At 38.3% G+C, this 72,089-nt stretch overlaps 2 protein-coding genes and 1 long non-coding RNA gene across 6 annotated transcripts in view; 2 read left to right on the top strand and 1 right to left on the bottom strand.

Annotated features, from left to right (window-relative positions):
- Nucleotides 1-3,787, top strand: part of LOC127855147 (WD repeat-containing protein 74-like) — a 7,493-nt gene extending 3,706 nt beyond the window's left edge. The window contains exon 2 of the mRNA XM_052390549.1: nt 2,950-3,787. Within this exon, the coding sequence (XP_052246509.1) occupies nt 2,950-3,521 (572 nt within the window). The 3' untranslated portion in view covers nt 3,522-3,787. The remainder of the gene's footprint in view (nt 1-2,949) is intronic.
- A 20,762-nt stretch (nt 3,788-24,549) lies between these two features.
- On the top strand, nt 24,550-68,204 carry LOC127855145 (uncharacterized). Of its 4 annotated transcripts, none has more exons than XM_052390548.1 (12): nt 24,550-24,591; nt 30,818-30,913; nt 31,345-31,490; nt 34,968-35,141; nt 36,721-36,771; nt 39,938-40,057; nt 48,951-48,975; nt 49,255-49,399; nt 50,037-50,165; nt 51,961-52,114; nt 55,454-55,602; nt 60,042-68,204. In XM_052390548.1, the coding sequence occupies exons 2-12, from the start codon at nt 30,886-30,888 to the stop codon at nt 65,173-65,175; spliced, it is 6,255 nt and encodes a 2,084-aa protein (XP_052246508.1). In that variant the 5' UTR covers nt 24,550-24,591; nt 30,818-30,885; the 3' UTR covers nt 65,176-68,204. The 4 variants fall into 4 exon arrangements, with proteins under 4 accessions (XP_052246508.1, XP_052246506.1, XP_052246505.1 ...); XM_052390546.1 differs by having other exon boundaries at nt 24,560-24,666; XM_052390545.1 differs by having other exon boundaries at nt 24,564-24,652.
- LOC127855148 (uncharacterized) lies at nt 41,699-46,272 on the bottom strand. Its single transcript, XR_008037373.1, has 3 exons — nt 46,195-46,272; nt 42,487-42,530; nt 41,699-42,164 (listed from the first exon to the last, which is right to left on the bottom strand). It is a non-coding gene; the product is annotated as an uncharacterized LOC127855148 (long non-coding RNA).
- Nucleotides 68,205-72,089: the final 3,885 nt, after the last annotated feature.

The following is a 72,089-nucleotide window of genomic DNA, read 5'->3' as shown; positions in this document are numbered from 1 at the left end:
ATAAATAATATACCATTGGTTTGTTTTGAATCTTTATCAAAATCAAACATATTTGCATCCACAAACTAAACCTCTATCCGGCACTTTGTCAAAATTAGTATGAGCCGCATTTTACACAATACACATTAGAAAAGGTTGCAAACTACTAAAAACTCGCGCAGCCATGATGTGTTAAAAGTACACTTAAGCAACACCTGGTTATTGTTTTTATTATTGTTTTACTTTTAAATTGAACGTTTAAATTAACGTCGAAGTCTGCAAGAGATGAAAAATGCAATTATTCAAATTAATTATCTAATGGAAATTCAGATTGAAATGTAATTTAATCATGAAATGATTATCAGATATGATTTACAGATAGTTTATACATTTACATAATTTGTATGCACATACAAATAAAAACACCTACCGTAACGTTGTATAATACTAGTCGCATCATATTAGATCTGCAAACATGACAAACCTTATAGCTTTGAAAGAACTTGGTTCTTGTCTATCCAGATGACTGTTTAGAAAAACATTAATATCTTGGTTGATTAGGAATATTTCTAGACATTAAGAACTTCAATAAAACATCAACATTGCCAATGAAAATTGAAAGAATTGAAATAACTTCTTTCTTCATTAAATAAATCTTCATTTTTGTTTACACTCATTTAGAGTAAAACATCTTTCTAATTGATAGCTTGCCCTTTTTTGAAGCAATGGAGATAAAAAGCATTATAAAGCATTATAAATGTTATCAAACGCAATCGCAACATACGTCAGTAAAACAAATAAAGGTGATGTAAGCTAGTCAGGGAGTCAGGGGCTCCTGGTTATAACATCTCATGTGAAAGTCAACTCATTGCCATAAGCAACAATGGTTTTCGTATCCACAGATGGACTTTTATGAAGACTGGCCCAAATATTGGGGCCAACATTGCCTTCCCAAATACTACGCCCCTGTTTTTTTCTTTATGTTCATGTTATTATCCCCTGCCATAGGCCCAGGGATATTGTTTTGGCGTTGAGCGTCCTTCCGTCCATCCGTCCGGCACCTTTGTGTCCGGAGCCATATCTTGGAAGTGCTTAAGCAGCAGGGGTGTAAATTTTCCGGATTATTCCGGAAATCCGGATTTGAGCCGTCCAGGGTTGATTTTGAGGTGAATGTAAATCCGATGAGTTTGTTTAAGGCGGGTGGGGGTAGGGACAAAATTCTTTTAGTGCGGGATCATTTCAGAACAAATATTGTTATAGCATCGTCGGCATTCCGGACATTTGCGCTTGGTACCGATTTTATTTATTGATTTCTGATTGGTAAGCGGCTGGCACTGACATGAGCAGGCACTGGCAAAGTAAAGCACTGCAATATCATATTTTAAAACAATATGTTAATCAAATTATATATTGACTGCGCATTTGCTAGGTTACTGGTTACTGGTTTTCATTTTCTGCAGTCAAACGATATGCATATTTAATTTCATTTGCAAGTGATGTATCGCGACATGTTTTCGGACAGTCGTTTTCGGATACGCTGGTTTGTTAATTACATTTCGAAGTTCTTAATATCATTTGTTTAGAATGACAAATACACCTGCGGTGTTACGGATGGTTTGGTTTATAATATTTCGCATTGTACTCACCAGAAATTGCACCTAGAAAGACTATAAAAAAAGAACAATAAGCTAGGGCTCGGGGGGTTGGGCCCTCTCTTCCCTTTATCATACGGCTTAATTTTCCGGATTTCATATTTGGGCCAATTGACACCCCTGATTATATCATTGAAACTTGGTATGAGTATATATATATGGATAAGAGGATGATGCACGCCAAATGGCATTGTACACCATATGATAATAACAGAGTTATGGCCCTTTGTATCTTGGAAAAATGCTTTTTTTGTGTGTCCGAAGCCATATATTGGAAGTGCTTTGACGGATTTCATTGAAAGTTGGTATGAGTATACATATGGATAAGAGGATGATGCACATTGGCCTTGTCCATCTGTCCAGAATACTTTTGTGTCCTGAAGTATAATGGCGGGGGATATCAGAGCTCCAGATAAGGGCCGTACAGCCGTAAATACGCCTTTTTCATGAAGATTAACGCATTTATTTTTATAAACTGGACGTACAATTACGACATTAATATCCATTTTAAGCATTTACGAAAAAAATCTGGCCGTACCGATACGTCTGCTTCAGCGCGACGTGATTTGTTGGTCTCTAACCTAACGGCGCTTTTCGTTACTTTAAATTACCGAAAAGTTGTAGACTGGGTTCATATATTATTGTCTTTTCTGTTGCGTGATTTCCTGTAACTTGTAAATTCGTCAAAAACCATATATCTGCGCGCAATTGAATGCTGGCTTAACCGAAAGCGGCTCAAAACAACACTTTGTTGTCATATAATGACTACATACGGTGTCTTCTAACCATCCTGACATTAAATCTGTAAACCCAGAAAAAGGCATTGTCGCCCCGATATTAAACAATTTGATTGCATCGGTGGCGTAAAACTTTAGAAAACACGATGGGAAATGGATGAGACAGTGAAATAAGTGTTCATTTTCCTTAGCTTACTAGTTGGCTTGTGTTTTCTTGTCAAGAAAAATGAAGAAATAGTATTAGTCATGAGTTTTAATGTGTAGTTGTATTAGCATCATAATTCAGAATGGAAAACCTAATACAGTAACTGTTTAAGAAGCTACATATATTTATTTTAATTGCTGCAAATGTTTCTGTAAAGTCAGTTATACACCCTTCAATATCCAAGAACACGGGTAGTACAGTACTACCTGTATTTTTGGATATGGTAGTACAGGTACTAATTGATTTTAAGCGTTACTCCTTTTCTTTCTGTCAGTGGCAGTACTGTTATTAATTTCACAAATCCATATCTGGAGCTCTGGGGATATCAATTCAACGAATTTGCTTGTTAGTCTTTAGTGTTCTCTTGTATTTTCAGGTTATCATCAAGTGAGAGTGTATGATCCTCAAAGCCAGAGGCGACCAGTCCTGGACATGAGCTGGGAGGAGTATCCAATAACTGCCATGTCTTTGTACAGAGACAACCAGGTCGTTGTTGGCAACACTCATGGCTCCATGGCACTGCTTGATATACGGACAGGAAAACTAGTGCACAATTTCAAGGGTTTTGCTGGATCAATCCGGTCTATACAATGTCATGGTTCCCAGCCTGTAGTTGCTTCTTGTGGACTTGATCGTTTCTTCCGAGTGCATGACATTAATTCAAGGGAGCTTATTCATAAGAAGTACTTAAAATCACGTCTGAATTGCATGTTAATGACCGGCATGAGGTGGCAAGATTTGGACTCTGAATCGGCAGTAGAGCAAATCTCTACTGAACAAAATATAGGTACTGTTGAGCAGACTCCTGAGGGAAAGGCCACAGAGGATAACGAAGATGAAATTTGGAACCAAATGGAAATTGTGAAAACAAAAACAATTAAAAGAAAGGATGTTATTGCAGATAAAGATTCTGTAAAAGGAAAAAAGCTGAAAATGAAAAAGAAATGATTTGTTTGTTAAAACTGCTACTAATAGCACATTGAATAGATTGAATGTTTCCTCAGAATGTATGGTATAGAAATAACAGAACCAACATAATGGTACATGTAAAATCTTGAGTGACTGTTGACATTTTGAAAATTTAACTTACTTCTGTTTCTGTTTGTTCAAAAACATTTATGGTACCAAATTTAATTCCCTTATTCAGTATCAAACTTGATGTATTTGCCTCTGTCTATGGAAATATAATCGAAATAAATAGTATAATATTTCAAGAGATAGAATAGTGTCTGCTAGCCGAAATGAATGTTTGATTTGTTTAAAATATCAATAATCAACTTTAAGTTAAATAACACTATAAGACTCAATCTTTATGAAACTTGATTAAAATGTTTCTCTTTAGAGAGCCAAGTGCATATCTAGGTCTTCTGGGTTCAAAAACTAGGTTATTAGATAAAATCTTATATTAAAAAGTGTGGCACTGTAGAAGCCGTCATTATGACTGTTGCTGAAACTTGACCAGAATGTTTCTCATGCAAATTTCGTACACGCTTCACCAATCTTTCACACACACACACACAATTAAGGAACTTGTATCGTTTTTATCCCCACGCTTTTTGTAAAGCGTGGGGATATTGTGGTTTTCTCCGCCGTCTGTCCGGTTGTTCGTCCTGGCCACTATCTCCTCCTACACTATTAGCACAAGAACCTTGAAACTTACAAACATGGTAGCTATGAGCATATGTGCGACCCTGCACTATTTGGAATTTTGATCTGACCCCTGGGTCAAAAGTTATGGGGGTTGGGGTGGGGCCGGGTCAGAGATTTTCACTCATTTTTTTAGGTCATTTTACATTATATTCTTCATTTCTACACCGATTTACTTGAAATTGATACTGAACCTTTCTTATGACAATACAGTCAATCTCAACAATGCATGGCCCCATTACCAACCCTGGGGCGCCCCGCCCACATAGACCACACCCACCCAAAATTGCCTTTTACTATAATTTCTTTCTTTCTACACCGATTCACTTCTAATTGATACTGAACTTCCATAATGACAATATGACAATACGGTCAATCTCAATTATGCATTGCCCCATTACCAACCCTTGGGCGGCCCTGAGTCAAACATGCAGTGTGGGGATACGCGTCGGCCTCTGCCGCGCCATTTCTAGTTCATCCTGTCTTAACATGAGAGGCAGACTGGCCCCTGTCTTAACTAAAGGGGCCACATTATTACAAAACCGACCCGAATTTAATGTAATTATAGAAATTTTGTAACAACAGTTCTGTCATACTTAATTTACAGTATGATTAAGTTTTGCAACAGTTATAATGTAGACTGTAGTAGACTAAAGAGTGAATTATATTGGCTAATATTTGAACCTCTAAAACTGCCTTTGTTTCATACTTCTGTTTTCAATGTTAACAGACTAGAATAAATATTGCTATCACTTAAGCATACCAGCTCAGTGGGTTAACAAATTCATAATTAAACATACATGTGTGAAAATTATGAATGTGTAAATATTAAGAATCATAAGAGCACATTACTTCAAACATTCGTTGAATTACGGCAACCTAGTACAAGAAAGATTGCCATAAAGTTACAGTTATATTAATTTAAACTAAGCTTTATTGAGTCATGTTCTGAGAAAACGGGGCTTAATGCATGTGCGTACAGTGTCATCCCAGATTAGCCTGGACACTTTCCGCTTTTATAGCATTTTGCTCCATATATATATATATATATATATATATATATATATATATATATATATATATATATATATATTATATCAGGGGTGTCAATTTTCCGGATTATTCCGGAAATCCGGATTTGAGCCGGCCAGGGTTGATTTTGAGGTGAATGTAAATCCGATGAGTTTGTTTAAGGCGGGTGGGGGTAGGGACAAAATTCTTTTAGTGCGGGATCATTTCAGAACGAATATTGTTATAGCATCGTCGGCATTCCGGACATTTGCGCTTGGTACCGATTTTATTTATTGATTTCTGATTGGCAAGCGGCTGGCACTGACATGGGCAGTAACTGGCTAAGTAAAGCACTGCAATATCATATTTTAAAACAATATGTTAATCAAATTATATATTGACTGCGTATTTGCTAGGTTACTGGCTACTGGTTTTCATTTTCTGCAGTCAAACGATGTGCATATTTTATTTCATTTGCAAATGATGTATCGCGACATGTTTTCGGACAGTCGTTTTCGGATACGCTGGTTTGTCGATTTTAATTTAATTTCGAAGTTCTTAATATCATTTGTTTAGAATGACAAATACACATGCGGTGTTACGGATGGTTTGGTTTATAATATTTCTTATTGTACTCACCAGAAATTGCACCTAGAAAGACTATTAAAAAAAAGAACAATAAGCTAGGGATCGGGGGGTTTGGCCCTCTCTTCCCTTTATCTTACGGCTTAATTTTCCGGATTTCAAATTTGGGACAATTGACACCCCTGATATATATATATATATATATATATATATATATATATATATATATATATATATATATATATATATATATATATATATATATATGGGGAGCATATAGTTGCCAGTTTGTCCTTCCATACTTCCCTACGAACTAAATTCTTGTCCGGAGCATAGCTCTAAAACTACTAAAGGGATTTACTTGAAACTTGAAATATAAACAGATGGCACATAGGAGAAGTGCAGTGACCAAGAACCATAACTCTATCTACCTTAGTTTTTGAATTATCTCCCCTTTTATACATGTATAATTTCAAAGTAAATTTTTGTCTGTAGCATAACTTTAAATCTACTGAAGCGATTTACTTGAAATATAAACAGATGGCAACTAGGTGAAGGCAGTGACCAAGAACCATAACTCTATCTACCTTAGTTTTTATGCCCACAGAACCTTTGTCCGTCAGTCAGTTAGTCCATCTGGATTAGTTTCCGCTCAATAAGTCAAGCAATGGTCATCAGATCTTCTTCAAACTTCATCAAAATGTTAAAGGCAAAAACATCTAGGTCAAGTTCGATAATGGGCCAAATTGACCAACACACTCCTGAGTTATGGCCCTTGATTCATCGTAAAATTTGTTTTTTTCTCGTTTCCCCTCAATTACTAGAGCAATTGTCATCAGATCTTCACCAAACTTCATAACAATTTGTAAGGCAATAACATCTAGGTCAAGTTCGATAATCGGCCAAATTAACCCAAACACTCCTGAGTTACGGCCCTTGAATCATCGAAAAATTGCGTTTTTTCTGGTTTCCGCTCAATTACTCAAGCAAATGTCATAGGATCTTTGCCATACTTCATGATAATGTGTAAGGTCATAAGATCTAGGCCAAGTTCGATAATCGGCCAAATTGACCCAAACACTCATGAATTACGGCCCTTGAATCATAAAAATATATAAGAGTTTTTTCTCGTTTCCGCTCAATAACTCCACCAATTGTCATCGGATCTTCACCAAACTTCATAAAAATTTGTAAGGCAATAAAATCTAGTTTGATCATCAGCCAAATTTACCCAGGCACTTCTGAGTAACGGCCCTTGAATCCTAAAAAAATTGCGTTTCTGCTCGAAACATGCTCATAACTTCTATGTCACTTCAGATGTAACCTTCATATTTGGTATGCACATGTATATGGACAAGGCCTTTCCATACGCACATAAATTTGACCCCTTTGACCTTGACCTTGAACTAAGGTTCCGTGTTTAGGTTTCGAAATCTGTGTTTAGGTTTCAAAAAGCGTTTTGGGGGCATATGTCTTCCGATGGAGACAGCTCTTGTTTGATTATCTCCCCTTTTATATAATTTCAAAGTAAATTTTTGTCCAGAGCATAACTCTAAATCTACTAAAGGGATTTACTTGAAACTTGAAATATAAACAGATGGCAAGTAGGAGAAGTGCAGTGACTAAGAACCATAACTCTATCTACCTTAGTTTTTGAATTATCTTCCTTTATTTAATTTCAAAGTAATTTTTTGTCCAGAGCATAACTCCAAATCAACCAAAGGGATTTACTTGAAACTTGAAATATAAACAGATGGCAAGAAGGAGAAGGACAGTGACTAAGAACCATAACTCTATCTACATAAGGTCACTTTGGTCAAGGTCACCTAAGCTAATAATAGATTTTCCTTCACACTTTTGTTACAGTTTCTAATAGTGCCTTCAATACTTTACCGATCTCTTTCATATTTGGCATGTAGGTACCTTGCATGGACCTCTACCTTTTGACGATGTTTGAGGTCACTGGAGTCAAGGTCACCAAGGCTAATAATAGATTTTTCCGTCACACCTTTGATACAGTTTCTCACAGCACCTTCAATACTTTACCGATCTCTTTCATATTTGGCATGTAGGTACCTTGCATGGACCTCTACCTTTTGATAAGGTTTGAGGTCACTGGGGTCAAGGTCAAATTCACTGAGGCTTATATTAGATTTTCTCAAGGTCTCCCTTTTTCCACACAACCCATATATCGACAAAGCATCATTGGGGAGCATCCATCAGTTTTACTGATATCCTTGTTTTTAGTTTCAAGAAAGTCCCTCCTTACCGAAAATAAAGTTTAGGCGGAAAGTGTCGTCCCTGATTAGCCTGTGCTGAGTGCACAGGCTAATCAGGATGACACTTGACGCACATGCATTATGCCCAGTTTTCCCAGAACACGACTATTATTTAATGCCACTTTTTTTACAGCGTTGAACAAAAGTTTAGATGGCCCCAATGGCTAGTAATAATTGTAATAATTAGTCTTTGTGTGTGTGCGTTTGCGCGTATGTGTGTGTTAGCGTGCGTGGCCTTCGTGCTTGTGTATCTGTGTGTTTGTGAGATATAGAGATGCTGTATTGTGAGAGTGTTGTGTGCACATGGCATCAACACATCAACAGCAATCAATGGTGACCGGCAACAAAAACACCATTTCATAATAAACTTTAAAAAATGACAATAATTAACGTTGGATTAGAAAAAATTTTTTTTATCTCTTTAGCTCACCTGAGCACAATGTGCTAATGGTGAGCTTTTGTGATTGGCTTTTGTCCGTCGAGAGGCGTCAACATTTGCCTTGTTAACACTCTAGAGGCTACATTTATTGTCCAATCTTCTTGAAATTTGGTAAGAAGATTGGTCTCCATAATATCTTGGATGAGTTCGAAAATGGTTACGTTGCTGAACATGGCTGCCAAGGGGCGGGGCATTTTTCCTTATAAGGCTATATATGGCTATAGTAAAATCTTGTTAACACTCTAGAGGCCACATTTATTGTCCGATCTTCATGAAACATGGACAGTAGATTCATCACAATAATATATTGGACAAGTTTAAAAATGATGCTCGAAAAATATGGCCACCAGGGGGCCGGTCATTTTTCCTTGTATGGCTATAGTAAAACCTTGTTAACACTCTAGAGGCCACATTTATTTTCCGATTTCATGAAACTTGGTCAGAAGATTTGTCACAATGATAACTTGGATGAGTTCGAAAATGGTTTTGATTGCTTTAAAAACATGGCCACCAGTGGGCGGGACATTTTTCCTTATATGACTATATATGTCTTTTGTAAAACATTGTTAACTCTCTAGAGGCCACATTTATTGTCCAATCTTCATGAAATTTAGTCAGAAGATTGGTCTCAATGATATCTTGGATGAGTTCAAAAATGGTTGCGTTTGCTTGAAAAACATACTGCCAAGGGGCGGGGCATTTTTCCATATATGGCTATAAATAGCTATAGTAAAATCTTGTTTAACACTATAGGGGGCCACATTTATTGTATGATCTTCATTAAACCTTGTCAGAAAATTCATGCCAACAATATCTTTGACGAGTTCAAAAATGATGCCGGTTGGTTGAAAAACATTGCCGCCAGGGGGGGGGGGGGTGGCATTTTTCTTTATATTGCTATGCAATGTAGTAAAACCTTGTTAACACATAGAGGCCACATTTATTTTCTTATCTCTGTCAGAAGATTTGTCCTAATGATATCTTGAATGAGTTTCAAAATGGTTTGGGTTGCTTTAAAAACATGGGCACCAGGGGGCGGGGCATTTGTCCTTATATGGCTTAAATAAATTATTGTTAACACTAGAGGCCTCATTTATTGCCCAATCGTCATGAAATTTTGTCAGAAGATTGATCTGAATGATATCGTGGATGAGTTCGAAAAAATTTACGTTTGCTTGAAAAACATGGCTGCCAAGGGGTGGCCATTTTTTTCCTTATATGGTTATAGTAAAATCTTGTTAACACTCTACAGGCCACATTTATTGTCCAATCTTCATGAAACTTGGTCAGAAGACTCATCCTTATGATATCTTGGATGAGTTCAAAAATGGTTTCGGTTGCTTTTAAATATGGCCACCAGGGGGTGGGGCATTTTTCCTAATATGTATGGCTATTTATGGCTTTAGTAAAACCTTGTTAACACTCTAGAGGCCACATGTCCAATCTTCAAGAAATTTAGTCAGAAGATTGGTCTCAATGATATCTTGGATGACTTTGAAAATGGTTACGATGCAGCTCAAACTCCAGCTGATGTTGTATATAAGGGTCAAAGTAGGCGCAGTGTTGGAGGACATGCTGCTCAACCTCCAGCTGATGTTGTGTTAGGGTCAAAGTAGGCGCAGTGTTGGAGGACATGCAGCTCAAACTCCAGCTGATGCTGTATATAAGGGTCAAAGTAGGCGCAATGTTGGAGGACATGCAACTCAACCTCCAGCTGATGTTGTGTATAAGGGTCCAAGTAGGGGCATAGTGGGAGGACATGCAACTCAACCTCCAGCTGATGCTGTATATAAGAGTATAATTAGGCACAGTGTGGGGGACATGTTGCTCAACCTCCGGCTGATGTTGTATATAAGGGTATAATTAGGCGCAGTGTTGGAGGACACGCAGCTCAACCTCCAGCTGATGTTGTATATAAGGGTCAAAGTAGGCGCAGTGTGGGGGACATGCAGCTCAACCTCCGGCTGATGTTTTATATAAGGGTCAAAGTAGGCGCAGTGTTGGGGGACATGCAGCTCAACCTCCGGCTGATGTTGTATATAAGGGTCAAAGTAGGCACAGTGTGGGGTACATGCAGCTCAACCTCCAGCTGATGTTATTTATAAGGGTCAATGTAGGCGCAGTGTTGGAGGACCTGCAGCTCAACCTCCAGCTGAAGTTGTGTATAAGGGTCAAAGTAGGCACAGTGTTGGAGGACACGCAGCTCAACCTCCAGCTGAAGTTGTGTATAAGGGTCAAAGTAGGCACAGTGTTGGAGGACATGCAGCTCAACCTCCAGCTGAAGTTGTGTATAAGGGTCAAAGTAGGCACAGTGTTGGAGGACATGTAGCTCAACCTCCAGCTGATGTTGTATATAAGGGGCAAAGTAGGCGCAGTGTTGGAGGACATGCAGCTCAACCTCCAGCTGATGTTGTATATAAGGGTCAAAGTAGGCGCAGTGTTGGAGGACATGCTGCTCAACCTCCAGCTGATGTTGTGTATAAGGGTCAAAGTAGGCACAGTGTTGGAGGACATGCAGCTCAACCTCCGGCTGATGTATATAAGGGTCAAAGTAGGCGCAGTGTTGGAGGACATGCAGCTCAACCTCCAGCTGATGTTGTGTATAAGGATCAAAGTAGGCACAGTGTTGGGGTACACGCAGCTCAACCTCCGGCTGATGTTGTATATAAGGGTATAATTAGGCGCAGTGTTGGAGGACATGCAGCTCAACCTCCAGCTGATGTTGTATATAAGGGTCAAAGTAGGCATAGTGTTGGAGGACATGCTGCTCAACCTCCAGCTGATGTTGTGTATAAGGGTCAAAGTAGGCGCAGTGTTGGAGGACATGCAGCTCAACCTCCAGCTGATGTTGTATATAAGGGTCAAAGTAGGCATAGTGTTGGAGGACATGCTCTTTAACCTCCAGCTGATGTTGTATACAAGGGTATAATTAGGCACAGTGTGGGGTACATGCTGCTCAACCTCCAGCTGATGTTGCATATAAGGGTCAAAGTAGGCGCAGTGTTGGATGACATGCAGCTCAACCTCCAGCTGATGTTGTGTATAAGGGTCAAAGTTGACACAGTGTTGGAGGACATGCTCTTCAACCTCCAGCTGATGTTGTATATAAGGGTCAAAGTAGACACAGTGTTGGAGGACATGCTCTTCAACCTCCAGCTGATGTTGTGTATAAGGGTCAAAGTAGGCGCAGTGTTGGAGGACATGCAGCTCAACCTCCAGCTGATGTTGTATATAAGGGTATAATTAGGCACAGTGTTGGAGGACACGCAGCTCAACCTCCAGCTGATGTTGTATATAAGGGTATAATTAGGCACAGTGTTAGAGGACACGCTGCTGAATCCCAGCTGATGTTGTATATAAGGGGCAAAGTAGGCACAGTGTTGGGGGACACGCTGCTCAACCTCCAGGTGATGTTGTGTATAAGGGTCAAAGTAGGCGCAGTGTTGAAGGACATGCAGCTCAACCTCCAACTGATGTTGTGTATAAGGGTCAAAGTAGGCACAGTGTTGGAGGACATGCAGCTCAACCTCCAGCTGATGTTGTGTATAAGGGTCAAAGTAGGCGCAGTGTTGGAGGACATGCAGCTCAACCTCCAGCTGATGTTGTATACAAGGGTATAATTAGGCACAGTGTTGGAGGACACGCTGCTCAACCTCCAGCTGATGTTTTATATAAGGGGCAAAGTAGGCACAGTGTTGGAGGACATGCTCTTCAACCTCCAGCTGATGTTGTATATAAGGGTCAAAGTAGGCACAGTGTTGGAGGACATGCAGCTCAACCTCCAGCTGATGTTGTGTATAAGGGTCAAAGTAGGCGCAGTGTGGGGGACATGCAGCTCAACCTCAAGCTGATGTTGTGTATAAGGGTCAAAGTAGGGGCAGTGTGGGGGACATGCAGCTTAACCTCCAGCTGATGTTGTATATAAGGGTATAATTAGACACAGTGTTGGAGGACACGCTGCTCAACCTCCAGCTGATGGTTTATATAAGGGGCAAAGTAGGCACAGTGTTTGAGGACATGCTCTTCAACCTCCAGCTGATGTTGTATATAAGGGTCAAAGTAGGCACAGTGTTGGAGGACATGCAGCTCAACCTCCAGCTGATGTTGTATATAAGGGTCAAAGTAGGCACAGTGTTGGAGGACCTGCAGCTCAACCTCCGGCTGATGTTGTGTATAAGGGTCAAAGTAGGCGCAGTGTTGGAGGACATGCTGCTCAACCTCCAGCTGGTGTTGTATATAAGGGGAAAAGTAGGCACAGTGTTGGAGGACATGCAGCTCAACCTCCAGCTGATGTTGTATATAAGGGTCAAAGTAGGCACAGTGTTGGAGGACCTGCAGCTCAACCTCCGGCTATGTTGTGTATAAGGGTCAAAGTAGGCACAGTGTTGGAGGACATGCAGCTCAACCTCCGGCTGATGTATATAAGGGTCAAAGTAGGCGCAGTGTTGGAGGACATGCAGCTCAACCTCCAGCTGATGTTGTGTATAAGGATCAAAGTAGGCACAGTGTTGGGGTACACGCAGCTCAACCTCCGGCTGATGTTGTATATAAGGGTATAATTAGGCGCAGTGTTGGAGGACATGCAGCTCAACCTCCAGCTGATGTTGTATATAAGGGTCAAAGTAGGCATAGTGTTGGAGGACATGCAGCTCAACCTCCAGCTGATGTTGTGTATAAGGGTCAAAGTAGGCGCAGTGTTGGAGGACATGCAGCTCAACCTCCAGCTGATGTTGTATATAAGGGTCAAAGTAGGCATAGTGTTGGAGGACATGCTCTTTAACCTCCAGCTGATGTTGTATACAAGGGTATAATTAGGCACAGTGTGGGGTACATGCTGCTCAACCTCCAGCTGATGTTGCATATAAGGGTCAAAGTAGGCGCAGTGTTGGATGACATGCAGCTCAACCTCCAGCTGATGTTGTGTATAAGGGTCAAAGTTGACACAGTGTTGGAGGACATGCTCTTCAACCTCCAGCTGATGTTGTATATAAGGGTCAAAGTAGACACAGTGTTGGAGGACATGCTCTTCAACCTCCAGCTGATGTTGTGTATAAGGGTCAAAGTAGGCGCAGTGTTGGAGGACATGCAGCTCAACCTCCAGCTGATGTTGTATATAAGGGTATAATTAGGCACAGTGTTGGAGGACACGCAGCTCAACCTCCAGCTGATGTTGTATATAAGGGTATAATTAGGCACAGTGTTAGAGGACACGCTGCTGAATCCCAGCTGATGTTGTATATAAGGGGCAAAGTAGGCACAGTGTTGAGGGACACGCTGCTCAACCTCCAGGTGATGTTGTGTATAAGGGTCAAAGTAGGCGCAGTGTTGAAGGACATGCAGCTCAACCTCCAACTGATGTTGTGTATAAGGGTCAAAGTAGGCACAGTGTTGGAGGACATGCAGCTCAACCTCCAGCTGATGTTGTGTATAAGGGTCAAAGTAGGCGCAGTGTTGGAGGACATGCAGCTCAACCTCCAGCTGATGTTGTATACAAGGGTATAATTAGGCACAGTGTTGGAGGACACGCTGCTCAACCTCCAGCTGATGTTTTATATAAGGGGCAAAGTAGGCACAGTGTTGGAGGACATGCTCTTCAACCTCCAGCTGATGTTGTATATAAGGGTCAAAGTAGGCACAGTGTTGGAGGACATGCAGCTCAACCTCCAGCTGATGTTGTGTATAAGGGTCAAAGTAGGCGCAGTGTGGGGGACATGCAGCTCAACCTCAAGCTGATGTTGTGTATAAGGGTCAAAGTAGGGGCAGTGTGGGGGACATGCAGCTTAACCTCCAGCTGATGTTGTATATAAGGGTATAATTAGACACAGTGTTGGAGGACACGCTGCTCAACCTCCAGCTGATGGTTTATATAAGGGGCAAAGTAGGCACAGTGTTTGAGGACATGCTCTTCAACCTCCAGCTGATGTTGTATATAAGGGTCAAAGTAGGCACAGTGTTGGAGGACATGCAGCTCAACCTCCAGCTGATGTTGTATATAAGGGTCAAAGTAGGCACAGTGTTGGAGGACCTGCAGCTCAACCTCCGGCTGATGTTGTGTATAAGGGTCAAAGTAGGCGCAGTGTTGGAGGACATGCTGCTCAACCTCCAGCTGGTGTTGTATATAAGGGGAAAAGTAGGCACAGTGTTGGAGGACATGCAGCTCAACCTCCAGCTGATGTTGTATATAAGGGTCAAAGTAGGCACAGTGTTGGAGGACCTGCAGCTCAACCTCCGGCTATGTTGTGTATAAGGGTCAAAGTAGGCGCAGTGTTGGAGGACATGCTGCTCAACCTCCAGCTGATGTTGCATATAAGGGTCAAAGTAGGCGCAGTGTTCGAGGACATGCAGCTCAACCTCCAGCTGATGTTGCATATAAGGGTCAAAGTAGGCACAGTGTTGGATGACATGCTGCTCAACCTCCAGCTGATGTTGTGTATAAGGGTCAAAGTAGGCGCAGTGTGGGGGACATGCTGCTAAACCTCCGGCTGATGTTGTGTAGAAGGATCAAAGTAGGGGCAGTGTGGGGGACATGCTGCTCAACCCCCGGCTGATGTTGTGTATAAGGATCAAAGTAGGGGCAGTGTTGGAGAACATGCTGCTCAACCTCCAGTTGATGTTGTATATAAGGGTCAAAGTAGGCACAGTGTTGGAGGACATGCTCTTCAACCTTCAGCTGATGTTTTCTATAAGGGACAAAGTAGGCGCAGTGTTGGAGGACATGCAGCTCAACCTCCAGCTGATGTTATATATAAGGATCAAAGTAGGCACAGTGTTGGAAGACATGCAGCTCCACCTGCGGCTGATGTTGTATATAAGGGGGAAAGTAGGCGCAGTGTTGGAGGACATGCAGCTCAACCTCCAGCTGATGTTGTATATAAGGGTCAAAGTAGGCACAGTGTTGGGGGACATGCAGCTCAACCTCCGGCTGATGTTGTATAAGGGTCAAAGTAGGCGCAGTGCTGGAGGACATGCAGCTCAACCTCCAGCTGATGTTGTGTATAAGGGTCAAAGTAGGGGCAGTGTGGGGGACATGCTGCTCAACCTCCGGCTGATGTTGTATATAAGTGTATAATTAGGCGCAGTGTTGGAGGACATGCAGCTCAACCTCCAGCTGATGTTGTGTATAAGGGTCAAAGTAGACACAGTGTTGCAGGACATGCTCTTCAACCTCCAGCTGATATTGTATATAAGGGTCAAAGTAGACACAGTGTTGGGGGACATGCAGCTCAACCTCCAGCTGATGTTGTGTATAAGGGTCAAAGTAGGCACAGTGTTGGAGGACATGCAGCTCAACCTCCAGCTGATGTTGTGTATAAGGGTCAAAGTAGGCGCAGTGTGGGGGACATGCAGCTCAACCACCAGCTGATGTTGTGTATAAGGGTCAAAGTAGGCGCAGTGTTGGGGGACATGCAGCTCAACCTCCAGCTGATGTTGTGTATAAGGGTCAAAGTAGGGGCAGTGTGGGGGACATGCAGCTTAACCTCCAGCTGATGTTGTATATAAGGGTATAATTAGGCACAGTGTTGGAGGACACGCTGCTCAAACTCCAGCTGATATTTTATATAAGGGACAAAGTAGGCACAGTGTTGGAGGACATGCTCTTCAACCTCCAGCTGATGTTGTATATAAGGGTCAAAGTAGGCACAGTGTTGGAGGACATGCAGCTCAACCTCCAGCTGATGTTGTATACAAGGGTCTAATTAGGCACAGTGTACGAAGGACATGCAGCTCAACCTCCAGCTGATGTTGCATATAAGGGTCAAAGTAGGCACAGTGTTGGGGGACATGCAGCTCAAAATCCGGCTGATGTTGTATACAAGGGTATAATTAGGCACAGTGTTGGAGGACATGCAGCTCAACCTCCAGCTGATGTTGCATATAAGGGTCAAAATAGGCACAGTGTTGGAGGACATGCAGCTCAACCTCCAGCTGATGTTGCATATAAGGGTCAAAGTAGGCACAGTGTTGGATGACATGCTGCTCAACCTCCAGCTGATGTTGTGTATAAGGGTCAAAGTAGGCGCAGTGTGGGGGACATGCTGCTAAACCTCCGGCTGATGTTGTGTAGAAGGATCTAAGTAGGGGCAGTGTGGGGGACATGCTGCTCAACCTCCGGCTGATGTTGTGTATAAGGATCAAAGTAGGGGCAGTATGGGGGACATGCTGCTCAACCTCCGGCTGATGTTGTGTATAAGGATCAAAGTAGGCGCAGAGTGGGGGACATGCTGCTCAACCTCCGGCTGATGTTGTATACAAGGGTCATAGTAGGCGCAGTGTTGGAGGACATGCAGCTCAACCTCCGGCTGATGTTGTATATAAGGGTCAAAGTAGGCGTAGTGTTGGAGGACATGCAGCTCAACCTCCAGCTGATGTTGTATACAAGGGTCAAAGAAGGCACAGTGTTGGAGGACATGCAGCTCAACCTCCGGCTGGTGTTGTATATAAGGGTCAAAGTAGGCGCAGTGTTGGGGGACATGCAGCTCAACCTCCGGCTGAAGTTGTGTATGAGGGTCAAAGTAGGCGCAGTGTTGGAGGACATGCAGCTAAACCTCCAGCTGATGTTGTATATAAGGGGCAAAGTAGGCACAGTGTTGGGGGACACGCTACTCAACCTCCAGCTGATGTTGTTTATAAGGGGAATAGTAGGCACAGTGTTGGAGGACCTGCAGCTCAACCTCCGGCTGATGTTGTGTATAAGGGTCAAAGTAGGCGCAGTGTTGGAGAACATGCTGCTCAACCTCCAGCTGATGTTGTATATAAGGGTCAAAGTAGGCACAGTGTTGGAGGACATGCTCTTCAACCTTCAGCTGATGTTTTCTATAAGGGACAAAGTAGGCGCAGTGTTGGAGGACATGCAGCTCAACCTCCAGCTGATGTTATATATAAGGATCAAAGTAGGCACAGTGTTGGAAGACATGCAGCTCAACCTGCGGCTGATGTTGTATATAAGGGGCAAAGTAGGCGCAGTGTTGGAGGACATGCAGCTCAACCTCCAGCTGATGTTGTATATAAGGGTCAAAGTAGGCACAGTGTTGGGGGACATGCAGCTCAACCTCCGGCTGATGTTGTATAAAGGTCAAAGTAGGCGCAGTGCTGGAGGACATGCAGCTCAACCTCCAACTGATGTTGTGTATAAGGGTCAAAGTAGGGGCAGTGTGGGGGACATGCTGCTCAACCTCCGGCTGATGTTGTATATAAGGGTATAATTAGGCGCAGTGTTGGAGGACATGCAGCTCAACCTCCATCTGATGTTGTGTATAAGGGTCAAAGTAGACACAGTGTTGCAGGACATGCTCTTCAACCTCCAGCTGATATTTTATATAAGGGTCAAAGTAGACACAGTGTTGGGGGACATGCAGCTAAACCTCCAAATGATGTTGTGTATAAGGGTCAAAGTAGGCACAGTGTTGGAGGACATGCAGCTCAACCTCCAGCTGATGTTGTGTATAAGGGTCAAAGTAGGCGCAGTGTGGGGGACATGCAGCTCAACCACCAGCTGATGTTGTGTATAAGGGTCAAAGTAGGCGCAGTGTTGGGGGACATGCAGCTCAACCTCCAGCTGATGTTGTGTATAAGGGTCAAAGTAGGGGCAGTGTGGGGGACATGCAGCTTAACCTCCAGCTGATGTTGTATATAAGGGTGTCATTAGGCACAGTGTTGGAGGACACGCTGCTCAACCTCCAGCTGATATTTTATATAAGGGACAAAGTAGGCACAGTGTTGGAGGACATGCTCTTCAACCTCCAGCTGATGTTGTATATAAGGGTCAAAGTAGGCACAGTGTTGGAGGACATGCAGCTCAACCTCCAGCTGATGTTGTATACAAGGGTCTAATTAGGCACAGTGTACGAAGGACATGCAGCTCAACCTCCAGCTGATGTTGCATATAAGGGTCAAAGTAGGCACAGTGTTGGGGGACATGCAGCTCAAAATCCGGCTGATGTTGTATACAAGGGTATAATTAGGCACAGTGTTGGAGGACATGCAGCTCAACCTCCAGCTGATGTTGCATATAAGGGTCAAAGTAGGCACAGTGTTGGAGGACATGCAGCTCAACCTCCAGCTGATGTTGCATATAAGGGTCAAAGTAGGCACAGTGTTGGATGACATGCTGCTCAACCTCCAGCTGATGTTGTGTATAAGGGTCAAAGTAGGCGCAGTGTGGGGGACATGCTGCTAAACCTCCGGCTGATGTTGTGTAGAAGGATCAAAGTAGGGGCAGTGTGGGGGACATGCTGCTCAACCCCCGGCTGATGTTGTGTATAAGGATCAAAGTAGGGGCAGTATGGGGGACATGCTGCTCAACCTCCGGCTGATGTTGTGTATAAGGATCAAAGTAGGGGCAGAGTGGGGGACATGCTGCTCAACCTCCGGCTGATGTTGTATACAAGGGTCATAGTAGGCGCAGTGTTGGAGGACATGCAGCTCAACCTCCGGCTGATGTTGTATATAAGGGTCAAAGTAGGCGTAGTGTTGGAGGACATGCAGCTCAACCTCCGGCTGATGTTGTATACAAGGGTCAAAGAAGGCACGGTGTTGGAGGACATGCAGCTCAACCTCCGGCTGGTGTTGTATATAAGGGTCAAAGTAGGCGCATTGTTGGGGGACATGCAGCTCAACCTCCGGCTGATGTTGTGTATAAGGGTCAAAGTAGGCGCAGTGTTGGAGGACATGCAGCTAAACCTCTAGCTGATGTTGTATACAAGGGTATAATTAGGCACAGTGTGGGGTACATGCAGCTCAACCTCCAGCTGATGCTGTATATAAGGGGCAAAGTACGCACAGTGTTGGGGGACACGCTGCTCAACCTCCAGCTGATGTTGTATATAAGGGTCAAAGTAGGCGCAGTGTTGGAGGACACGCAGCTCAACCTCCAGCTGATGTTGTATATAAGGGTCAAAGTAGGCGCAGTGTTGGAGGACACGCAGCTCAACCTCCAGCTGATGTTGTATATAAGGGTCAAAGTAGGCGCAGTGTTGGAGGACACGCAGCTCAACCTCCAGCTGATGTTGTATATAAGGGTCAAAGTAAGCACAGTGTTGGAGGACACGCAGCTCAACCTCCAGCTGATGTTGTATATAAGGGTCAAAGTAGGCACAGTGTTGGAGGACATGCTGCTCAACCTCCAGCTGATGTTGTATATAAGGGTCAAAGTAGGCACAGTGTTGGAGGACATGCAGCTCAACCTCCAGCTGATGTTGTATATAAGGGTCAAAGTAGGCACAGTGTTGAAGGACACGCAGCTCAACCTCCAGCTGATGTTGTATATAAGGGTCAAAGTAGGCGCAGTGTTGGAGGACACGCAGCTCAACCTCCAGCTGATGTTGTATATAAGGAACAAAGTAGGCACAGTGTTGGAGGACACGCAGCTCAACCTCCAGCTGATGTTGTATATAAGGGTCAAAGTAGGCACAGTGTTGGAGGACATGCTGCTCAACCTCCAGCTGATGTTGTATATAAGGGTCAAAGTAGGCACAGTGTTGGAGGACATGCAGCTCAACCTCCAGCTGATGTTGTATATAAGGGTCAAAGTAGGCACACTGTTGGAGGACATGCAGCTCAACCTCCAGCTGATGTTGTATACAAGGGTATAATTAGGCACAATGTGGGGTACATGCAGCTCAACCACCAGCTGATGTTGTATATAAGGGTCAAAGTAGGCGCAGTGTTGGAGGACATGCAGCTCAACCTCCAGCTGATGTTGTATATAAGGGTCAAAGTAGGCGCAGTGTTGGAGAACACGCAGCTCAACCTCCAGCTGATGTTGTGTATAAGGGTCAAAGTAGGCGCAGTGTGGGGGACATGCAGCTCAACCTCCGGCTGATGTTGTGTATCGGCACAGTGTGGAAGTAAATGCAACCCAACTGTGTGTGTGTGTGTGTGTGTGTGTGTGTGTGTGTGTGTGTGTGTGCGTGCGTGCGTGCGTGCGTGTGTGTGTATTTCGAAGTTTAGTAGGTCCTTTCCGAACCAGTTACTACATTATGTGTGGCCCGGATAGTGCCCCAGCACTCCTACCTAATTAACTAACTACGATCACGAAAGTTGGGACGAACGTTTAATTAGAGATGACATTTCCAGCTATTTATTTGTTACTGAAAGATGTTTTAATTTTGATGTGGTATTGTATAATGGGGGCAGCCGGAGTCCCCGGAGCAAACCCCACCTGTCCGGTATGGTGACCACCAACCAAACCCACATGCCACAGGGAACGAAAATTGAACCCGCGTCGCCTAAGTGAGAACCGAGTGTATCAACCACTGAGCTAGCCGGACAGTCATGAAACTCAACCTCAAGATTATGTTGTTTATAATTGTATAAAGAGGTGCAGTGTGGGAGGCTACGCATGATTGCCTTGCCCCCACCCCTCCGAAAGTAACTCGGAACAACGCTACTCTGCCAACGGAATGCTGACAATTTCAAGAATGCTTTTCCCCGCGTTTGGCCTGTGGGTTACGTGACCGGCTGTCGACCCAAACCCCCGAACGCTTTCTCCAGCATTTGAGCGTCCTGTTACACTTAAATGTTTTTTCATTAGGGCCATCCCCTCGATGTCCCGATATGCATTCCCGCCCCAGGTCCGCCCGCCCATCCTCTGCTGCTGCAACCTCCGCTGCGCCATTCCCTCTTCCGACCCACCTTCCGACTTTTGACTCCGAAGAGAATGAGTTTAAAAGTATCCGGCGGGTCTTCCAAGGTTAGGCGACGGCGGGAAAGACGTGCGACTCGAAGAATGGCGATACTCGCTGGATAAACAAAGCCTCCCACATAAGTTCTCTTTTCAACCGAAACTAGTGAGCATCTGCAAGAATTTCGTGGGTTTCTGTCCATGATTTTCAACATTGTTTATCCCAATAATTTCACAAAACAGCTAATCATCGATATGGCTTTATAGGTATTTGGGTAGGAACTATCGCGCATCCTTTGTATAATGGAATAATAACTCCAGTTGTCAAGCTCTTTGGAAACTGTTATATACCAAAACTATTATTTAATAATATAAATAATGGTTTGTCTACAATATGCACTGTTTCTGAAGTATTAAAAACTGATTTATAGTGTGACGCTGTCGTATTATTATTCAGAGGTCTTGACATTCGTATAATTTCTTCTGCGGAAATGGGTTTGCCAATATCCGGATTTTCCATAATATAAAACCGACATAAAAAATCGATATGTCGCTTTTTATTTTTACGCTTACGTAAGCCTCAGAAGCTAAAGCATTTAAATATTCGTAAATTCGTTAAAAGATATATTATCTGCTTTCGGTGATACCGTTTTTGTTTTAATAATATCCAGAATTCGCGAGGGTTTTTGCGACTCATATTATTGAATTTAATCACCTCCTCTCTGTTAAACTAAAATTTCGTCTTCCTGCAAAAATATGTATGATCTTTTCTTGCCACCAGCATTGTTGTTCTTGTTTGTAGATACTTATGAAAATTATTCTGGTAAACTGTCTGTATATACGGTATTTGGTATATTAGGGTTTGCATGCTTTGTTAAACCAGCGTTTGTGTCGTTGTCAGCAGAAGCAAAGCTATTACGATTGTAAGTAATATCATTATTAAAAGCATTTCAGTACTTAATGAAATAGATATTTATTTCCAAAAATATATGACATTAAAAATTTTATAAAATAATCAATGTTGACATGTTATTGATTAGAATTGTGACATACTTTGACACATTTGGGAGAATTGAATGAGACGCTTCTCGGTCAGCATCCTGAGCGTGCACATCGCGACCGGTGCGAGAGAGTCATCCGCAGAATATCTTCTTGAAGACTTCTCGGAAGAATCGTCGAGCCGAATGGTAATGTTTCGTGGATGGATATAGGTTTTCACTTCAGCGTCTGAAAAGGGTTGCATAGGGGAACTTCTGTTGGCGGCTCTGCGAAACCAGCGAGTACCGTCATCCCTCGGAAGGGACGCCCTCTCCATGTGACTTCGCTGACTTAAAAGAATCCCCGAGCGGATAGCTAATGGTCCGTATGGGGATAGTGGTTTTCACTACGTTGTCAAAATAGGGACGGGAGCAGCGGATCTGTCAGCGTAGATGCGGACCCGAAGCAGTGATATAGACCAGGACTTCCGAGCGGTGGCGCTATGCGGATTATAGAATTATCACAGGACGACGGTACTCAGTACGCTCAAGGTGCTGGTGAACCAGTTCTGGGGTTCAGTTTGACGGCTGGTGACGTCTAGAACAGTTAAAAAGGCGGCGCAGGGCGCTTGGAGCGGACAGGAGATGTCTTTTTAGATTGTCAGCTCTCCCCTGTCGGAGTGGCCTTGCCTCGACGGCGAGGCAACCACTTATGAATTGTTTTAATATTGTCTATCAGGGCACATTAAGGTCTTATTTGCTGCTGTACACGGGTCTATTTGAATTAAAAAAATTATGGCGAATACCCGTGCAGTCGGGGTAAATGTGACACAGCTTGGCTCATTATTAATTTTTTCCCAAAAAGATCAAATTCACCGGTTCGCACACACTACACATAATAAATTCATATTAATACACTCTAGAAAGCGGATGATGGATGATAAATAACCTTCGAATTTCACACACACGCACTGAATGAGATGCTTTTTATGATGGCGATCATGATCAGATGAAAAAGGAAATAACAAAATAAGCTCTACTCGTTTATTTACAATTAGATAGTCGTTTTAAAGTAAAATGCTCGGCACAAGAACGTAATTTAAATGTTAAAACATCATAGATACACAGTCTTAAAAATATTAACTACATTAATATGCGATACGAATGTGTGTGTATTTATTTGTGCGCGATTTGGTAAAATTTGGTAGTGTCACAGGTCCGGTTATTTGCTGATGACACTGCTGTCTACATCACGGTCAACAATCCCACTGAACAAAATACCCTGCAAGAAGATCTAGATCGGCTACAAAAATGGGAACACTCTTGGGATATGTAATTTAATCCTTCCAAGTGTACGGTTATGAACATTACCAGGTCAAAACGTCCCTACAAATCCACTTACACACTCCACGGTCATACCCTTGAAACAGTTAGTGATGCTAAATACTTGGGTGTTAGCATCACATCTGACCTTAGCTGGAATAAACACATAAACCAGGTTACTGCAACAGCCAGTCAAACACTTAACTTCATCAAACGCAACATTCCCATAAAACACCCACGCATTAGAGAATTTGCCTTCAAAACCCTGGTGCGCCCACAACTTGAGTATAGTAGCTCAGTGTGGAGCCCACACACACAACACAACATAAACAAGATCGAGATGGTCCAACGCAGGGCCGCTCGATGGGTTACAAATGATTACTCATATCACAACAGTGTCACACACATGCTAGACAAATTAGGGTGGCGTTCACTTGAGAACAGAAGGTATGACTCCCGGCTACTGATGTTCTATAAAATTGTCCACGGACTGGTTGCTGTACCAATGCCTCCCTACGTCACTCCTCCGACCCGGCTCACTAGACATCTGCACCCTCTTTCATTCAGACAAATCCCCACTCCAAGCAACTACTATAAATTCTCCTTCTATCCAGCCACTATTGTCCAATGGAATTCTCTGCCAACCAATATTGTACAGGCACCTACCCTGGACCAGTTTTGGCTGGGGGTGACCAAACTAGACCACAGTTTCTGAGTAGGTTGGCTGTTTTTAACCTTTTATCTGTATATTCCTTCTTTTAACTAACACTATCACCTTTGTTTCTATGTCTCACAAATACATTATGTATTTCTTTATGTCTCACAAATACATTATGTATTACTTTTTATCTCCTATACACTTCTTCCTTAATTTCCTAGCACTGACACGCGCCTGCTTGTAATGCTAATTGTTGGCGACTAGCAGTATATATAGATAGAATCTGCCATAGGTAAAACTAGCAACATATCCATACACAAATTGAATCCATTGTATGCAGCCTTCTATTTGTTTAGTGAAAAAAGGTGAGACCTCTTCCATTTAATTTACCCAAATAACTTGTTTCTTTCGGTTACTTTCTGTTTCTGTGACTTTGGGGCGATAATGATTGCAACTTCCTGTCTGTCGGATTTGGCGGTAATCGGAAAAATATAAACAACATCAAAACAACAAACTCATAAAATTTAGTCTTTTAACGGTTTGTATTATAAGGTGTGCAAAAAAAGAAGCCATAAATAAATAACATCATCTAATTTTGGATTAGCAATTTAAAAAGGTTCGCAATAACCACTTATCATAACAGAAAAAACTTAACAAGTTAACAGTAATTTTTAGTAAACTAAAGTTCATCTTAAATCATGTAAATGCTCTCAGCTTTCGAGAGTACATATGTACAACTCGAGTTCTTCTTAACAACCCAATTGTTAATGTAAAAGATTGTCACGTATGTCTATAAACTCGCGTCCAATCAACCTAACAAATCCTAACACGCATCACCGGAATCAATTGTTAGAGTCATTTGTGGAGAAATACTCAGAACAACAACGTTGTACAAAAATCATTATCAAGCCCAAGTGTTGAACTGATATTTTGATCTCATGGATGTTCCGGAGAAAGTGTATTAAGATTAGTCACGAGATCATCTAGTCCATATAAACGTACTCCCAGCGCCTTTGATGATTTTTGCTATGGCAGCTCTGGGAGTCCATATGCACCCATTATTTAACTCAAGAGCAAATCTGCGCATAGATTTCGTGTGCATCACTCGACAGACGTCGTTCGTTACCAATTTAGGAAAGCCATGCAGGGCTTTTTTTGGCCCAATTTTATAGCCGATATTCGGCTATAGGAGGTTTTTGTGTGACGTCACAAGAGGGGTTTTCCGTTACTAAAAATAGATTGGCCGTCAACTTCTCGATCGCGGCCTATTATATTGTATCAGAGTAAAGGTCGTCGGAAGACTTAATACTTACAATTTCACAAAACAAAACTACAAATACCCGTATTCTTTTTTAAGTAAGACTTTAATAAATGATATTTCAAAAATTATAAAACATATAATAATTTGATTATTATTATAAGTGGTGTGGGTGCGATAGTGTTATTTTTCATCAGAGATTGAAATTTAGTGTAAGGGGTGTATTGAATCAGTCATAAAACAAAGCCCTTAAATAGCTCAATACATTTCCATCTTGAAATGTAGTTTTAATTTTCTTTTACATTGAATGAATTTTCGTTACGTTTACATTGAATGAAAATATTAATAATTTAAGCATTCCAATTGAAAAAACACCTGCATATTTTGCAAATTGAACTGTCTTTGCATGTACATGTATATTGAAAACTCTTCTCTAGTGATAATGAGCGATACAAATCTAGCATTTTATGATACCATAAATCTACACATTTAATTTATTTTACGCAAGTATTTTATATCTGTATATAATGACCAAACGCAATTGCTTGTTTTCATGATGATGAGGTTTCGAACACTGCTGCAGTAACGCACGATCTTTACACATTATAGCAGAGTTTACATTTGCAGGTACCCGTTAAATACGTTAATTGTGTAGCAGTAAATTTGTAAAATATTTTAAATGTATAGTTATTAAACACTTTATTGTTATGTTTAAACTGGCTTATATATATACTTAATAGTTCCTAGCTGTTCATCCATTTCGGACAAATGTCTATTTTTTAAATATGTTCAAATATTTTATTAAAGCAACTGTTAAGTTTTTGACTTAATATACTAAGAGATGACATGGAGGTTTCATAAATTGTGTTTAATGACCAGACACATGTGGTTTATGCAGAGACCTCATACAGAGTCACACAAGTATAGGTCCCTGGGTTTATTACACACTGTTTTCTTAGTAATTGTCTGGACAGTATCCGATCATATCAAGATAATCGGTTAGTGATAAACAAAGGGCAATTAAACACTGGGTTAAATATGCTGAAACAAAGAGTGTCAAAACTGGTGTGAACAATTAAATAAAAGCATTTACATTTATCAAGAGGATTTCGTTAATCTGTAACAAGGTAAGTTTTTACAGACAAATAGGTTCAAATCAGTTTCTATATGTTGATAACATAAATTCAATAAATTTGTTGTTTGTTTTCGTCCTTATTTGTGTTCCTTCATTAAATTCATTTTAATCTGAAGAATTTTAAGTTCTGAGTATTTTTTGTTCTTCAAAAGGGTCGCGAATATGATTGTAACCTTATCACGATGCGGTTCATCACATGCAAACAATAGCAGAATGGCCGCAGTTTTGACGGCTAAAATTTGAGCATGCGCAAACGTGACGTCATTATCGGAATCCCCAAAACCTCCTATATTCCCAATCGCAAAACGTATACTTTTTTCCCAAAATTTGCTAAAAAATTCCCAATTGGGGAAAAAAACGCTAATGACATCAGCTGTTTCGCTTTATATCAAATTGAGTCCGATCCGGTCTCGTACTCGTTTTAGACTATACAGTACACTCCACGCGTTTTCCCCAATTTCCCTCCATACTCCGCGGGTTTCGACCTGGAGGGAGATTAAGAAAATCCCGCTATACGCGGCGTTTGCATGATTTTGGACGCGGCGGTTAACGATCGGCAAAACTGATAAGCCGACGCGGCGGCCCTCGGCGTTGGCAACGCGGGAGAAACTCCGCGTTTTACGAGATAACGATCAATTTAATTTTGTTTGACTTCCTGATTTTCAAATATAATTACATTTATTACAAGTACATACATGTACATATAGTATAATATTTACAATTAAAAAAAAACAACCAAGATATATCGATCCCGACGTGGTTGTAGAAGTAGTTGTTGTTGTATAGAAAACTCGTTAATTTACGACACACAAAACATCGTCCTTTAGACTAACTTAACTAATACTTACCAATTAATATAAACACAGTTTGCAACATTGTTTTTAACCAGGTTTTCCGAAGGAAAAAACTGGTTATTAGATTGGCGAATGCGGGCGGGCTGGCTGGCTGGCGGGCTGGCGGAAAAAGCTTGTCCGGGCCATAACTATGTCGTTCATCGTCAGATTTTAAAAATCATTTGGCACATTTGTTCACCATCATTGGACGGTGTGTCGCGCGAAATAATTACGTCCATATCTCCAAGGTCAAGGTCACACTTTGAGTTCAAAGGTCAAAAATGGCCATAAATGAGCTTGTCCGAGCCATAACTATGTCGTTCATCGTCAGATTTTAAAATCATTTGGCACATTTGTTCACCATCATTGGACGGTGTGTCGCGCGAAATAATTACGTCGATATCTCCAAGGTCAAGGTCACACTTTGAGTTCAAAGGTCAAAAATGGCCATAAATGAGCTTGTCCTGGCCATAACTATGTCATTCATTGTGAGATTTTAAAATCATTTGGCACATTTGTTCACCATCATGGGACGGTGTGTCCCACGAAAGAATCACGTCAATATCTCCAATGTCAAGGTCGCCACGACTAAAAATAGATTTTAAAATATAAAAAAATTACAAAGGGGGTTAATTTTTTTTGGTCATTTCAAAAGTTCAGTTTGAGTTTTCTCCCTTTATCAGATTTTTTTTTCACAATGAAAACCTGGTTTTGTGACAATTTTGTCCCTTGTTATTTTGATAATTTAATCCAAAGTTTTCATGTTAACAGGTGATTTTCTATACTAAACATGTTTACAAATGACCAAGGACCCTAAAAATCTCGCAAATCTGTGTGAATTGACAGTTTGACGTAATCAAAGAAAAGCTGCTTCCTGTCTACAGGCATAACTTACTCAAGTAAACACGTTCAACGAATGCATAAGGAATGGTTTTAATTGTCGGAACAAAGTCAATTCTCTGCTCGCTAATACATTGATTTTCTCTTTGTTTGTAGGTTATTCCATTGATTGCTAAAAGGTGGTAACTATTGTGTTGATAATTGCAGTCTACACAATAGGTCAGTAGACAAGCTTTGCGTGTTTTCATAACGTCAAACACTTAAAATCCAGTTCCGCCCAGATGTCTTCTTTAATCAGTTTACTATACAATTAGTGTTTAAATAATTACTCTACTAAAATGCCGTAACGATAAAGATTCGGCGTGTTCGATTTGAAATTATTTTAGAGGAAATATCAACTTATTCGCGATATAATTTCGTTAATAAATACCAAAGAAACTTTTAACCGAAATCAACAAAATTCAATGATCTGCGCTACAAAGTTTGTATAAAAAAATCAATACACGCACGCTTTGCAGGAGTATACATTGTACCTTGACCTTGTACATTGCAGCATAATTTTCGCGCGCTTTTGTCTGGAAATATACATGACTGTATATTGGAAGCATTTGTAAACGTCGTGTTAACAATTAAAAATCGTAGTGTGTTTCGGATTACGAATTATTATTCTCATTTGGAAATTTTACGGAACATTTATTCTTGTGTCATATGTGTTATGATTAAAATATTAATTTGTCAAATGTATTATATTAGACTAATTCATATTGTAGACGTACCTGTGAATTAAAAAACATAATTTTTGTACGTATTAATTTTCTATACAATTATCTTTTTATACATGTACTACAGTATTTAAACAATTTATTATAACAATGTTTTTATTTTTTGGCATGCCCAGTAGCACACTGCTAACGCGGCGTTGCGCGGCGATCACTGATAAGAACGGAAGGTGTCTGCATTTACCGACTAGCCTAAAGTAATACACGCCGCGGGAATTAGCGAACGCGGCGTAACGCCGAGCGTTTTATCGAGTTCACCTCGCTCTTCCAACGCCGCGTGAACACTCGCTAGCAGAAAAAACCCGCGGAGGGATCGCGTTTTTTTTTTGAGAAAACGCGTGGAGTGTACTGTACCTCGATTTGGATAACGTTGGCATTATTCGTGTGTACGATATTTTCAGTGTTGTTCAGGCGCTTATTATATTTGCGATGAAATTCAAGCGTTTTGTGATTCAGCTGCATGGAAAACAAATATGTCGCACAATTCGAAATATTACGTGAAAAAGATTCCTAAGCAAAACCCTGGCGGCAAAACGAAAACTGTTGGTTTTGTTAAGCAAGCGTCATCAAATATTAAAACAAACATCGTCAAGAAGTACAAGTCTTCCCCTTGAAACTCCTTCCATTGTTAATGATAGTAATTTAATATCAAGTGACTCTTTTGCATCATCATCGTTGATTTCCGAAAGCAAAGTGCTGACTGATATTCAACAAGTTGAAAGCAGTACTTCTTCAGAAGAGGATTAAGCACCTCCTAATCAAATGGTGCCTGATGTGACTGAAGACTTTGTGCGAGCTTATTATGTGGAAAACTGTTGATCATGGTGGTGTTTGTGATTAAAGATGCTGACCTCATTCATGTAGTTTTAAATCCCAATTTATTTTCCTAATTTCTTGAAAATGGCGATAAAATTCCCAATTTCAAAGCCATGGGCTATCTTCCCAAAAAGCTGAAAAAAAGCCCTGCCATGAATAAACTTTAAAAACACATTAGGTTTACCTGAATGGCAGCTTACGGACGTTATCCATTGCATGCAGCCTAAAAAACACAAATATATTTCAACACACTATTCTTGCTGTCACTTTCACTTTAAAATTTCGAACAGTGTAAATATTCGACGACTCAAAACATAGTTATTGACTTAACGGCTACATCAAATATCTCAATGTGGAAAATATTTGTGTAATGCGACCTAACAAATAGCGACACATTTTGTCTGCAACATTTCAACAGTTCCCAATATTGTCGATAGAGCGTACGAAAGAATAAGAATGTACATAAAAAGCAATTCTTTCTTGGTTTAATGGTACCATTTGCATAAGTTTGTACTTTAGACAGGTAAACGTTGATAAGTTTTTGCAGTATTAGTGTTCTTAAGCCTTTGCAGTGGTGATGAAATTTTGCACCTTTAGACAATAGACAGCACATTGAAACTCTCAGCAACCCTTTGGGTTATAAAGCTGAAAGTTGAATTATTGCAACTAGAGATCATCTTACTTTCCCGTCCGCGCTTAATCGCCATAAAAGCAACATGGGGTAATAGATCTCCCACTGATAAGAGATATAAGAGTATCGAATAATAAAGTTACATTATACAGCCATGTATGTTGACAAAGATGCATCACGAGAAATTCTCGTGTAACTTTCCCATCGCCACACTGTGCTGTTCAGCGTCCAAATGGTAATGAGAATGCTTATACGGGCAGCGTTAACTGTGTTATTATGTTTGATTGACTTCAGTTAGCGTTTATCGCAGCTTGATTTTCAAGGAATCACAGTTTTACAATTTAGGTTAGATTTTTGCATCACATCATAGTCAATTTGTTTTTATTCACATTTATATATGGCATATTTTAGATGACCACAAGACCAGAATTGAGAAGACCATCACAATGACTTTCCTACATATGCGAGCTTGATTCAAGATGAAGAAAGAAACTGGTGCTAAATACAGTAAGAATAATGTATAATATAAATGCTTGTTAGATTAAAAATGAGCCATAAATCCGATTAAACAGCACACACTTAAAATGAGAAATGAATTCTTTCGAGTTGGCAAGACTGCAAACAGTATGTCAACGATTGATAAGCTTTTACACTGACTTTGACCAGTCATGTCTTCTATGGCAAGAATGTAAAATACCATGGAATGAATAAGAATCAAGTTTGTACATGAAATAACTGTAATAATGCAGTTGTATAAAGTAAGTTACTGATGGTTACAATGTAAAAGAAATTGGGTAGAGTTTGTTGCATAACTTTTTCTAGTACATTTGATTAAATTAAAAAAAAAAAAGGGCATATCAATGGAGCTATTTCTTTTTTCAACACATCATGTTATTACTTTAACCTGTAAAATATTGCACATTTACTTTTTTTGGAAGAAGTGAGTCCAAAAGGTAAAAGAAGGCTGGAATACAAGTCCAAATCAAAGTTGAAGTTACCACTGATAGGAAGGACCGTATACCTGGATGTGAAGGATGCCAAGACTTTAAAACGACTGCAGACAGACCTCAAAACTCTGGGAGCTGTGAGAATTTACATCCTTTTCATCCTTTCTTAACTTAGCTTGTCACAGGCAGACTTCATGAACACTGACTCAGGGCTCGCGCAGTCGTTTGCCATTTAAGCCATTTTTGTCTGGGTAAAAATGGCGGATGTTTTCAATGAAATTTTATGAGATTTGAGCATTTTTGCAAATCAGATTTTTTTATCCAAATTCTCAATATTTTTGGAAATGGCGAAGACAATGTATATACTCACCTTTACCAATTTTTGGAAAATAGTCTGTAAATGTTGATCTTAATTTATGAAACAATCGGTCTTTGTAACTAGATTTGACCAGTACCCATTGCTTGAACATTGCATTATGTTATCAGGGCTTTCCTTAGACCTCAAATCTCAAGAGTCAAGGACACTTGGGACCATATTTTCAAGAGTCAAAATCAAACTTCCAAGAGTTCTAATAACGCAGGAGTCAATGATTTTTTGCAATTTAAGCAAATTACTGAGATATAATATATAAAAAGAAACAAATTAAAAGACATGTTAACATTTATTTCTTACATTGTACAGTACAGTCAGTACTGTCACTACAACATTATGTTTTTAAACACAATATCTCAATGATTAATAAATACAAAACATGTATTCTAATACAACATTTACTTCATGTATACAGCAGAGTAATATGTCATATGTTCTAAACAACATCTCAAAGAGTAATATGTCATATCATGTCTTACACAACATCTCAGAGAGCAATATGTCATATGTCCTACACAACATCTCAAAGATTACATACAAAATATGTATTCTAATACAACATTTACTTCATGTATACAGCAAAACAATATGACATATGACGTTCACATCTTCTTTCGCACGTTTGGGGGTGTTAGGATCACTGTCATTTAGATCTAAAGTACGCTTTGTCGTTGGCGTCTTGCACACACTTTCAGAGTTACTACCGATTCCGAATTAGAAAAGGTTTCTCTGCGACATTTTCTGAATGCGCAAGCACAATTACACTTTGCACAATTACACTTTATCCAATAACTTTGTTTGGCCGTTTCGCGTGGCTATTAAATTAAGAATGAAATACAAAATGTGGAAAAAAACTTATCCGCTGGCTATCACAAAAAAAACAACATACGGGTGGCACCTAAACACAATAGTAGAGCTGCAACGATTCACCAACAGCTCGATTCGATTCGATTTCGATTTCAGACACTCCGATACCGATTTTTTCGATTCGATTCATCTTCAAACCTAGTTTATTATATATTCACTCTTATGCCTCAAAATTATCATTTCTGTTCAAATGTGATTTCAATAAAACAAATAAAAAAGAAAAGCAAATTAGGAATTTTAATATAAAAACTTCTGACTAGAAGATTGTGTTGATTACACAATAATATAAAAAAAAATAATAATCATAAGAACGTATCTGGAATCAGTTGAATGGTAGTACTATCACTATTATACTTTTACCCAACCGCTATAAGCATGTCTACCATTGTGCCATGACAACATCACCTGTTACCTGTAGGACAAATCACATTCTCTAATAAACTTAACAAAATTCCAACAGAAATAGAACTACTTTTCTGGCTCGCGACTTCAGTAGTTGCACTTGTGCGACCTCTTAGTCTTGCTAAATCAACGTTATGTTTGCGTTTGACATGTTGCATTAGATTAGTGGTTGAGCCGGACTTAGTGTACGCCACATCCGTGAAGCACAGTTTACACTTTGCTTTATCGGTAGGGCTACCATCCCGAAACCCAAAATACTGCCACACTTTTGATTTTAGCTTCTTAGGTGCATCTGATAATTTCAATTTGTTGGCAACAACGTGTTCAGCCATTTTGACGCTTTTTCCGAAAGTAGACCGTAACGCGCTTATTGATTGGATGACTAAAGTAATAAGCAACCAATCGCGCGCGTCGTAATTACAGGTAAAGATAAAACCTTCACCTTCCCGTATCAGTAGTCAAAATACAGCGGGCGTATCTATGTATATATATGTATATATGTTAAAGAATCGAATCGAATTTGGTAGGTTTGGTATCGTAATCGAATCGAAGCATTTTGAATCGATTTTCGATGAATCGGATCGAATCGTTGCAGCTCTACACAATAGCCTATATAAATCGGTAAACTATAAAAGGAAATTATTTCTACTCACCGATAAAGATGCCTCCGTATTTAATCCCATCAAAAATTCCGACACCCTTTAATTATTTCATGTGCCATCTTCACTGAAGACGTGCGACAAACACGCCGTTTTCTATGCCTTTTCAAACGGTCAATTATTACGCCTACATGTATTTTGTAATCAATTAGCACATGCAAAAATTGTCACTTTGCCACAAGGTCAGTTATATCGGTTCTATAGTTATTTTTAGCAACTTTGATGCAAAGCGTGTAATTTGACATTGTAGACAGTACATATGCCAGCATAACTTTCGGGCGTCTTTGAACTGAGCAAACATGAAGTAAAACAGTGATGGGTGCATTCAGCTTTGGAAATACATTCTGACATACTCTTGAAATATCTCAAAATATGCTTTACAGTGTACTGTGGATAAGGATGTTATTATTTTATATTGAAAATTATTCAAACTGACGCGGATGAGTCCATTCTGTTTTGGTGGGTTTATAGTTCTTCTTAAATGCTCTGAGCTTTTATGAGTACATACGTACAGCTCTGAGGGTCAATAGCTGGGAGTCGATTATTGCAACTAGGTGGGTTTAATACACGCCTTTTCCGCAAACAGCTGATAACAAACGCTATGATAAATAATGGAAAGTTAATATGCACGTCATCGAACCAGCAGTGTTTTAATTGGTCAATACTAGATTTCTCAATTAACCAAACTCCGCCTACTGGTTGGACCGGAGCTTCGATGATTAGAAACAGGCGTTAACGATTAGCGTCTACTAAATGAGATACTCCGCCCCGAGCCAATTATCGCTTAATCTTAGCAACTTTTGATTCTCGTTGACGCAAGTCGGTATATTCCACCGGGTCAAATGTGACGCATGACGTAATTTTCTCAAGAGTCAAAAAGGGGTCTTCTGTAATTTTCAAGCGTCAAAACCCGGGAGCTCGGGTCAAAGGAAAGCCCTGGTTATGCTGTCAAATATCTAGAAGTATCAATCAAATCTATAAAGAAAACAATGTTTAAAACTGTAGAGTTAGAATACAGTCATATGATGCCACTTTGCCCTTAAAATAAATTTCTCCTTTTTGGGAGAGGGGAAACAAATACGTATTTCCACCCTAGATGGAACTTCATGCGCATACAGAAATGGCCAAAGGTCCCTTCCCAAGTAGTGAAAAAGATTCTTGCTTAAGAAATAGTGCGCTCATAAAAATATTGGCCTATATTCTGACATTAAAACAAAAAAAGTTGGAATGTTTAACAGTATATTATAGCTCTCTTATTCTTTAATCCGATTATGTATTGTTTTTCAATAGGTATTTTTTGTTCATCTTTTCAGACGCTAGAGGAGTTTGTGAGCTGTGACATCAACTACCTGATAACTAGTACGCCCCGCCCCAAGGGGTCCCAGGCAGACCCTTATCGCTATGGCGACATCAGCCCAACCCCCAGCCCTTTCAACTGCGAGCCTTCTCCCAGCCCTGGAAATCCGGAAGAAAAGAAAGTCACATCAGTGAGTGTGTTCGTATAGATTAGTGTAAAATAGACAAACTTGTCAAAGAATAATTGATGGTTAGTTATTTCTTACACTGCCACTTAATTGAACCTTAAATACTTGTAATTGAGCAGTGTGAAGCTATTCAGAATTCTCAAACTGAATCATTTGATGGTCATTGCTGGTAAGAAAATTCAATGTTCTTAAATGGACTGGATATATACAATACGTGTCAATTGTACTAAATCTATTTAATTAATTGCTGATTAAGTTATCTGAGTGGTAAATCTTATCTGTGTCAGGCTTTTTCCGCCCTATGCCACGGGTCCGAAATTCGGCCCCATTCCCAATGCAAATCTGGTTGTTTTTTTCCCAATTGAAAAAAAAATTCCCAATTCAAAAAAAAAAAAAAAAAAAAAAAATTTTTTTTTTTTTTTTTTTTTTTTTTTTACCCTTTAAATATATAAGTTGACCTGATCTGGTGTAGAAAATAGAAAGTATTGCATGATTAAATTATCTGTTGCCTTGAATTTGTTTTAAGAACTGTAAAATATGTTAATGATTATTTAAGACTTAACTTTTTATCCTCAAAATCCGGCGCTTCCCGCGATTTTTTTCACCTTAAAAAGGCCAAGCCTTTTCCCCAAATTCAGATTAAAAAACCTGCACTAATCACACATGTTCATAATATTTTGTAAAATTTTAATAATAAGTTATCAAAATAGTCGTTATTTACCAGTTAACGGCTTCTTTGAAGTATAAGAAACACTGTTTTAAATAATTGACATGCGATAATTTTTCCCAATTGAGCCAATTTTGCGATTAATTTTTTTCCCAAAATGGGGGTTTTCACGACGCGAAATTCCCAAAATTCCAGTGTGGCGTTTTCCCAAAATGGAGCGGAAAAAGCCTGTGTGTTTAATTTGACATGATCCAGCCCTTATATTGCAAAACACACGCACACATTATGACACAAAATTTCAATTAATGGACAACAGTATAAGCAGACCGTCTGGGTTGCCAAGGTCTGCCTTCAGTGTTCATAGTGACAATTTTTGTTCACCTGAGCACCTTACCTGAGCACAAGGTGCTCAAGTTGACCTTTTGTGATGGCCTTTTGTATATTGTGCGTCTTCGACATTTACCTAGTTAACACTCTAAAGGCCACATTTATTACCAGGTTTGTGATTTTTCTGCCAATCCAGTTTTTCTCTTGGGTCATTTCTGAGATTCATATTGCCCAATACTGTGGCATATTTCAACCTTTGTTTCTCATGTGAGTGATCGAGGGCTTTTTGCCATCTTGTGTCAGTTGTTTACTTATACTTATGCCTCATAAACTCGTGCAAAATACGGGAAAAAATTCATTTGTAAAAAGTAAACTAAAGGAGTTAAGAAGCGCAAGGTCAATGATGTCGAGCTTTATAGTGGAATGAAGCTGCATTTCATTGTATTGGTTCTTTTCTATAATGTGTTTTGGGTTTACAATAAAGGAGTGTAGAGACTTGATAATTTATTTTGAATAGCGTTTTGTTGTTGTATTGTTAATCTGCTGTTATAAGCAAAATCTCATTGGCATACTTTATTTCTCTTTAAGGTTACGAGAGGAAAAGCTTTATTGGAAAAGGCACGGATCAATACACGGCAGGTAAGGACACAATCTCTACAAAGCAGCCCGAGCATACCAGTAAAATAATGAACTGATTAATCACTTCTTTTGCACAAGAAATCAATGCCATTGTATTGAACTTGGGTCATTTACATTTTTAATTTGGGACATTTTGAAACCCTTAGAATGCTGCTTATAATTTAAGTGTGATTTCCATAGTTTGAACATTAAAGACTGGGCTTCAGCACGCTCCAGGGCTTGTTTATTGCTGTCATTTATCAGACAAGCACAGTTCTTGACTTGTTTGTTGCAATAATTTCAGACCAGCACGCGCCTTTACTTTTTTTTTGCTTTCATCAGGGCTCTCAAAAACTATTAACCAAGCGTATTTGTACGCATAAATTTGAAAAATTACGCTTATTGGAAACCAATTGAGAGTCTCAAGGAGGCACCTTTTTGCATAACTGAGTTCTTCAAGTCGCATAACTGAGTTCTTCAAGTCAATCCATGAACAAACAACCTGTACAGCAACCTCCTATTTAAACTCAAGCCAACACAATTTATTTCCTCACACCTGTTTAAAATCCAATTAATCAAATGCAGTAATGTTTCTTAATTGTCCGATAGTTTTCTCACATCCCATCCTCTCTGGAGCTAAGCATTAATGCTTTATGTGACAGTATGAGCATGCATCCAGTAATGTAGTAATGATTAATGCCATTTGAAATGGCCACTTGCCTATGTGTTACAAATTTACTGTTTTAACTTCCTAGAAACTTGCCCCAACTCAGCATTCACATCAAAGAGGCCTAAAATGTTGTGGTTCGGGTCACCCGACCCTACCTAGGAAAATGCTAGCCCTAAAGTTTTTATTGGCCGTGCCGACCCTAATTTTATTTACCGTTTTCCCGTAGGATAAATATCAAAGCGATATCGACTTAGCCAAAAATTGTGAAAGCCGATTTATGATCCTCTGTCAATTACGTGATGTATCTCTTTACCCACCTAAAGCCCGCCTTAAGGCGGATCGTCGTCGTAATGGTAATCAATATTGGCCAATGAGAGTGCACACTTTGAATGAGCGACAACACTCGTAAGCAGTCATTATTACTCATACCTGTACCCACAGTAAAATCATGCAGACGACGAGTGACATAATTTTCATAAGTGTGTGATTTTATGGCAGTTTGTTGGCATTGTTATTTAACACTCATCGATTCCTATGATGTAAACCTCCACGATGAAATCTTGGCCACTTACTTACAAGACAGATGATGGCAACTGGGTGAAATCCTCGTGGATATTGTGCATTTCATGCATAATATGGTCAAAACATTTATTCAACACGTAATGCGCTTGAACAAATTATCCTTGAATTAATTACGCACAACTGTAAATGTTTCGTTTGATTCTCTAATAAGCATTATTCAATTTGTAATCCGAAACACGCAAACGCGACATTAACAAATTCTAGCGTCAAATAAACAGTGTTTTATCCTTTGTCTCAATAAAAAGCGCGCAAAAATTACGCAGGCATATAGAACCACACATTGAAAGTGTGGGTGTATTTTGTGTTGTATAAAAACATGAACATCTGGACGTCAGGCAATTTACGCTTGTTCAGTGGAAAAAAAAACGCCCCGGTTGAATGTTATTTCATCTCATCTTTAAATAGTAACAAATGCCAAACTTAATTTGGTACTGAAGAAAAATGGCGAATGTTTGTGTTTCTTGAATTTCTTTAGCACTTTTATCGTATTTACCAGAATTCGCTTTAAAACTGGAATATATGGGATTATCGGGTAATGAATTAGCGACGGGAAAAGTAGTAAGTATATGCAGTAAAAGATAGAAAGTATGGTTGATATGGATGTATTAATGAATCGATCGAAACGAGATTATGCGTATCTATGTGGGAAATACACTACACAATAATGGGAAAACTTTTTCTATGGTTTACATAGAGGTTTTATGTGAAAACCATCAGCATAGAATGACTTAAAAACAGGCACCTTACCTTGTCTGGAGAAAAAAAAACACCCACCTACCCGACCTCGAAATTTGTTCAATGTTACCCGTACCACAACATTCTTTTTTTTTCGCCAGACCTTTGATATCTGCCGACACCATTCACAACCTTGACTAGTTTATTGCTATCATTTCAGACAAGAACACTCCTAGACTTGTTTACTGCGATCATTTCAGACCAGCACACTCTTTGACTTGTTGATTGCGATCATTTCAGACCAGCACACTCTTTGACTTGTTGATTGCGATCATTTCAGACCAGCACACTTCTTGACTTGTTGATTGCTATCATTTCAGACCAGCACACTTCTTGAATTGTTGATTGCGATCATTTCAGACCAGCACACTTCTTGACTTGTTGATTGCCATCATTTCAGACCAGCATCTCCCTTGATTTGTTTGTTGCAATCATTTGAGACCACCCAACGCCTTGACTTGTTTATTGCAATCATTTCAGACCAGCACACTCTTTGACTTGTTGATTGTGATCATTTCAGACCAGCACACTTCTTGACTTGTTGATTGCGATCATTTCAGACCAGCATCTCCCTTGATTTGTTTGTTGCAATCATTTGAGACCACCCAACGCCTTGACTTGTTGATTGCGATCATTTCAGACCAGCACACTTCTTGACTTGTTGATTGCGATCATTTCAGACCAGTACACTCTTTGACTTGTTGATTGCGATCATTTCAGACCAGCACACTTCTTGACTTGTTGATTGCTATCATTTCAGACCAGCACACTTCTTGACTTGTTGATTGCGATCATTTCAGACCAGCACACTTCTTGACTTGTTGATTGCGATCATTTCAGACCAGCATTTCCCTTGATTTGTTTGTTGCAATCATTTGAGACCACCCAACACCTTGACTTGTTTATTGCAATCATTTCAGACCAGCCCCCTATTTGACTTGTTGATTGTGATCATTTCAGACCAGCAAGCTTCAAGGCTTGTTTATTGCTATCATTTCAGACGAGCACACTCCTTGACTTGTTTATTGCCATCATATCAGACCAGCCCACTCCTAGGCTTGTTTATTGCAATCATTTCAGACAAACACGCTCCTTGACTTGTTTATTGCAATCATTTCAGACCACCCCACTCCTAGGCTTGTTTATTGCAATCATTTCAGACAAGTACGCTCCTTGACTTGTTTATTGCAAACATTTCAGACCAGCACGCTCCTTGACAATGCTGAGAGGTGGGGAATAAAGATTGTGTCTCTCGAGGGGGCCTTCAAGTGGATAGATAAGGAACTCAAGAAGTTGCCAAAGATAGCACACACTGCAAAGGTAATGTTTTGACCAATATTGCTACAACTTGCTCAAACTATAAAGATAACCTGTTTTTTTATAGGCCAGGACCCAGTTGTTCGAAACCTGGGTAAATTTTAACCCTGGGATAAATGTCGGATAAATTTAACCCAGGGTAAATTTTTTGGGTAAGTGTTGTTGCATCATGTTGGTTAAATTTATCGAGCGTTTTGTCTGGATAAATTTAACCCTGGTCTAAAGGTTGGTTAAAATTTATCCATGTAAACAAACAAAATGGCCGAATTTTATCTTTATCGAAATCCACGTAAGAATCGCCAACATTCTTTGAATATTGAGTTGAATGACGATGAAATAATGCGTAGTCGATATAGGTTTTCCAATGAAAATATTGATAGAATGTGTGATTAATTGGCAAAAACATCTAAAAAAACTTGCGTATATTGCTTATTTGAATGAGTAAACAGAGCTTGCGACAATTGTGCGCATACCCAAGAACGATGAATCATTAATACCACTATGAATATCTTAGTAGAACAATATACGAGCGGAATGAATAAGATGATACGCAAAGCAGGCAAAACAATAATCTGAGCCAACACAAACAGTTACATCATTAAAAATACCATTGACGGTGTCTTTGCCTGTTTGTTCCAGAATGAAGTCCCAGATAAATTCTCCATTGACTACTGAAGAATCCATAATGATTTTGTTAACCACACCAAACTGACACACACGAGCATGATTGCACGTTCATTAATAAAGTCATATTATTGTTCAATTTTTAAAGCAGTCTATTAGTCTTAAACACGCAATCATACAATGTAAAATAGCATTTTATACAAGCAATACTACAATATTTGTATTCGTGCTAAAAGCTTAAAAGTAGTAGGAAACTATGGCATGTTGCTTCCTATGAGCCTTACCAGTCTGCGAATTGGTCAATAAATCACTGTCCTGTAGGACTGAAAACAAAAAAATATATATATATAGTGATGCATTTAGATCTGTAACGACGTACATAACAGTAAACTCAATTATATTTAACAAGTACGTGGATAGTGCTCGTCAGAGTTCATAATTGAAATATGGGCCAGCCCACCTGTAGCTTTTATGCGTCATCTACTTCCAAGAATATGACGTGATGTATTGTAAATTTTTTCATTGGTCCGTTCTTTTCAGCATAATCGATATGTCATTTAAAGTTAACGTGTTACATGAATTCATTTCTTGTACAACTGGCTATCGTTGGATTAACCTGTAATTAAAATAACTTGTATCCATAGTTTTTTAAGGGAGATAATTTATGCAACACTGTATTCATGAAAAGATGCAGTGTTCCAATGTTATCTTGCTATCAACGGCCTTATGTGGAAGCATGGATTTGGATTATTAGACAGTGTAGTGGATATAAATTCGTGTCGTTAGAAAAAATTTAAATAGTGATCAAGTGTAAACATTGATATAATAGTCTGCGATGTAGTTCACAGTGAAACAAGTGTAACTTAAACGTGCTGACAGAAAATTACATCGACAGTGGAACAGTGTAAATCAAATATATACAGTTGTTCATTTTTTGGGATTTAATTACGATGAGGTATGTAGACTTTTTAGTTGCAACACTCAGCTTTATAACCCATTTCAATAATGATTAAACAGGTTTTTTTTTCCCCTTTTTGGGAAGATAGCCCATGGCTTTGGAATTGGGAATTTTATCGGCATTTTCAAGAAATTGGGAAAATAAATTGGGATTTAAAACTACATGAAAGAGTTCAACATCTTTAATAACTAACAACACCATCATGATCAACAGTTTTCCAGTCACAAACTAATTTCTCTTGTTTTCATGGCCCTGAACTTATCAACCATTGAGTTCAATTGATCAGGATCAAGAGAATCCGTCTCATGGGTGCAGATTCTCATGAGGGAGTCCAACAGCGACTGACTCATTCTGCTGCGTGAGGATGTGCACAGGGAGTTCATGGTACTGAAGATCCTCTCTACACTGGCAGTACTACTTGGAATGATGCGGCCTAATCCAACCATGTAGTTCATCGCAGGAAAACTCTGCCTAAGAACCAGATCCGCTTGGAATTCCTGATACAGATCCAGCTGAGGATTTCGTTTCCTGTAAAATATACTTATTTAAATAAAAAATGTAATAAATCTCTTAAGTTTATAATTGATTACCAATAATTGTACCACTAATAATTTGTGACTTATAAACTTTACACTTAATTTAACCATATTTTACAGATAAAAAATTGCTTAACTTGTGATTGAAAATGAAGCAAGATTCTGAGTAATTTTTATTAAAAAGGAAATGTATATGAAAAGCTCTAACCTAAGTCATAAAACTTAATTAAATGATAATAAATTGTCAAAGCAGCAGTTACAACTTTAATCTTTACATAAAGTTAAACTTTACATGTTTTTAAAGTTAAACTTACCAATCCTGAAACTAGAATCCGAACCAAGATGTCTGACCTGGTGCCTGACCAGATGATTGCAACAGAAAACAAAACACTATGCATAAACATTCAACTGGAAACAAAGCATGCCATTTAACAATAATATTAAAACTATAACAGTTTTGAAATGATATAACAATGTTTGTCATGCAAACAAAACAAGAACCCATATGCACAATCTTAGAATTAGCCAGATTCCATGGACACCTTTCAATCATTTTATGTTATTGATTAAAATGATTGTATTGACATGATAAGCAGAATGAATAATTCAATTCATTAATTAATTTGGCTGTTACATATATTATCAATATATATATTATATATATATCTCAATATTCTAAGTTGGCATAAGGTATCTGGTTATAGACTAATGTTCTAAAAACTGAACATAAACTGGAAAGAGCCTGATACTGCTTACTTCATCATGAACATCTGCATCTTAAACTTGTCAAACTCTTGGATGATGAATGCCTCACTAAATACTGGATTGGCCTCAGTTCTGTGTCCCTGAAAGTCATCCTCTGCCAAGGTACCAAAGTGTCTGGCCAGAACCTGGATTTTTTGCTGTGAACATAGTGAATTACAGTAATTTACTTTCATGTGAGTTTGTCACAGTATTAAGAACACTACATGCATATTGGGAAATTTGAGATTTTATATTTAATAGCCCAGCTTAGTATTTGTGGACACAAAACATTTGAGGAGAACCTCATTTGATTTGCTGGTCGATTAATTGTGCAACAAAAAAAAAACAACTGTTCATAATAAACCCTACCGGCCTTATTTTTGTTATGTCCTTATATGTGGATTGGGTAATATAAATCTGGTGAGACTTACACTGCCATAGTCATTCAAATCAAGAAGAGCATCAGGTACATTCTCCAGGCTGAACACCGAAAATGATGCAAGGACTGGGGAGCAGAAGAATGAATCTTCCAGCTCATGGATGAGATGACGTGTCACAGGGACTGCTATTTCCTCCACCATCTGTTCAAGCCCTAAAGCCTCTTTGTCTCTATATTAAAAAAAATCATTTATTATTTAAGTTGTAAACAAAACCACATGATAGAGGAATCCCAACCAATTAAAGATTGAATATCAATATGGTTTAGCTGTTATTGAATCTTCAAATACTAAAGTGATTTTTACAGTAGTGATTTATTTTACTCCACAGCAGTGTTACATAATAAACTATTAAATAATGAATTTTTTTTTTTTTTTTTTTTAAATTAAAATTGTTTACAATATTTTGAGCTTAAATTATTCTCAAACCTAAGGCGTCTTTGGAGTACTGTACGATCATCAATCTCAGTGAAGATGTCTTGCAGTCTTGAGAAGTGCAGGGTTTGGTCAGGTCTATGGAGAGAATTGCGGAACCTTTCAACCAGCAGATGAAGTGTAGTGATCAGTTCCTTTCCAAGAAAAAATTATCCAATATCAATTAGTATTTTAAAACTTTTGGAAGAATATACATACAACAAAATACAATAATTGTAATGTGAAATTATCTCAGTTGATTAATACTCTAAATGTATAAATCATTTGTTGTTAAAATTATGTTTTGCAAAGACATATTTTAAAATTATTAATTTTGTAATTATAATTGCATAGTAATACTATGTGATTACAATTTTAATGTAAATAGTATGTAACACAATGGAAATAGGTACCTGCAATTTAACCTGGACATGGGAGAAGTTCAACTCTGCCAACTGAAGGTAGTTACTGAATCCTATCACTGGCTCTAAGATGTCGCACAACACCAAAATCCCTGCTACAGTGTTCTTGGCACACAGCATATTCCGGACACCATCAATTTCTGGATCATGCTTCCTCTCGGTTATTGCATCCAATGCATCTAGAACCTAAAAAGGAAATTGTGTGGCTCATGGACTTTGACAAAATTTAATGCATAAAAATTTAAATGATACACTTGATGTGAACTTTAGTAATGCTCAGTTATTTATTACTCTTCTTAACCCCCTAAAAATATAATGCATCTTTTCATTTTTGTAACTAACATAACTATAACCTCTCCATTATATTGATTTAAATGAATGAAAAACATGCCTGAACACAACGCTCCATTAGTCTGGTACATGCATGACCATGCGACAGCCATCGGGTAGCTGCAGCTCGGATCAATTTCAGGGTCTTCATGCCATAAGCACTCTGAATGTTCAAGAATATGGCATACTTCTGTGGGCTGTAGTGGAATAACTTCCATATGCTCAGAAGCAGACTGTCAACATTTTCTAGCACAGGAAAACTGGCCATCAAGTGTTTTATACAAAGGGCCAGCTTGTGATTTCTGCAGTTAATGTACAGCTGGTGGGGTGCATGGTGCCTAAAACGTCTCTGCAGTCCTATAATATAACAATGTGAGATTCACATTTATTAATTATGCATCACTATGTGAGCACCATGTCAATAGTGTTGTAAAATTAAACTACATCGATGCGAGAAATAATAATGACATTCTTAATAACATTAATAAATTAATATATTTATTTCTTAATTTTTAATAGTTAATATAAATTATTATTGTAGTTTTTATATTATAAAGTTTACAAAACTTAATTGCATTTGACAGCCACATACATGTATTAAGTTTGTTGCAATAACACTGGGTAAATCAAAACTTTAAGAAACCAATTCTACCATATCTACATGTACATTATTTACCTGTATTTTCACCACTCATGGTATTACAGCCATCGAAGCCCACAAAGAGTGCCTTCTTTATATCCACATTTTTCGCCATGAGGAAAACCTCTATGGCTGACATGAGAGATGCTGCATCAGTGCGCTCTACCTGTACGACTCTAAGAAAATAATCTGTAACTGTCTTAAGATGCGAGACCGTACTAAAATGGCAAATTGCTCTCTGTGAGCTTCATCAGTGGACTCATCTGCGAGTAGGGCATAGTGTGGGGCACATTGGAGTTTTTGCAACAAATCCTGTTCAAGTGTGGAATTTATTGCTGTTAACAATTCAGTACAAGTGGTTGAAGATGTGTACTTTGTTTGCGGATGTGCGTCAATGTATGGAACCATATCAGTCGCACCCATGTTTATCATGAAGTCAACTAGTGTGTCAAAATTGTTCATAGACCATCGCTGTCTTGAAAGAAAGTACAAAGTTTTTAGTAAACTTTGTATGTAAAGTCTGTTTCTTGTTTTTTCTTCCTGTTGCTTGGTATCAAAACTTTGTTGTAGCATGTCAGCAACAGTTCTTTTTACCTTATGGGGTTGATTTGTGTTGCTTGCAATGTACTTTGATACACAAAATTTGTGACACTTACTATCCTCATGGCCAGCTAATTTTCTTGTTGGGTGAGTCCCCAACTTGGTCCCAGAGATGAATACATTTGATGTGTCTGTGCTTGCAAACAGTTCACACAGTTTACAGCAGAAACCTTCTTTGGCAGCGCTATAATACAACCAAGAATACCTGGCCTCATATTTTGGGGAAGCAAACAATCTTGCGTCAGGCACAATTCTTTTACGAGATGCTTCATCTTTTTCTGATTCTGAAGAACTACTGCTTTTCGATGCGACAGAGTCACTTTCTTTTAAATTGGAAGGCGTTTCAATTGCAGGACTTGTTGACGATGTGGACGGAGTTTCAATTGGAGGACTTGTTAGTTTACTTAATGAAGCCTGCTTAAAGAAAAAATCTACCGTTTTCGTTGTGCCAGTTTGTTTCTTAGGAATCTTTTTTACGTAGTATTTGGAGTTGTGCGACATGTTTTTCCATTGAATGATTCAGCCAAATCACAAAACGCTTGAATTTCATCGCAAATATAATAAGCGCCTGAACAACGCGGACAATATCGGGCACACGCATAATGTCGACGTCATCAAAATCGGGGTATTATTTAAAACCCGTACGAGACCGGATCGGACTACGCTTTGTTAAAAAGCGAAACAGCCGATGTCATTAGCGTTTTTTTCCTGATTGCCGATTGGGATTTTTTTTCCAAATTTTGGGAAAAAAGTATACTTTTTGCGATTGGGAATATAGCCGAATTTCGGCTATAAAATCGGGCGAAAAAAAACCCTGTTAAATGCTCTGTGAGTCTGTTTAGTACATGTTTCTGTGTTTTTCTATGGGTAATGGTATTGTTTGTACAAAAATAATCGGAGCGGGTTTCGAGGTCCGCCGCTCCTGGGATACCGGAAAAACCAGCCGTGTCTCTGTACATCTCTATAATTCTAAAGGATGTGGACGGCGGGTCACTTGGGGGTCTTCCACCACCCGTTTTCGCGGACTCCTTCTTGTACTCGCTAAATTCTTTTTTAGCCTTTTTCACCATTTGACGCCACTTTTCTTTTATTTCTATCCCCGATCGGAAGTGGTTTCCAACCAGATTTACTTTATCGGCGATTTGTTGCCAACATTGTTTTAGTTTTGCATGGGTAACCTTATCGGAAAGATTACTTTTCAATAGGGGACGGTTCTCGGCAAACTCCTCCTCCAACATTGAAAGTTCAGAGGCCGTATAATTTGGTCCTCTTTTATCCCCCGCCATAAGCGGAGGATATTGTTTTGGCGTTGTCCGTCCATCCATCTGTCTTTCCGTCCGTCCGGCACTTTTGTGTCCGGAGCCATATCTTGGAAGTGCTTTAGCATATTTCATTGAAACTTGGTATGAGTATATATATTGATAAGAATATGATGCACGAGAGTGTCAAATATAACACTTTTGTGTCCACAAGCATATTGGCGGGGGATATCAATTCAACGAATTTGCTTGTTCTCTTTTTAGCTGCCGTATCCATATTAATAGAATTTGACATCTAGCTTGACGAAATGTCGGCCATTTTGCTTTTACAATGGGTTATGGGATATGTGTACAAGTTAACAGTGGATAAATTTACCCAACATGGATAGTTATCCAGCCTGGGTAAATATTTCCAGCAACGCATTTTCCAGCCTGGTTAGTTACCCAGCTTGGATAACTTTAACCAGCGGTTAGCGCTAACCAAGGGGATATAACCCAGTGTACGAACAACTGGGTCCAGGGATATAAACTAACATTTTGACCATTGTTGTTCTTAACTTGTACAAACTGCAAAGTTAATGTGTGCTTTATATGCCATGGATATAAACTAACACTTTAATCACTGTTGTGGCAACTTGTTTTTTCAGTACTTTTTGTAAAATAAATGCTGACATGCCACTAAAATAAAAAAAATGTCTTAAACGTCTGAAATGGTAATTGTAAACCTGTATTTAAATGGTAAACTATTCAACTTGAACAGCTGACTTGCTGTAAATAATTGTTTTTTCCCCCAATAATGAACAATTGAACATTGAATTTAAGTTAAACACTTTATTATTGTGGGAACGGAAAGTGTGACCAATGGAAGTACGAGATTCGTATAAAAACCAATTTGCAACATCACTATAGGATTTATATGTACATGGTTATCGGGTCCTTCAGCTACAATGGTTTATCAAGAAGTAAATTACCTTTGATCATCAAAATGCCAGCTTCTAACGGGTTTATCATTTCATCCTGTGATTTCATTGTCCAGTGTTACACTACCTCGATTTTTTTAGCTCGTCTGTTTTCGGAGAAAACCAGAGTTATTGTCATAGCCAGCTCGTCATGTCGTGTTGTCTGTGTCATGCTAAAACCTTAACATTTTGTCAAGGTTTTGAACATTGGCTCTAAAATCAAAGTGCTTCCACCTACAACATTGAAACTTCATATGTAGCTGCACCTTGATGAGTTCTACACGCCACACCCATATTTGGGTCACTAGGTCAAAGGATAAGGTCACTGTGACCTAAAAAGAAAAATTATGACAAGCTTTCATTTATTATGCTCCCCCAAAATTTATTTTGGGGGGAGCATATAGTGGCTGCTTCGTCTGTCCATGTGTGCGTCTGTTCGTCGGTGCACAATTTTTGTCCGGGCTATTTCTCAGCAACTAATGACCGGAATTCAATGAAACTTTATTGGAAGCTTCACTACCAAGAGGAGATGTGCATATTATCAGCAGGTTCTGGTCGGATGATTTTTCACAGAGTTATGGCCCTTTGAAATTTTCTATAAAAAAAATGTGTCCCCCAAACTACTGTGCCCTCAAGACGTTTCCTTTTATCTGAATATATAGTGCAATATTGTGACAAAAAAAACTTTGGGGAGCATCACCCGTCTCCGACGGTTTCTTGTTAAAAAATGCACCGGCAGCCGAGCGTTGGTACCCGTTATGCGGTGCTCTTGTTAAGGTTTTCTTGCCCTTTGAATAATAATTCCTTTTATAGTTTGATTTCTGAAACAAGTTATCTGAATATCAGCACTTCATATACAGCATCCCAAGTAGCTATTTGGTGAAAATAAGTGCATCATAATGGAGGGAGCATTCATCAGTTTCACTGATATTCTTGCATTGCTAATAGTATTCATGATTGTTTTGTATTTCAGAAATCATCAAAGTGCATTTCAGCATGTGAGTATTCCCTTTTCTATGTTCAGATAAAAAAAAATCACTTAATTTAAGAGCTTTTCTTATTTTAATTGGGTTTAAAATTGCCTATTTTTTCCTGTATGTATTTGTAATTTAAAGTATCAGTTATGGATCAAACAAGATACTTGAATACAATCTAATTTAGTTGAATGCTGTCGATCATTCTGAATCTTAAAAAAAAACACTGGAACCGAGCATGGATCTTTGCTCAATTTTAAACTGGTTGCACTCCTTTATATAGCATGTAAATTATATGTTCAGATAAGACATTGAAGACACCGTTCATCAAATGCGAGGCCGAGTGTTTCTTTTACCGTCCATTCTACAACGAGATTGACAATTGGCCACGGTTGAACACAGATACGCCGAAGGGGTCTTGTCCGTTCGATGGCACCCTCATTAAATGGTAGTTTCTATTGGAGTATATAGCAAAGGCATGAGATTGTATCACTTCTCATCGGTAATAAATATGGTTTATAAAAATTAACTGCAAACTGGGCTAAGTTATTATAAAAACATGGACAAACATATGTTTTATTTTAATTATTAGGGCTTTTGATTTTGATTTCATATTAATTGACAAAAAAAACGTTTTAACCCTAGAAGGAATATTTTCTGCCAGTGAATATATGATCACATTCTATGGTTCTTCAGTTGATACTGTTATTTTAATTTTATTTTTTTTAATAATCTGTCACTTACATTATACATATGCATAATTGATAATTCAAATTGGCGATAATGCATGTCAAATGTTCTTATTGTTATTAAAGTAATTTGTGTGATGAGCCCTTGCTGCAAATTAAAAAAAACGTACCCTTAATAAAACTGGGTTCTATGGCCAACTACCTATAGCCGAGTGAACTTGCCTCAAACTTCATTAAATGAAATTAAATATACTTGTGTCTCACCACATTCTATGCCAATTGTTAGCTGTTTGTATATAGGTTGTATGATAATAAATGTCCTTGTATAACAGGCTGTTTATGGTATGTATGATAATAAATGACTTTGTTTTACATGGATGTAATCTATTTCTGCAGCGGTGATGAGTCGGTTGAGGAGAGGGGAGAGTTAATGGCTGCCCAGGTGGACATGCCCAGTGAGGATACGCCCAGGGAAGAGAAAGACACCATCGACTCTGCTAACACTGCTGCTAAGCCAAACAATGAGTATGGGTTCAGTGATTTTTTTTGTCCAAAATTACAGGCTGTTTCCGATTGGAATAAAGTAAAAATAGGTTCTTTCCCAATGGCCAATAATTCTATTAATTGGTTTATATAGTTTATTATACAGCAACTTAATTCATTAGTTCTTTATAATATAAGTTTAAGAAAGCAGTTAAATACGCATTTATAAACAATTGGTGTACTTAATGTATAATTTTTCCTGATGTCATGGTCAATTGCCCTTCTTTTCCCAATGAAAATGACACAAGCTGTTAAATATGAAGTGGAAAAAACTGGGGATTTCTTTCAACTTATCAAAAACGGGATTTTATATAATTTCAAATTGGTGTCCTTTATGTTTCTAATAGTTCATTTGCATTATTTAAAGAAAATGTACAGTAGAATTGCAATAACTCGAGCTGGCGATTTCTCAAAAACTGGTGATTACTCGAGCATTAAAGGAAGTCCCTAGCATTTTCCTTTAATTTCTATATAAAAATACGGGCAATAACTCAAACATGCGATTTTCGATAACTCCAGGACCTGTGCCGGTCCCTGAAAGGCATTTCACACCTAATTAACAAGCAATTATTCGAGGACACTTTCTCGTCTGGTCGGTGCTAAAAATATTCGAGTTGTGAAAACAGCGCAATCAAGCAGACAAAAGACGCTCAATTAGGTGTGAAGTTAGTCTCAGTTTGAGAAACACTGCAAATTGTCATCCTTTGAGATGCATATCAAAGCTACACAGTTTTAGTGCTAATTAAATAATTACCAGCAATCGATAATTATGATGAAATGTATGGTATAAAACAGAGCGTATCAGATAATTTTTCATGTGCATGTACGTACTTTGTGTTCTATTTTAAATATGCAACATGTACATTGAATATTGATTGAATATATTTTATTATATAATGTGATTACCGGTTCCTAGCAAAGTGAGTTACGGTTCTTAGCATAGCTAAGTCTTCTAAGCACATACTGATTTGCAAAACATGCTCTGTAAATTTAGTCATGAGTTAAGGCTCACAACTAAAAATGGCATACTCTATGACTTGGATTTGGATATTACATTGAAAGCTTATGAATGCATTTGGGGCCATTCAGCGCAAGATTCACTGTTGCTAAAATTGTTTTCAGTGAATAGGACATATTGCACTGAAATTGTGTGTGTTGGCAGTTCACTTGGGGCAATCCCAGTGAAGGTCACTGTAACCAAAAATGAAAAAAGCAGTTTCTGCTCAAAAACTTGAAATTGGATGGAGATATTCTGCTAAAATTGTGCGTGTAGGTAGCTTTAAGCATACCAGTATACCAAGCTCCAAAGTTGGATAAAGATCAAGGTCACTTAAAAAAAATGTTTTTACTTAGATACGTATTTTCACGCATTTGTAAACCCTTAGAAAGTCAAATTTAATTAAAGGCCTTTCTTACTAGATTCAAGTTTTAAAGGCTTCATGTCCTACTGATGAGCAGCAAACAGTGTATTACCTGAACAGACTGCGAGTTACTCGCAGGCTGTTCTGGTTTAATTCTGTTTGCACATAGCCATTTTCACTTTGCTTCTGAGTGGGAAAGGGTTAAAGACCAGTTTGATAAGGTTACTGTTGCCTAAAATGAAGATAATGACTAAAGTTTGAAGGAGATATTGCACAGAAATTGTGAGTGTATGTGTGGCTTATGTACAGATCTGGTTTCGGATTGCACCATAATTTAAATCAAATTGTTAACTAAAATTTTAAAAGCCTGTTTTTATGGTGTTGCAATGTTTCTTGTATTATGATATTTTCTCTAGCAAATTCGTCAAGAAGTCTGACGTAGATATATCTGGAAACAACCTAATATTGACAGCTGGTGAGCTGAAGAGACGAAAGGCAGCCAAACGTAAACAAGAGCGGAAAAGGGGTTACTGTGAATGCTGTAAACTGAAATATGAGGACCTTGATAAGGTATACTGAAACAGTGACAAAATACTGTAAAATCTTTTATATATGTCTGCATGAAATTTCCTCATGTTTTTAATGACTTTGTTGTATACTTGTAAATTATTTTATTTCTGAGTTTGGCCAAAAAAAATAACAGCAGCAAATCAGCTTATTATATTGGTTGGGATCTGAAAGTTTGTGAATTGGCAGACCCTCAAAATCATTGAAAATTCATGCCCCAGGAAAAGTAAGGGTTTTGCAGTACTATATCAGTGGAATATTCAGTTTCCGCATCTATTTGTAACTATTACTAAAATGTGAGTTGTTAAACCCTTAATCTAAGATGCTGAATACAAATTTTCTAAGGACTGAAAATATTCACCTTCAAGATACTCCAGTTATAAATAATTAGCTTCAGTCTGTACTGCATGTTCTTATTGACCTGGTTGGTTTTGAAGTATTTATTCCTTGCAAATACAAACTTTGAGTATAAAGCTAGAGCTTCTTGTAAATCATTCCACTGTCGAGATCTTTTAAAGCATGTGATAAATACATATACCTAAATCTAACCGTAAAATGTAAGAAAAAAATGGTTGAACAATACGTAAAATAAAACAACCAAACATAATATGTAGCTGTAGTTTAATGATTGTTGTATGATGAGTGCTTGTGCTGAAGAGAAGAACTGCTTGAAAGGAGGGAGGACTACGATTAGGATGATTTAACTTGAAAGTAGAATAAAGGGAGAGCAGTTGGAGTTCCAATGATGAAAAGAGAGAAATTATTAATTTGGTTGTGCGGAAAAACAATTCTGTTAGGTCTGTGTGTGTCGCTGCAAAGATTACTGTCATTTTTAGCTCTACTATTATATATGAAATATAAATAGTGGAGCTATCATACTCACCCTAGCGTTGGGGTGCAAATGTTAAAGTTTGCGTATTACCCCAAATATTTTCAATGTCCCTTGACATATTGCTTTCATATTTTGCATACTTGTTTACCAACATGACCCCAACCTATAAACAAGAGCAAACAACTCTATCAAGCATTTTGTCATAATTATGGCCCCTTTTTCACTTAGAATATGCAGCAAATGTTAAAGTTTGTGTACTACCCCAAATATTTCCTATGTCCCTTGACATATTGCTTTCATATTTTGCATACATGTTTACCAACATGACCCCAACCTATAAACAAGAGCAGACAACTGTATCAAGCATTTTGACACAATTATTGCCCCTTTTATATTTAGAATATGCATATTATTGATAATTCTATGTTAAAGTTTGTGTACTACCCCAAATATTTCCTATGTCCTTTGACATATTGCTTTTATATTTTACATACTTCTTTACCAACATCACCCCAATCTATAAACAAGAGCAGACAACTATATCAAGCATTTTGACAGAATTATGGCCCCTTTTATACTTAGATAATTGAACATTTTGCTTAAATTGCCATAACTTCTTTATTTATGATCAGATTTTATTAATACTTTGACGAAACCACACTTACCTGAATACCACAATGGATTCCACCCAAACAATACCCCATGCCCCCCACCACCCCCACCTCCCCCCCCCCCCCCCCCCCCCCCCCCCCCCCCCCCAAAAAAAGAAAACAAAAAATAAATAATTTTTTTCCTTTTTTTATTTTTGAAAGATCGTCTAATAAATTATTGAATATGAACAATTTACCCACGATGGCTTACGTTATAATGTCAAGCACTCGATTAGTCGAGCGCACTGTCCTCTGACAGCTCTTGTTAAAGACTTTTCTTCACATTTTGGCATTTCAATAGATGTATTCACAGCTGTAAAGATGTCGAAATTAGTGTCTTCAGACTTAAATGGATTGCCGAACATTTGGGGTCATCAGACTTAAATGAATAAAGCAGGGTTACCTGTTAGTGATGAATATTGTCTGAGCCTTAGACAATTGCTTTGAGTATTGATTTTTAGCTCTGCATTTTCGGAGAAAACCTGAGGTATTGTCATAGCCAGCTCGTCATCCGCCGTCCGCGTCGTGCTAAAACCTTAACATTGGCTCTAAAATCAAAGTGCTTCCACCTACAACTTTGAAACGTTATATGTAGATGCACCTTGATGAGTTCTACAGGCCACACCAATTTTGGGGTCACTATGTCAAAGGTCAAGGTCACTGTAACCTCTAAAAAAAAAATTCTGACAAGCTTTCATTTATTCAAAACTGCACCCGTAGTCGAGCGTGGCACCAGTGTTATGCAGTGCTCTTGTTCTGGTTTGTTTCAAAAAATCATGTAAATTGTATGATCAGCAACACCATACATTACATCAATAAAGTGAAATAAATGGGAAGTGTTTAGTTGCTGAAGAGTTGTGCATGTCTTAGTTTTTACGCACTCTTGACAGAATATAAGGAACATTTGTAAACAACTGAAATGAAGTTGCCAAATAGTTATTTTAAAAAATTAACACCCATGCACCGTAGTTTAAGGTCAAAATATTCATTCAATGTGTCAAGCATTAGCTTTAGGACACTGCATGGCTTTTTTTTGGCCTGATTTTATAGCCGAAATTGGGCTATATTCCCAATTGCAAAAAGTATACTTTTTTCCCAAAATTTGCTAAAAAAATTCCCAAACTGGAAAACAACGCTTATGATTCTGCTGTTTCGTTTTTTTACAAAGCGTAGTCCGATCCGGGCTTGAAGCGCCTTCTTATAAAATGTTGCCTGATGCAAGATTGTTTTCCTTGCTAAAATATGAGGCCAGGTATACATTGTTGTACTATAGTGCTGCCAAATGAGGCTATTGCTTCTGATTAAAGATGTTGAACACTTTAATGAAGTTTTAAATTCCAATTTGTTTTCCCAATTTCTTGAAAATGCCGATAAAATTCCCATTTACAAAGCCATGGGCTATCTTCCCAAACTGCTGAAAAAAAAACCTGGTGTCACACTTGAAACATCTTGTGGCAAGCCATGTTTATTTAAATCTTTTGTTGTCTACAATAGCAAGTGAAAGAGAATTTTATTGGGCCATTTCGTTCTCCCTATAAGTTTTCAAATGTCCTTTAAAAACTGTTCACATTTTTATGCCCCCCTTCGAAGAAGAGGGGGTATATTGTTTTGCACATGTCGGTTGGTAGGTCCGTACACCAAATGGTTTCCCGATGATAACTCAAGAACGCTTAGGTACATTGATCATGACTGGCAGATGACCCCTATTGATTTTCAGGTCAAAGGTCACGGTCAAGGTCACGTTGGGGGAGGGGCATATGTCTCCTACCGCGGATTACTTGTTATGTCTACCTAAGCAGGTGAATATTTTTTCCAGATGTACAATTATCTTTTTAAAAGTGTTTTCATTTTGTACCACAGCATGTTCAGGAAGATCAGCATCGTCGCTATGTAAAGGACAAGAGTCACTACAAGGCCCTCGACATCCTCATAGACTCCGGCCCGTCCACCAGTAAATTCTTGCAGCAGATCCTGACCAGAGCCATAGTGCAGAAGAGGGAACTGACCAGGTGGGTTGATAAATAGCTACATGTTATCAAACTTATCAGTGGAGATTTACAATTATCTAGCTTATTAGGTTGACTAGGTAATAAAACTTATGTGGGTTGACAACTAGCTTATTAAGTGAAACAGCTGGGTTGACAACTAGCTTATCAAACTGACCAGGTGGGTTGACAATTAGCTAATAAAGCTTAGCAGGTGGTTTGTCAACTAGCTAATTAAGTGCAGCAGCTGGGTTGACAACTAGCTTATCAGGCTGTCCAGGTGGGTTTACAACTAGGGATTCAAAAGATTAAACAAGATATTTTCTGGTTAACCTTTTACTGTTGACATATCAATCTATAAATGTTTACGTTTTTTTTTAATGTCATATTGCTCGTTTATGTACTCTATTTAAATAGGAATGTAATTTTTGATCAACTCTGTTGATGACGTAAGTGGCCATATCTTTTTTTTAATAAAAATGAATTAAAGCAATTCATTTTAGCTCACCTGAGCACAATGTGCTCATTGGGATCTTTTGTGATCGCCTTTTGTCCGTCGTCCGTTGTTAAATCTCTAGAGGCCACATTAATTGTCCAATATTCATGAAATTTGGTCAGAAGATTAGTGATATCTTGGATGAGTTCGAAAATGGTTACGTTTGCTTGAAAAACATGGCTGCCAAGGGATTCCTTATATGGCTATAGTAAAATATTGTTAACACTCTAGAGGCCACATTTATTGTCTGATCTTCATGAAACTTGGTCAGAAGATTCATCCCAATAATATCTTGGACAAGTTCGAAAATGATGCCGGTTGGTTAAAAACATGGCCGCCAGGGGGCGGGGCATTTTTCCTAATATGGCTATAGTAAAACCTTGTTAACACTCTAGAGGCCACATTTATTTTCCGATCTTCATGAAACTTGGTCAGAACATTTGCCCCAATGATATTTTGGATAAGTCTGAAAGTGGTAACCTTTGCTTGAAAAACATGGCTGCCAAGGGGCGGGGCATTTTTCCTTATATGGCTATAGTAAAATCTTGTTAACACTCTAAAGGCCACATTTATAGTCCCATCTTTATAAAACTCGGTCAGAAGATTCATCCCAATAATATCTTGGACGAGTTCAAAAATGATGCCAGTTGGTTGGAAAACATGGCCACCACGGAGGCAGTGCATTTTTCCTTATATGGCTCTAGTAAAACCTTGTTAACACTCTAGAGGCCACATTTATTTTCCGATCATCATGAAACTTGGTCAAAAGATTTGTCCCAATGATATCTTGGATGAGTTCGAAAATGGTTTTGGTTGCTTTAAAAACATGGCCACCAGGGGCGGGGCATTTTTCCTTGTATGGCTATAGTAAAACCTTGTTAACACTCTAGAGGCCACATTTATTGTCCAATCTTCATGAAATTTGGTCAGAAGATTGGTCTGAATGATAATTTGGATGAGTTTGAAAATAATTATGTTTGCTTGAAAAACATGGCTTCCATGGGACGGGGCATTTTTCCTTATATGGCTATAGTAAAATCTTGTTAACACCTTAGAGGCCACATTTACTGTCCGATCTTCATGAAACTTAATCAGAAGATTCATCCCAATAATATCTTGGACGAGTTCAAAAATGATGCTGGTTGGTTGAAAAACATGGCTGCCAGGGGGGGCGGAGCATTTTTCCATATATGGCTATAGTAAAACCTTGTTAACACTCTAGAGGCCACATTAATTTTCCGATTTTCATGAAACTTGGTCAGAAGATTTGTCCCAATAATATCTTGTTATCTCAGGTGAGCGACTTTGGGCCTTTCAGGCCCTATTGTTTATAAATTTAATGTATGCAGGGGACAAAGATTCCACTCGTCCGCTTGTATTGACAAGTTATATCTTCAAAGGTCAATTGAATTCCCTGAAAGTGACGAGTGAAAAAATCTGATGTTAAACATGTATTTGTTTACCAGTTATATAAAAAAAAAAATTAAATTGCTTTTCTAAAGCACATCTATTCCCAAAGTAAAACTAAAATGTTATTTTTATGTTCTTTAATTTTCTGAATAATCCGAAATTGATAACTAATCCAATGTGATCAAAATAATTGTGCCTTCATTGTACATCGCATTCACGCATGTGTAGTATGACAAACAATAACTCCACTTGCCCAACATCAAACACATGATGTCAGCTGTCAATCAAATTCTTCTTGGTATCAGCAGGCAGCCGAATACTAGCCGTCCCAATGTGGTGTATACAATAAGGGTACAACGTAACATGTCACAGATCAATACTGACCTATCTCATCTACAACAGCGCTGTAGGGACGGCGAGAAAAACAACTTGGTTTTAATTAAGAGAATTAGTTTTAACATTAAAAAAAAAAGACCTACCAATTTTTTAACTAAAAGTAAAGATTTAAAGGTTCAAGGCGCTACAAAGTTTTTATTCAGCAATCAAATATGTAAGCCCACACTTTCCTCGAGGTAGAATGACATGATGTTTTACATTAAGTATAATGTTCACATGCTTTCCATGATATGATGGAACTGTAGCGTAACATGATGTTTTACATTAAGTATAATGTTCACATGCTTTCCATGATATGATGGAACTGTAGCGTATTTACTTTCAAACAAAATTTAAGTTGTATCAGCCCATTGCAATATTTATTTCACACATATTTGAAGAACAGTGCATGTGTTTGCAGGAGAAGTGAAAAATTTAAGGCTCATGTCTTGCAGGTCTAGTGCATTTGAAATATTTATGTCCCTGCAGGGTTCGACACTAAGGCACGTCCGACAGACATTGTCTAGTAAGATCGGTGGTCGGGCTAGTAAAACTGCGGGCTAGCTTGTCCGACTGGTCGTATATAAATTTAAAAAAAATCTATACTGATTCATAAAACTTTAAATAACTGCTGTGAAAGCCTGTACTTTTAATGTGTAAAATTACTCTTGTATTTACATTAAAACAAAACTAGTATATTTAAATAAACGCTGAGCATTCACATGATTCATCGCTATTTTTAGACGCAAAGGAGAGCTTCCTGCAGAAATTGCTTGTTTCAATTGGTCAAGTTGTCATGAATATTAATGATTTTCTGCAGTGTCGTAAAACTGTAGAGCATGATTTTACGACTTCTATCGAAAATCGGTATCGTCAATGTAAACATTTTTGCGTAGCAGACAAGATAATGTAATTTAAAGAATGGCTTTGTTCAAGTTCGGATTTTTGTCTGACAAATCAGTTAATAAAAAAGAGTCCGACACTTAACTGACACAAAACGTATATATGAAGAAACACGAAAACGTCAATTTTATCCTAGATGGAAAATTGAGTCAGTTCCCATGGCTTGAATGTGACGAAGAAAAGCAAAAAAAGGGTTATTTTATTGTTTTACTCTATGCATAAAAAAATCTGGTGTTCACTGATAATTAACTGATAAATCCTGATTAAACAGTTACATGACACAATTGTGTTCATTTGCTGTGTCATTTATGGTCTAGTAGACATCAGGTTCGGGCTAGTACATTTTAAGAGGAGCTGGTCCGACGGTCTTGCTGTAAAAAAAGTTAATGTCGAACCCTGCCCTGGTATGTATTTGTTTATCCCGCATAAAAGCATATGGGAAAGAAGTTCTATAAACTACACAAATAGTGATGTTCATTTTCACGCTCCTTTTTTGGCACTGCATACGTTCGCATCGTATCCCTTGCAAAATATTGTGTTTCTTTGTTCATTCAGTGTAAATTATGTTAAATTTAATTGATATAAAGATGTCTCCTTTTTTTGGTAGATGTTCGACATAGATATGATTATGTATCAAATTCTGATTGAGCAAATACAACGTTAACTGGTCAAGATTTTAACAATGATTATCTATATACAACGGTTATTTCTAAATACTTAATTTCTGTGTGCAATCAGTCTTGGATATTGGTCAACAAAACATCACAATAAACAGACCAAAGTCTCAATTGATTTATTTTTATTGCATTTAATTAACATGTCAATAACATCTATGCTTAAAGCCTCACTCCCAACAGTTTGCAAGTTATATTTTCCCCGAGTTAAGCGAAACAATAGTGCCCTTTATCAAAACATTATCTCGTTTGTAACCACACTTGTTCGGGTTTATTGCTTTATTACTGTGTTTACACCTTCTTGTTTTTTTCTCGTTGGTGTGACCTTTTGTTCCTGGCTGTATGCGGCACAAAAAAATAATTATTCCTACTATTTTCAGCTTGGAAAAGCAGTAATTAAAAAAATCAGGTTTAAGTGTACAAAAAAAGTAACTGGGTCACTGATTGTTTCAGTAGGTTTACCTGTTGCATCCCCAGTGTACAAAAAAAGTAAACACAGTGTACAAAAAAAAAGTAAGTGGGTCACTGATTGTTTCAGTAGGTTTACCTGTTGCATCTCCACAAAAAACTCCAATTAATAGTTCTTTTTAACATTTTCATAACAGGAATTCACAAGTCTCATCGTCCAACACGAAGCCTCTTGAAACTGTTCGGCGTTCCCCCAGAAAAGATGCTGCAAAGTCACCAAGGAAATTATCAGCATCAAGTCCAAATTTGACTGCTGTCCAGTCAATGTCCAAAAGCAAACAGTCTTTGTCAGGGAAAGAAAACTGCTCTCCTAAGCAAATGCTGGTCCAACATACACAAGTTTTAGTGAATGAAGACATATTACAACATCCAAAAGAACTAAGTGTAAACAAGACCAGTGTTGATATTGAAATAAAAGATAATGTCACAATTATTTCTCATGGAAGTCCAAACAAATGTCCGCAAGCATTGGAAGAGGGTAATGGAAATTTGAGAAAAGATGAAACAATATCTTTGTCTAATCAGAGTGGTTTTAACGATGTTAGAGGTACTGAAGGAATTGAAAGAAAGAAAATAACTAAAACGAGGGGGAAAAGTTATGATAACAAATCTGCAAATAATTTGACATCCCCACAAACAGACAATCAATTATCGGCACAAGAAGTCAGTAGTGCTGAATCTTGTAAGAACTTAAGACTTTCTCCACAGAATAATATGGGTACTGTGAAATCACCTTTAAAAGATAGAGACATAGTGAACTCGCCATGCAAACATCCAGAGGTCAAGTTTACATGGAAAGGCTGTGATATTGTATCTCCAAAAAACTTAAACAAACTGCAATCTATGAAACTAGATACATGTTCATTCAATAAATCATTAAACATTATTACAAATTCCGCCACATCATCTGATTTACAAAAAGAAGCTGTAACATTTAATCAAAATGACAATGAAAAAGATAAAAGTGATTCAATGAAAAGTGTGAATAATTCAAATAGTAAGTCAAAGAACAAATCCAGCAAGTATTGGACGTATGTTGTTGGAAAAGTGAGTGAACAAATAACGAACAAATCTGACTTGCCAAAGGAATTAAAAATCTTGCAAGATGATTCATTTAGGGTGTCATCGAATTTAACAGAAGGAAGAATGAGGATAAGAAAGTCTATAAATTATGTCAGAAATAAGATTGATCATCTTTCTAAGAAGGAATTTCTTGAAGATGCTGATAATTTGAATGATGCAGATACTGATGATCAAATAGACAAGAAACAGAGTGCTATGGCAAAGAACATTGTTCAAAGTACAGTTGGGAATGACTGTCCAAATGATGATGACAATTCAAAGAAAGATGAATCAAATAAAAAAATATTGGCTACAAAAAGCAGTCAAAGTTTACCAACTGCTTTTAATGAACAAAAAGATGAAGCAGAGACAAAAGAAGTTCAAATTAGGGAAAACAATGCATTGGATGATTGTGAACAGAGAAGAGAAAAATCTAAAAATGGCAAATTTTGGACTTATGAACCTGTAATAGTGACAGAAAGTGAAAGTAAAGGGGAAAATATTCCTTTTGAATTGCGTAAATTGAAGGGCGTAATGAACCTTTCAAAGGTGAACCTACATAGTCCAAGACGTAGACGTTCTAGATTTCTAACAAACACAGATTCCGAAAATGGAGATACGCAAGAAAAGCAATCTGAATATTCTTGTACAAAAGTTAGTGTTAAGGATACAAAAGGGACCAATAAGGAAAATATAATAGAAAAAGAAAGTGTTAATACAATGAAAAATACTGGATTGAATAGTGAGAATGACAATTTCGAACAAGCTACTGAAGGTAAACAAAACAAGCCTCATGGAAAACATAGAAATGATGATGCTAAGTCCTCCAGCAAATCAAGAAAACAGTATTGGTGTTATGTACCAGTTGAAAGTGATTATAAAGATGATGTAGAAGATCAGAATCTGCCTAAAGAGTTGAAGGGGCTGAAAGGTTTACCAGAATGGTTTTGCGATGCAAACTCTGATGGTGGTTGTGAAAGACGTTCCAAAATGATTGCCAAAGAACAGATTCATGAAGACCATCAAAACGAAGATAAGAGGGGAGATAAGAATATCGATCAGTCCAAAAAGGAAGCAAAAGTAGATGCAGTTCTGGCAAAAGAATGTTTTGAAAAGTTGATAAGCTGTAGCTCAAGTAAGATACGTTATGAGGTATCTACTGATGACTTTGAAGCATGCTTTGCCAAAGCTTGGAGGGGTCTGGAGTTGCCAGATTTTAAAAACAGAAGTGAGCCCAGTTTCACATTTCATAGCAAGACGAACAGCTCTAAGCAGTCAAGTGTAAGACAAGAAATGAGTTCTGAAGATGAAGCTAGTGGCAAAGAAGTTGACAATGATGAAAAAAGCCGACAGTCTGCAAAAGCAATGAATGATAATGTCATTGATCATTTTGTACATTCAGACATTCCCAGTGATATACAGACACTAAATGAGGATGGTCAGGTTCTACATTTTACTAAAACTTTGGCTGAAAGGATCAAAGAGAGACCTGCCAGAAGATCTTCAGTACAATCTTGCAATTTAAACCAAAGATCTAGGAGTAACTCATTTAGCAGTAATAATTCAGAGTCAAAAAGATCTGAAAGCAGTGCTAAACCTGTGAATTCAGCACCAAAAAGGCGTTCTCCCAAACTGTCCAATTTGGTCAGTCCTGAATTCGTCAAAAATATTACAAAACAAAAGAGTTGCAGTAGAATTGCAAGCACTAAAATCATGAATAAATATAAAACACAAAGGCAGGAAATTATGGCCAGTGGGTATCAAGGAGACGATGAAGTGGAAAAAACACCTAGAGTTGCTGCTTCAAAAGTCGAGAAGAAAAAAATGAATACGTTAGCATTAAAAGATTGCACTGTAAAGAGTGGTTGCAAAGATGTAATTGTTTATGCTGAAACTGACATTAAAAGCACTTTAAAAAGCAAGTCACGTAAGAAGAAACAATTTTGGGAATATGTGCCTGTTACTGTTGATAATGTAGGTGAAAACGATAGTGATAACAAGCATCTGCCAAGAGAAATTAGACTATTGAATGGTGTTTCTTTATCTGATGGGGAATCCAGAAGAAAATCTAGATTATGTGGAATTACAAAAAGTGTTGATAATCTTGTTGTGGATGATTGTACTAAAGATGATGGTGAAAATGTTGCCAATGGTGGTTATGAAAAAAATAATGGTGAAAGGCTAGCATTGAAAGATTGCGCTGTAAAGAGTGTGAACAAAGATGCAGTGCTTGATTCTAAAACTGACGCCCAAAGCACTTCAAAAAGCATATCACGAAAGAAGAAACAATTTTGGGAATATGTGCCTGTAACTGTTGATAATATAGATGAAAATAACAGTGATAACAAGTATCTGCCAAGAGAAATTAGACTTTTAAATGTTGTTTCTCTATCTGATGGGGAATCCAGACGAACATCTAGATTATGTGGAAATAAAGAAACTGTGAATGCAATTAGTGTTGAACAAAAAAAATTAGAACTTATCAGTAGGACAAAAAGGGTAAGCGTTGATGATACAGACATTGGAAAGGATACTGTTGGCAGGAGACAGATTGTTTTTAACTATGAAACAGGAGAGTCTGATAATCAGAGCACCAAGTCAAAAACAAATGAAACTAAAAACAAAAGTGTTAATGAATTTGATAGCATTGACATAGATGATGAAAACATTGAAAAGAAAGGAAATGTGGAGCCCATGGAAAAACAAGTAGACAAATCCTGCCATAACAGATCAACTAGGAAAAAGAAAGTTTTTTGGGATTATGAAATTGTAGAGGAGAATGAGGAAGTAGGCTTGTCACAAAAGTCAAAGCACAAGGAATTGCAACTGATATCGGATTCATGGAATAATTGGTCAGAGACTAAAAGTGGTAAAAGATCAAGATCACGATCTAAATACTATGGGGATCATGAAGAAACAGAAACTGAGGATAGTGACAGTGAAATACTGAAGGTTGTAGAAAAGTCAGAGTCTGTAAAGGTTAGAAGAAGCAAGTCTCCAGTATTCAAGTCTAGCTCACAAACATTCAAGCCAAATCGCGTTTCCTCTCCAGTGTTCAATAAGTCACCGGGGCGTAAAATGAAAGAGACTGTTTTTAGGAAAAATGATCCTGTTGAAGCACAAGATGGGGAAATCTCTAAAAATGAGAATCCACTTGGGAATCCAGAAAGAAATGGGAGACTTACACCTGATAATAGCCCGATAGTGGGAGGTGCACAGAGCAGTGGGTATAGCAGAACACCTAGAGAAGAGAGGAAAAAAATGTGGAAGAGAAAAAGATTGGAATCAAAGAAAAAAAATGTGGAAAATGAATTCAAAAGAAGAAAAATAGTGTCTTTGAACTCAGACCTCAGGTCTTCTCCAAGAAAGAAGTTAGCAACTGATTTTAATTGTCACACTTTAAAGAACCTAAACGAAGCATCACAGTCCTCTTTAAGATGGGAACCAATCGCTTTGAAAGAATCCGAGCCTGAGCCAGAAAGTACAGAAAAGGTGAAACTTAATAAAAGCTGGACTTTGTTAAGTGAAAGAAGCGTGTCAAAACTGCTGTCAAGTGAGGATGATGCAGAAAGTTTTAACGGTTTTGAAGAAGGTGACACCAGCTTGCCTTCTGACTTGTCTTACAATGAATGCTCAGAAATTGATGTGCCGAAGGAAGACAAAGAACAGTGGGATATAGAAGATATCGCCAATGATAACAATGAAAAAGCGAGGAGCATGGTGCAGTTTGAGAGGCTTGTGCCACCGGTGATGTCATCACCCTGGAAACACTCAAATTCCTCCTGGGATGAAGCGTGTGATTCCTATGTTGACAGATCTCTACAAAACCTAACCAACTCCTCGTTTAGGGCTGCAAATAGCAGCATGTATTACAGTTTTGCCAGTCCCAGAAAGAGTCCTAGAAAGGATTTTGGGTTTTCTAGCCCAGTCAAGAGTATGAGTGATTGTTTGGCTGGCAGAGTTTGCAGTGAAACACCAACTAAAAAAGTTGCATTTCAAAATGAACCGAAGTTGGAGTCTCGCGTTGATGAAGAGATCGTGTTCAACTTTGGGAGTCCACAGAAGAACAATCGCGTGTACAGCCCCTTGAAGAATGTTCATGGTGAAGTTTTGGATCCCTCGACAAGTCCAGTGATTCAGAAAGTTACGTACACCCCAGTGTCAATTGAAAGGGTGCCAAAAAGAGCAAAAAGAAGCACCAACTTTTAATTAAATGGCATCGTTAATTTTGTGTATATTGTTGGTTAAAGGTGTATACAAATTTAACTGTAATTAAAAAAGATAAGTAGACAATAATTGATTTGTTATTAAATTGTGTGCCCATTGAAGACATTTGTTGAGAAATTAGAGACTCCTTAAATTAATGTTCATAACATGCATAAAGTAATTACGAAACATTTACCATTATTTGATTTTTCATTATATTAGTTTTTGTACAGGTGAAATCATCCCTTTATTTGAATACTGAATGCAACATTTCTTACCAAAATATGCCATACCATTATATGCATAAGTTTTCATAAATGATCTTTAAGTAATATGATACTAATACATTCAAGAGAGAAAATACTGGTGGCTTAACTGTCTGAAAGTTTTATTCATACTAGAAATGTATTTGTTTGTTGATGGCGATAAGTATGGCTGTCCGTTATTCAATAAATTGTAGGTTGTTATAATTTTTATGTCCCCAACCACTATAGTGGGGGACATATTGTTTTTGCCCTGTCTGTCTGTCTGTCTGTTTGCGCCATTTTTAACATGTTGCAATAACTTTTGCTATATTGAAGATAGCAACTTCATATTTGGCATGCATGTGCATCTCATGGAGCTGCACAATTTGAGTGGTAAAATGTCAAGGTCAAGGTGATCCTTCAAGGTCAAAGGGAAAAAACACTAAATCAAAGCGTCACAGAAGGGGACATAGTGTTTCTGACCAACACATTTCTTGTTTAATTTGGCATATATATATGATTACAATACAGACCTTTCCGAAACATTTTAGTTCAATTGTTATTCAGTACTCTGCGTAACTTTACAGCTTGTCAATAAACAGTCACGAAAAAACAATTATTATAATGATAATGATGAGAAGCACATCTGTGCAACTGCTGCATAGTTTAAAGATGTTATTTGTTAGGTTTCCATCAACTGTGTGATTGTGTGTGGCGTGTAAACATGTGTATATCGTTAAATATAAAACTATAAAACATGTATAAAATAATCCAATTAGTCTTTTTAGTGTGTGTAATTTTATTTGTTACATGTGTTACTACACCGGTTGCTGTATTATATGATTTTAAGGAGAGCTTAAAACAATTATTTATTTAAAACTGTTGGCTTTATTAATTATGCCCCCCTTCGAAGAAGAGGGGGTATATTGCTTTGCTCATGTCGGTCCGTCCATCAGGTGGTTTCCGGATGATAACTCAAGAACACTTGGGCCTAGGATCATGAAACTTCATAGGTACATTGATCATGACTCGCAGATGACCCCTATTGATTTTGAGGTCACTAGGTCAAAGGTCAAGGTCATGGTGACCCGAAATAGTAAAATGGTTTCCGGATGATAACTCAAGAACGCATACGCCTAGGATCATGAAACTTCATAGGTAGATTGATCATGACTTGCAGATGACCCCTATTGATTTTTAGGTCAAAGGTCAAGGTCACAGTGACCCGGAATAGTAAAATGGTTTCCGGATGATAACTCAAGAATGCATACGCCTAGGATCATGAAACTTCATCATTAGATAGATCATGACTCGCAGATGACCCCTATTGATTTTGAGGTCACTAGGTCAAAGGTCAAGGTCACTGTGACCCGAAATAGTAAAATGGTTTTCGGATGATAACTCAAGAACGCATATGCCTAGGATCATGAAACTTAATAGGTACATTGATCATGACTCGCAGATGACCCCTATTGATTTTGAGGTCACAAGGTCAAGGTCACGGTGACCCGAAATAGTAAAATGATTTTAGGGTGATAACTCAAGAACGCATACTCCTAGGATTATGAAACTTCATAGGTAGATTGATCATGACTCGCAGATGACCCCTATTTATTTTGAGGTCACTAGGTCAAAGGTCAAGGTGACACAAAATAGTAAAATGGTTTTCGGATAATAACTCAAGAACACATATGCCTAGGATCATGAAGCTTCTTGGGTAGATTGATCATGACTCGCAGATGACCCCTATTGATTTTGAGGTCACTAGGTCAAAGGTCATGGTCACGGTGACCCGAAATAGTAAAATGGTTTTCGGATGATAACTCAAGAACGCATATGCCTAGGATCATGAAACTTCATGGGTAGATTGATTATGACTCGCAGATGACCCCTTTTGATTTTTAGGTCAAAGGTCAAGGTCACAGTGACAAAAAACGTATTCACACAATGGCTGCCACTACAACGGACAGCCCATATGGGGGCATGCATGTTTTACAAACAGCCCTTGTTTTAAGTTGTTTTTGTCACTGGTTCAAATGGTCTTATTTGTTTTGCTGACCACAGAAAGTAGTGTAGTTTTTAGTCACTTGTGAAATTGTAAGTTGGCACCAATTAATTTTTATCACTAGAGACCAGAAACATATACACATTATTATTTAATGTTCCTTTCTAATTTATGGAACAAAACTTAGCTATTTTCAGTTTATATTTAAGGTCTAATTGGAAACTTGATCTGTGAAGCTCATTTACTGTCTATTTATGATGTTACATTACCATTATATAATACAATAACATTAACATATGACCTTCTTGGAGAGTATTGTAGGCTTCTTATGTGTTGTTATGTATGTGTTGTCATTGTCGTTTGTTTACCTTTCCCAACTACATTGCTGCAAATCAAATTGTTCTTTTTAGTCATTTGCATCAGTTCCTCTGAAACACGTCTATTAAGTACAGCATTTGCCTCATATTTAATTTTGTGTATTTGTTCATTTTAAACATTCATCGTAGCTAGGGGTTACTTGCCTAGTAATTCGAATATGTTTAAAAAGCTATTACACATATGACGATTTTTAAACTTTTTCACAATGAACTTCATTTGTCATCGTTTAATTTATAATTACTGGATTCACTGTTATAACATACTGAAGCTTGGTCATGATGACATGCTACTTTTTAATCCTACCCTCTACCTTTATTTCAATGGATCAGGTTTTATATATATTGTGAAAGATCGAGTGCATTTTGATGTGACGTATGCCTGAGAAAATAAATGCTAAAATACCACATGTTCTTGATCGTTACTAAACCATTAATGGAACCAACTAGATTGGACGTGTTCACAGATTATGTTCCCAGACTTGTAACATTTAAGGAAATGCTCAGCTCTTTAGAAAGAACGATTGGTTAAGACGATCCGGGTTTAAAACGGCAGGACGAGGTGATGTTTTATATTTTGGTTGTTTTATTATTATGCCCCCCCTTCGAAGAAGAGGGGGTATATTGCTTTGCACATGTCGGACTGTCGGTCCGTCCACCAGGTGGTTTCCGGATAATAACTCAAGAACGCTTGGGCCTAGGATCATGAAACTTAATAGGAACATTGATCATGATTCGCAGATGACCCCTATTGATTTTGAGGTCACTAGGTCAAAGGTCAAGGTCACGGAGACCCGAAATAGTAAAATGGCTTCCGGATGATAACTCAAGAATGCTTAGGCCTAGGATCATGAAACTTTATAGGTAGATTGATCATGACTCGCAGATGACCACTATTGATTTTCAGGTCACTAGGTCAAAGGTCAAGGTCACAGTTACCCGAAATAGTAAAATGGTTTCCGGATGATAACTCAAGAACGCTTAGGCCTAGGATCATGAAACTTGATAGGTAGATTGATCATGACTTGAGATGACCCCTATTGATTTTCAGGTCACTAGGTCAAAGGTAAAGGTCACAGTGACCGTCAATAGTAAAATGATTTCCGGATGATAACTCAATAACGCTTTTGTCTAGGATCATTAAACTTCGTAGGTAGATTGATAATGGCTGGCAGATGACCCCTATTGATTTTCAGGTCACTAGGTAAAAGGTCAAGGTGACCCGAAATAGTAAAATGGTTTCTGGATGATACCTCAAGAACGCTTGTGCCTAGGATCATGAAACTGCATAGGTACATTGATCATGACTTGCAGATGACCCCTATTGATTGTCAGGTCACTAGGTCAAGGTCACTGTGACCCGAAATAGTAAAATGGTTGCCGGATGATAACTCAAGAACACTTATGCCTAGGATCATGAAAATTGGTAGATACATTGATCATGACTCGCAGTATGGCCCCTATTGATTTTGAGGTCAAAGGTCAAGGTCATGGTGACCCGAAATAGTAAAATGGTTTCCAGATGATAACTCAAGAACGCTTATGCCTAGGATCATGAAACTTCATAGGTACATTGATCATGACTCGCAGATGACCCCTATCGATTTTGAGGTGACTAGGTCAAAGGTCAAGTTCAGGGTGACCCGAAATAGTAAAATGGTTTCCGGATGATAACTGAAAAACGCTTATTCCTAGAATCATAAATCTTGATAGGTAGATTGATCATGACTCGCAGATGACCCCTTTTGATTTTCAGGTCACTAGGTCAAGGTCACGGTGACCCGAAATAGTAAAATGGTTTCCGGATGATAACTCAAGGACGCTTATGGCTACGATCATGAAACTTTGTAGGTAGATTTATCATGACTGGCAGATGACTCCTATTGATTTACAAACAGCCCTGGTTATAATTATATAGAGAATACTAGGTTAGTGTTGAATACAGAGAAGTTTATGTTGCGAGGCTTAGAACGCCGGAAGCGCGAGCCTTGGCGAGCGCTTTCGGTGTTCGAGCCGAGCAACATAAACTTCTCTGTATTCAACGCTAATCCTAGTATTCTATTTATCCCATTTGATTTGTTCAACGTGACATTTAACATAAATATATCTAATGACCTTAACAATAATTTTAATTCAGTCATAAAGCGCTTAAAATCTAACAAATGTAACCATGCGTAGTGATATACATGTATTTGTTCTGGTACGCAAAATAGTCTTTATAAAATTCACACACAAACTGTAAAACAAGTAAAAATATCACCATATGACTACATTCAATTTTACGCAGTATGCGAATTTTAACACATTACGACCGCGAAAAGAAGATTTTACTTTACTATAATTCATTTTATTTTCGAAAGAAAATGATCAAAATCCAATATGGCGGCGATTGCTCCTGACAAAATGCTGTCGATGTCAACATACATGTACACCATCGACGACCTAGTTCTGGCTACCATAACTTTAAATGTCGCTTTTTATTATTTTTGACTGGCGCGACTTTGTACAGGTCTGTCAATACTAAATAAAGTGTACGCTGAAGTTTCTTTCGCTATCGAAGACCTTGACAATTTTGACGAGTAAACAGACAATTGCAGCGGCTGACACTATTTGACAAAATAAACAGGGTAATACGTTTTCCGACTTCGGACGACGAATTTAAGGACGCGCAGAACGTGTTTTTTATATAATGTTATGGGTATGCCGTGTGTGATCCGATGCATCAATGGCGCCCATGTTAAAATCATTTCCCCGAGAACAGGGAACGACAAAAGTACAAACAAAAATCAAAACACGTAAGAACTAGTATCTTACCTGTAATAATCCTTTAAAATCCATCTAATAATCCATTTTACTCAATAATTGACGATTTTGCATCTAGGGTCTTTAATAATTATTTTAGCATAGTTTAATAAAGACCCTTATGCCATTCTATCACTTTATTCAAATGAGTTTATGAACGCGATAAACTTTCTTCTTCGTCACACGCTACGTCATGTACTCTACATTACTGCTGTTCAAATGAACCGGAGCAGTTTATCTAATAATAGCCGTTGGTAAACTCGGGGGCATTTGCAGATTTCTGCATACAAACATAATTATGTTTAAACATGCACAATGTTTTATTTATCTATGGTAAATGCCCTTATTGTACGAGAAAATAATTTAATATATAAATACACAAAGAATGGAAAACATTCCAGTACACAACAGATAAATGAGTAGAAACCGAGTACAAAATGGGACGTTCCCAATTCCAGTGTGGTGCTATTTTTACCATCTTATACTTTACACAGCTCTATGCAAAACGTGAATTAAATAGGAAAGCAAACATAGCAGATTATTCATGAACTGTGCGATATGTGTATGGCTTGTTGTACATTCTTAATATTTAAGTTAAATGTCAAAAGTATATGCTTTGGTTATAAACAATGCCCATTACACGAAATAAGGAAAATGTGATCAATTGACAATTCAGATATGTCGACACAGTACATGTAGAAAACATGTGAAATAAGTCGCGTTTATAATAAATCGTCAACAAAAATGGGGAAAATGACGCAATAAGTATGTCATTTTATAACGCCATCAATCAGCAGATTCATTATACGGGTGGCGAAAAATTATGTCATATGACTAGATTTAAAGGTTGAAGGTCGTATAATTTTGAAGCTTAAGTTTTGTCGACTTTGTTATAAATAAAAAAATAACAAAACAAAAATCGTGTAATTTCATATTTTATTTCAACATTTCTTTTGGTGAATATGTCATATGTTTTTCTGCAAAATATGCACATTTTCTTCTAATGGGTGACCTTTAAATTCGATCAATGAACCAAACAGTATCGACCTAATTTTAGCACATATCGCATGACGTCATTTAAAAAGTAGTCCGTGCACGCGACAGGTATATTCCACAGTGTTGAATACAAGCAAGTATATTCCACAACGTGTTATACTCTGTCAAGTATCTCACGAACGGTAAAAGAATCCTTTTAAAGTCTAACTGTAAACTTGGGCCTTGTTTTAACGAAATTTTACAAATCGAAGTTCTGTTTATCCCGGTGTTTTATTGCACCTTTGTTCATCACAACCCGATTATCTCGTTATGATCGGTTACTGCCCAGACAATTACAAAGAAAACGAGGTGTCATAAACCCAGGGACCTATACTTGGGTCCTGTGGTATAGCTTGCATTGGCCACGCCTACTTGCAGGACACGCCTTCAGCATGAATGCCTCTTTGATAGCATGTTCAGAGACAGACTGTTTTGTATGCTTGACGAGTACGGATG

The sequence above is a fragment of the Dreissena polymorpha genome, chromosome 13 (assembly GCF_020536995.1).
Source record: "Dreissena polymorpha isolate Duluth1 chromosome 13, UMN_Dpol_1.0, whole genome shotgun sequence".
NCBI lineage: Eukaryota > Metazoa > Mollusca > Bivalvia > Myida > Dreissenidae > Dreissena > Dreissena polymorpha.
The sequence above is the reverse complement of the archived record's forward strand: the minus strand, read 5'-3'. Positions and strand labels throughout refer to the sequence as shown.

What these genes read in the sequence shown, in the direction of transcription:
- LOC127855145 (XM_052390548.1), top strand. Translation starts at nt 30,886, where the DNA reads ATGAAGAAAGAAACTGGTGCTAAATACA. An exon ending in GATGGCACCCTCATTAAATG is followed by an intron (nt 49,400 to 50,036) that starts GTAGTTTCTATT and finishes CTATTTCTGCAG; the next exon opens with CGGTGATGAGTCGGTTGAGG. An exon ending in AATATGAGGACCTTGATAAG is followed by an intron (nt 52,115 to 55,453) that starts GTATACTGAAAC and finishes TTTGTACCACAG; the next exon opens with CATGTTCAGGAAGATCAGCA.